The 72,089-nt window shown below is 37.2% G+C and overlaps 2 protein-coding genes across 3 annotated transcripts; both read left to right on the top strand.

Annotated features, from left to right (window-relative positions):
* Window positions 1-32,287: 32,287 nt before the first annotated feature.
* On the top strand, window positions 32,288-52,817 carry LOC127632846 (calcium/calmodulin-dependent protein kinase type IV-like). 2 transcript variants are annotated; one of them, XM_052111652.1, is made up of 12 exons: window positions 32,288-32,518; window positions 33,344-34,019; window positions 36,263-36,341; window positions 36,441-36,503; window positions 36,656-36,738; window positions 37,653-37,725; window positions 45,640-45,730; window positions 45,889-45,963; window positions 46,199-46,274; window positions 47,177-47,303; window positions 47,529-47,681; window positions 51,030-52,817. In XM_052111652.1, the coding sequence occupies exons 2-12, from the start codon at window positions 33,913-33,915 to the stop codon at window positions 51,516-51,518; spliced, it is 1,416 nt and encodes a 471-aa protein (XP_051967612.1). In that variant the 5' UTR covers window positions 32,288-32,518; window positions 33,344-33,912; the 3' UTR covers window positions 51,519-52,817. The 2 variants fall into 2 exon arrangements, with proteins under 2 accessions (XP_051967612.1, XP_051967611.1); XM_052111651.1 differs by having other exon boundaries at window positions 32,288-32,691.
* A 3,927-nt stretch (window positions 52,818-56,744) lies between these two features.
* On the top strand, window positions 56,745-71,233 carry LOC127632607 (ELAV-like protein 1-B). The gene is made up of 8 exons (XM_052111293.1): window positions 56,745-56,910; window positions 57,254-57,311; window positions 57,564-57,620; window positions 58,477-58,654; window positions 65,617-65,720; window positions 66,450-66,603; window positions 68,684-68,909; window positions 69,654-71,233. Exons 2-8 carry the CDS (start codon window positions 57,276-57,278, stop codon window positions 69,976-69,978), a joined length of 1,080 nt encoding a protein of 359 aa, XP_051967253.1. The 5' UTR covers window positions 56,745-56,910; window positions 57,254-57,275; the 3' UTR covers window positions 69,979-71,233.
* Window positions 71,234-72,089: the final 856 nt, after the last annotated feature.

Genomic DNA, 72,089 nt, shown 5'->3' with positions numbered 1-72,089 from the left:
GAAGACAGAAAACATCAGGGTTTTGGAACAAGACGAGGGAAGCATGTGAGGTTATTGGCATACATCAGTCTCAGACCCCCCATAAGATTTAAGGTAATAGTGTGATAATAATACAATTCATCTGCAATTACAGAGGTGATTCTCAATAGCTTGTTGGGGGTACCTTGTTGGGTACCATTTTTGTACAAGCCAAGTCATACCATATCTTACTAGTTCTCTATCTCGTATAATTTATTACGAGTTGCCATGAGACTGTGTTGTGCTTTCCCTGTGGTGATCATTTATTCATACGTTTTATACAGTAATAATAGATAGCTAGTTCTTTAACCCTGCTTTATTAAAAGATAAGCTTTATCTGCTCCTTAACATGACAGATTTTATGTGTTTCAGTTATTACAAGTTCTTTTTACATGATATGCAAATCTATCATTCATATTCAACGGTTTACCAACCATCTTTATGTATCACCAATTTCATCTCAATCCAGAGGTACCAGGGCAGGGGCAGATATGGTACTAATCCAAAATGTTGGTATCGAACCAACCCTAAAACAGACAGTGACACATTGACAAATACATGTTGACATACAGCTCATAATGCACACAAACTCTCTCTCTCTCTATTTCCCTCTCACACACATACACACACACACACACACACACACACACACACACACACACACACTGTAAAGGTGTGATCAAAGTTCAGTCCTGGATGTTCAGACAGGTTTGGATGCAGGAGCTGTGGTCCCCCAAGGCTTGAGGAAATCTGGATGTACTTTTTGAATTATTGATGCAATGTAGACTATGCATAATGCAAAATACATGTGCTGGGGAGACCTGGGGCAATGCTTTGGAGGTAGGCAGGCAGGCTGTTTTCAGCGAAGCCAAAATGGGCACCCAGTTTAGAAGCCTTAACTGACAAGACCTGTAATACTAAAATTAATACAGCTCATTGTGCTATAGAGAGGTTTTATGCCCACTACACACAATATCTACTGATAAGCCATTAGATATAGGCCAACATACATTTTTAGCAGGATCCTGGCCATCCGATGATCTGCATTATTATAGCAATTTGTTTTTCTGTAAGATATAATATTACTATCAGTGGTGGAAAGAGTGCTAATTTTTTTTACTTAAGTAAAACTACTGCTACTAAAGAAATAATTCAATTGAGTACAAGTAGAAGTACTGAGAAATATTACGACTCAAGTAAGAGTAAATAAATAGTTTGAAGAAAAACTACTCAAGTAATTATGTTACAAGTTACTTTAAGAAAATTATATTATATATACTCGACGTTGAGTTGAATGAAGTGACACTAGGGGTCTTTCTTGAAGGCGGAATCTGCATCTGTCCAGTCAGATTTTTTCTTCGGAGCTGAGCGGTTGTGCGATCTGTGAGCTGAGATCACTTCTGTTCCACTCTCCTCTGCAGAGCGTTGCTGTTGGATCTATGGCACGTTTCAGTGGCTTTCTCTTTCTCTACATGCCAGTGCTGCTTTGCCCCTGGGCGCTTCAACAGCGCTTCTGAAAACACACAGCAGGTGTTGAACGTTCTTTTCAGGAAGCGTCTTTTTAAAGATGCCCTTTTACCTCTGTGTAGTTCCTGGATGCAGTCGATATCTCTCCGCTCCTAAAGGTCATAGACATTGCCTTGTGTATCTGGGCCGCGATCACATGAGGCGGCATTTGTGGATGGTTCTTGTTCTCACTGCGAGAACTTAACCATGGCAACGTTGCGGTTGTGGCTTTCCTTCCTAAAAAGGAATGCCACTCCAGCCGCCCCCCGCGTCTCTTCTTCTTCCCACAGGATTGAGGATGACCCGACTGGCGATGGAGGCGATTTGGGGATGGCAGCGGGCTCGGATTCGCCGGGTAAATCCCCACGAACAACCTGCTGCCCGCATGCTCGTTGACTTCCTTCCGGGCTCGATTTGAGAGCAGCTCGCCTCACGGCCAGTCTGACTACTCTTGAGGGAACGAGACATTGTGTCCCCCCGGCCACGATGCTGTACCGAGCCACTGTAACGGCCGAACCTTATTCTCGGCTCATCAGTGCAAAACCTGAATGTACATATACACGTTTCTGGGGGAGGGACATGCAAATTCTGTCTGACAATTTTTCATTGGCCATTTGTCAAGTTCAGAGGTAACCAAGGTCTTCAAGACAGACCCTTAGTGACGCTTCATTCGACACAACGTCTCGTTCCCTCCATCAGGGAACAGAGGTTACAATAGTAGCCTAGACGTTCCATTTTTAGAACACAAAGACATCTGTGAGAAATATAAATTGTACATGCTGTCTTTAGTTTGACATCTAACTCTGTATGTATGTGTGCGAATCACAGAATCACACACACGAAGAGTCCATGACCTTCATAGATAGTTTCTCTTGTCTTATCCTCTTTTGGAATGTTTTGTGCTCCAACCAGCACACGCTCCTTTCCTTGAGCTAAATATCTCAGTCGGACATAACAAATATCTGGGACCGCTTGACCTCATATGATTACCGTTCCCGTGCTACATTTATTGTCCTTGGCTGTCTTGCAAGTCTTGCTATCACTATACTATTGGCTGTTGGTTGTTCTTTGTTCTATGAAAGGTATAAATATTATGCTTGCTGTAATAAACTTTGAGTAGATTGAATAGAAGCAACTGTGTGTTGTCGTTCTTTCTTCTCCCTACATAAAGTCTTCAGATACGCAGACTCCCAACTGCACTTACCTCGGCATGCACTGAAAGGGACCGAGGAATTCTTGATGGTAGAAGTGTTGTGTGCTAAACTACAACGAGATCCAAGTTTTATTCCTAACAACATCTTTATTCTAGAAAGAATTTGATGCTTCCTTTCACCAAGGTTGCATTAAGTTGATAAAAAAGATACTAACAAAATCATTAATTGCAAATTATTATTACGGTTTGAAATAATTAAAATAAGTGGTATTTATAAAAAAAAAATCTTTACCTATAGCATTCTAAAGTGCTAATTTGGTACTCAAGAAAATTTTCTTATTATTACAACAATTGAATATGGTTGCGCTTCCATGCAGAAATCACAATACAGTAGGGGATTTTCCCCATTTGCTGAGGTATTGAGTTCTTACAAGTTGCTTAACACTTGCAAGTCAAATTTTGGTTTTAAAAATAGGCAAAAAGAAACACTCTATTGAAACACTCTATAAAGTCTATTGTTTTGGAGAGACGAAGGCTATTCCATGCATTACTTATACTGTGTTGAATAAAGAATCTCTAACCAGGATAGAGAGGGAAGTGGATGGCCCAGATTTAGTTGAGAAACAGACTCCTCACAGGTCCTAAAATAGCAGCTTCTAAATGCCAAAGGCTTGCATTGCTGCAAGAGGATTCTTGGACGATCAGGAAATGTATTATTAAATAAATTGTAGCATTAGGTTACATTATGTTTTGTGATTTCTCATTCCTTCTTTATATAACATCCTTCCCTTGTGCACTTTTGGCCTCTAGCGGGTGAGGATTTTCAGATGGATAAACAGCAGCACAGGGCAGGAAAGTACAATACAGCACCATAGCGAGAATGTTACCCGCTAGGATAGTTTATTTTTAACAAGAGTGGCGAACTTTTACAGAATTTAATGTGGGAGCCCATCTGTGTGCACAATGGTGTGAGGAACCGGACAGCAGGAAAAAAATTATGTTCAGTAAAATGTCAAAAGAATATCGCAATATATGTAATTGTAACTACATCAGACATTATTAATAAAACACAGGAACTCGTTGCATGGGCATTTTTTGCCCTCATGTTTTGTATTTGAAGAGAGGACATCAGTGGCAGTTTATGCAAGCTGCTGTGCCCTGTGGGCTTCCAATAGTGCGTTTAAGTTTATAAACAGATTTAGTGCCTATAACTTTCTTCTTCTCAAAAATTCAGAAATATTATTATTTTTATTTTATTTTTTTGTAATTGTGGTAAAAATAGTTAAAGTTAAGTTAAATTCTTAATTTTTAATCAACTCAAGTAAAAGTACTATCATTTATTCATACTTAAAAAAGTTACTGTGATGTACGTAATGTACTGTAAATGTACGTAATGTACTGTAATGAGAGTAGTTGTGATTCGTTACTTTCCACCTTTGATTACTAAAGTAAAACCAAGGTTAATTTTACCCGGATCCAACCTTTCTCTCACCTCACTGACCACCACCATGACCAAATCACTGCAAGGAAATCAACTGAAGGTACTATTAAGAGTGGAGACAGGAAACAAGATGGGGAAAAGTGGGACAAAAGAAGAAATCGAACCCGAATTGTCGGGATGAACAAGCGCATCAACATCAATGCCGTCTTTACACACCACGTAATTGCAGCATCAACTGAGGTGCAGATTTTCTTTCATTTCTGTTTCCTCCAGACTATTTGAATGCAAATAGCCGTGCGGTGTGGCAGGTGCTATTTGCACCTATAGTGCAAATAGTCACTCTGGTTAATTATGTTCCCTTTGTTCCATTCAGATTGTTTGTATGCTGTCTTTCATTGTTTTATTGTATCAAAGTGTCTGCTGTGAAAACTCAATTAGACCAAACAACAACTTGTTAATACCATCATTGAAATTTTGAAGTGCATCCAAAGTATACTGTAAATCAAGATATTATTAGTTGTGCTTGCCAAGGCAATCCTCACATTTATCATTGTGCATACAACCTAAGCATTAAACTTCAGTATAACATTTCTGCACTTCTGTTGGTGTGTTTGTTATCCCAAGCACTGATATTTCGGTTGCCGGGTACAAAATGTTAGTGCACAGTGTTTAGTATAAAGTTTTTTGTTGAGGATGTGCTCAGATTTCCCATGTAATTAATTTTAGCATCCTTTGTAGTTCATGCTTCTTCTAAAATATTACCTTATTCTTTAGAAACAGCAATAAAAGCAGTAACCATGTGTGTCCTAATGATTATTGTGTAAGGAAACCGGAGAGTGAAAGTGCAACGATATTCAGACACTAATTTATGTCAACCGCACAGGGAGCAGGCACACATGCAGACAGTATTAATTCCAACCCAGGACTGTCTATGAACTATCTTTGATCCTCTCCATTTAAATGCACACAAACCCAGATAAACAACGAGATCTCCTGTCCTCCTTCCTTCCCCTCTGCCAGAGGCCAGCACTTTGATTGTGACTTATGAAAGTAAAAATGTATACCTTATAAAGACATAAAATTACAGTGCCCAAGGTCAGAATAACAGTACATAAGGGTAGGATCTCCATATCCAAAGGCTTTACTTACAATGGGGCATTTTCACTTCAAACTATAGGATATACATTGAAAATGCTTATAGGCAAGAACAAAATTAAGTCATATGGTGTGAATTCTCTTTGTTCAAAAAAAGACAGAATAATATGTGTATATGTGTTGAGCGGAAAATGTCTCGTGCATGTAAAGCATCATGTGGAGGAATCTGATACCATACTGAAAATCTGGGATTTATTTGTTTTATTTTAATTTTTTACATTTAAACCAAATAATTAATTCAGAAAAGAAGAGATGTTTCTTTTTTAATTCTTTTTTTTTTTTCATTCAAATTGCTGTGTTGATAATATCATTTGTAATGAAAAGTTGGTAACAATTAAGAATTAGGTTGTATTCTTTAACACAATTTAACTACATTAGCTAACATTAACTAACAGTGAACAATACTTTTATAGCACTAATTAATCTTAGTTAATCTAGTAAATGTTCATTTCAACATGCACGTTTAAATAGAAGTTGTTTATTTTAACATTAGTTAATGTATTATGAACTAACATTACATTAACTAACAATGAACAATTGTAATTTATTCATTATTAATTTTATAAAATACATTGACCAAGATGAAAAAATGCTGTAAAAAATATATATACTGTATTGTTTGTTGTTAGTTCATGATACATAATGCATTAACAAATGTTAACAAATAGAACCTTATTGTATAGTGTTGCCAAGTTTTGTGTTCAATTAGAAAAAACTCTAAATTAAAGAATTGTCACTTGTTGTTTTAGACATTTGGACCACGCTTTTCCAAATTCTTGAAAAAGTGATACAGTTTGTAATGAATTATCTATTCAAGAGTAGCTTAAATCTTACCAGAAATTAATGCTAAATCATGCACAGTTCTGAATGTACATCGTAAACACCTTTATCACTGTAAAGCTGAACAATTCAAACTAAAAAACAACAAATAATTAGTCTTAGATCAAATAATCTTATCTCACCATAGACATTAATTAAAATACCTTAGTATTTCTCATAATTAGAAGAATTATTTGATTTAAAAAAATGCTTATATTGTTTTGTGCAATATAATAGTGAGAAATATGAAAACGAGGAAAGGATTTTAAACTTCAGCGAAAGAAAAATGAAGAAAAGTCTCTTCATTTGTCTTCCCATTATGACCTGAACAACCACACTGCCATATTGAATTGTGGGACAGGAATGGCACATGGCAGCAGAGAGCTGTGCTCCATTAGGGATGGAATGTAATAAAAAAGATGATGTCTGCGGGGGAAAAACAAGCCCTCGTGGTCGATATGTTTCAGCGAACGAGTGTCCCGTTTCGGTTGATGGAACGTATTACAATGGAATACAATTTTAGCTCTTGCATTTTTGTGAGCATCCCTGGATGCCTTGGAGGAGAGATTGCCTAAGCTTGTGGAACAACTGAAGTGTTGGAATCTTTAGAGTTCCAACAAGATACTTGCATCCAGCCCTGACAAGCACCTGACTAATGACATCCTGTCACTTGGCACTGCGTTCAACACTTTCCTGACTTTGCTGTAATGGCTGGAATGATAATTTAGGTCGCACTTCTCTCAACGTACTCCAAGCTCCCGAAAAATAGAGAACATTAAAAAAAAAACTTTAGAGAAACAGAATCAGCACCTTTACCCATTTTGATGTGAAGCCTTTAATCCATAGCATGTTTTCATTAGAGGATTGATATCAGATGAACGGCAAGACGAAAGGACTGAGGTGAAAAAGTTACTAAAACAAAAGCAGAACCTTATGAATAAGTTGGCTGCCTAGCAGCAAAGTTCAGGAAAATTATGAGCATGGAGAGAAGTAATTTTTTATTCAACCCCCAAAGCATTGTTGATGCAGAGATTGTCTGCAATGTAGTGCGTTATAGACCTTGGCTTACAGCAGGAGGATAAATGGCAATGTATCACACCAATGTTTTCAGTTCAATATGTCAGGTGGCAAAGTCAACCCACATGCGGTAGAATATTCTTGCAGTTGTAACCATAGTTTTACGGTCTTCTTAATGTAGTACCTTTGCCACGGATCCCTCATAAACCTGGGTTTTAGACCAGAAGAACTCACTGCATGGAACAGGGCTGGGACAAATCTCTGCAGGGCTGTGGCCCTCCAGGAACTGAGTTTGACTCCTCTGCATTAGAGGGTGGAGGGGTGACCGAGGACCAGGCTACGGCGTATCAGATAACCGGAGAGTAAGTTTTATTTCTCTCTCTTTCTCCTCTTTCTCTCCTGCTGTCACTCCGTGTTGGCCTTTCCCTCTTTTTTTGTTGTTGTTTTCCCTCCCCTTGTCTCCCTCCCAGGTCTGAGAAGGCAGGGAAGACCTTCCGGCAGGTAGGGCCAGATGTGGGGGGGTATGTCATACCCTTCATTGCCTGAAGGAAAGGAGGGAGGAGTGTGGCAAGGAGGAGGGCAGGACCAGGCCGTGATGACGCACATGTGTTTATGTTTGTGTGTTTTTGTTTAATTAAATATTACTTTGATGCTTCGTCCGGTTCTCGTCGCCTACTTTCCCTTGTTACCTCATTACAGTCTCAAACTGTGCTAAGATTTGCTAAGATACCAAAGTCTGCATTAAAAAGTCAGAGATATCAATATGAACATTTCTACTAGAAAGACTCTGAATAATTGAAAATAATCATGGATATGGGGATAGAATATTTTCCTTTGTTGTAAGCACTCATATTATCGCTCAAACAGTCAGATCCTGTCTGAAGACAATTATGGCCCCTAACTTGCCCCTACCGCAGGATGGAACCTAAACTGCTGTTGTCCCAACAATAGTCTAAGTTGTTTCTATGTCTCTAAGGAATCTGAGACAAAGTTGAAACATAGCTTTTAGTAATGTTTTACACTGATAAATTATATTGTTGCGATATAGTTTCTAAGATGTTCAACATTGGTTGATATTTCAGAATGTTTTCAAGAACAGTGAGGATCTTTTGTCAGTGTGCCATGTTTTCATTGATCCTTGTCCTAAAGTCCTGCTGGGTTCTAACTCTGATATCGCATTCCCTCTGTTTATGACTCTGAAAGAGTTTCTCCAACTGAAAGCAGATGCTGTAGCATCTTTTTACTCGTATTTTAAGTCACCTTATATTGCGTCATATCTGAATCTGCATCCAACTCTCCTTTATTCACTTGGATTAGATTATTATGGGATGGCAGACTGTCTAATGAATGCATAAGACCACCTCAAAGGCATTAAGAGGAAGCCGTGCCTTTACAATAAATTATACTGCCAAACCTCTTTGGAGATTTTCCAAGGGCCATTTTCCCACAAAAGCCGAAGCCATAGCCAAATAGTTTTTCCCCTCCTTTGGCACCATTTGCCCTGATTGTTAAGGTGATGATAATGTCCTGGCTGCAGCTCAGGTAATTAGCGGTAATTTAGCCGAGACACTGCCTGACAACAATGCAGAGATTTTCCTGAGAAAACACATGGGTTTGCAAACAGATGTTGTACTTAAACACATTAGGAAGAAGAAAAAAAATAAAGAACATTTTTGAATGGCAGTCCTGGTTGGTGTTGAAATCATATCATCACCATTTTGACTCATGCCCACATAGAATCTGCAACTGCCGAACTCTGTAGAAAGTGGTACAGATTTCCACAGAACTGGAACTATTCACAAAGATAATGTTACTACAAATGCCATACTTGTTTGTTTATTAAATATACCCCAAAATTAGTGCAATATTTTTAAATTAAAATGCATGTTGTATTTATACAGTGTCCCCAAAAAGTATGCAAATTCTGTCAGCCAATTTCTCATTTGCCTTTTCTCAAGTTCAGAGGTACGCGAGGCTCCCAAGGAAGACCCCTTGTGTCACTACATTCGACACACCGTCGAGTGAGTGACAGAAGGGGTACTTAACTTTTCTGAGTGAATTACATTTTTGCAATTACTTTTATCCAATTGATCTCAAAGTAATTTTATGAGGATGTATGAAGTCAGTCCCAATTTAGGGTTTACAGAGGTGTCCTTGCAGAGTATCCACAGGTGTAGTTCATCACATTAACTACACAGTAACTAATCAGAAAGTGTCTACTTTTTGTCTTAATTCTCTAAACCTTTTTATCTTATTAAACCAATACCAATTTTTTATTTATTTATTTATTGCTTAAAATTTGTGCTTGTGTTGTCTTTTCTTTTTAAATAAATGCTATTAGGTTGATATTTTACATTTACATTTATGCATTTGGCAGACGCTTTTATCCAAAGCGACTTACAGTGCAATTATTACAGGGACAATCTGGAGTTAAGTGCCTTGCTCAAGGACACAATGGTGGTGGCTGTGGGGTTAGAACCAATGACCTTCTGATTAACCTGTGACCTTCTGATTAACAGCCCTGTGCTTTAACCACTACGCCACCACCACTCCTGAAGCAACAACACCTTACCAAAATCCAAGTGTTTTGGCAAATTAACTGAAAACTTGCCGCAAATTTGCCACTCATTATTTTCACATGCAACTTAGCTTGTGATTGGTCACAGATATTTGTCAGAAATTTGCATCAAACCTTTGGCAATAATGGACAATTTGCTACAAAGTTAATTTGCATGTAAAAATAATCATTGGCAAATTTGCAGAAACTCTTGATTTTTGTAAGGGCAGTCATACATTTAAAATGTGGCTTTTAAAGTGTGAGCCACTGTGTGGCTCAAAGACAAACAGAAAGTGGAATTACCAATTTCCAGGCATTTTCAGCCACATTTTCAGCAAACATTCTCTCCAAACAAAAAGAAAACATTTAGAACTTTCACATTTAGCAAACTAAGCTCCTTTAGTTCTAGTAAAGTAATCAATTTAATTGGAAAAGGGTTCTTCTGGTCAAACTGCTCCTTCCATTATTAGTGTCGTCTTAAAAAATCAGTATGCCTGTAAACACAGATGGATATGGCAAAAATATGTGTAACTGTTCAGAAGAGCAAAGCATCTCTCGGGCCTGAGAGTTGGAGTGATTTTAAAAGCATGCTAAACTCAGCTAAATGCAGCAATCAATATAGTGCTGTATATCGAGAGAGAGAGAGAGAGAGAGAGAGAGAGAGAGAGAGAGAGAGAGAGGTGTGCGGAAAAGAGGGACGTGATCTAACTGCTCTATAGTCCAGAGCTCTTTGATTCACTGTTTTCCCAAAAGTTCTCATGCAGAGCAGAAATGATTATATGTCCACTGATTGCATTACAAAGGCACATCTGACTTAATGTGCACGAAAACAATGTTTTCACTGCACCTTCGTAAATTCTTCAGCTAGAGAGAAGGACGACCACCAACCTTTTCTGTTGAGAATACTCACTTTTATTTTTTTTGTGGATTCCAGAACATTTGGTGAGAATCAGCTGGTAGAGGGCATGTTTATTTGGGTCAAAGACAAAGAAGTCAATAGATATGTATGTATACTACTGATTGAAATGTTGTTCTTTGCATAATGCCTTCAGATTCGCATACTTTCAAAAAAAAATTTGTTTTGCCGTATACAGTACATACTGTGCAGAATTTTGTTAGTATGCTAGTAGACTTATTCCATTCCAAACATAACAGAAGAAGACATCCCTTAAACAGATTGGTCTCACAGTGAAATCAGAAACAGTAGGATGACTTTTCATTAGCTAAAATCGGTATGTGCTTAGCAAAATGTGAAACACTGCCCCCAGTGGCCAAAGCAGTAAGTGGTGTTGGACATTTGGGCACAAATAGAGGTGCCAAAAGCGAGTTGGTAAGAGAGTTGTTTTCAGCTGTACAGGCTGTTATACTGTGGAGGAGAAATACCTATTTTATTGAAAGTACCTCCCCAAACACCAAATACAGTAAAAATGTGATGTTGTCTGATGCAAAGATGTCTGATAGGTAATGACGCTTGTCAGTGAGTTGGCATAATGTGAATGAACGAATGAATGAATGAACTAAATAATTAATTAATTAATTATATAGTGCTTTTCTGACACTACACTCATAGTCCGCTACAGTGCTTTTAGTGAATAGGGGGTTCTCCTCAACCACCATCGGTTGTAATGTGGCCGATCCTTGGGTATACTGGAACTATCAGAAACAACATGCTGATTTCCTGTGAGATCATGTTGTGTTAAAGGGACTGTATGCGATTTTTTTTTTTTTATGGAATTGTATGCAGAAAATGTTCCTGTTCCAGAAGATATCTCACCGGTCTCTGTGACAGTATAAGACTGTGTAAACAGCAATACATTTTTTACCCAGGGTCATCCTCTATGGCAACACCCTAAACAAAATGAGTGCCATTGGAGACTTGGAAGAGCAATTCGGAACACTCTTCATAAGAAGCAATCAAAGAATCATTTAAATAGTGATCCTCACGCACAACGAACAGGAGACTTGACTTACAACTTATTTCATTCAAAGTCCCTTTCAAGGCAAGTGAGGCCACTCGCCGGACATCTTGGGAATGCTCCCAATTTCTATTTATACAAGCAGCATAAATGTATGGCTCCTATCTACTTGAATGTGGAAAGACCAAAATCTCCAAAACAGTCGGTCAAGATTACGATCAAAGCAAATTTCAAATCAGCAGTAAAATCTGACAACAATGTATCATAAATTTTGTTTCTTTAGTTCAGACCACACAAAAAAAAATGCTATTTTTTTAGACTGGTCAAGCAAATGTGCATGCACGTTCACAAAATGACTGACAGGCAATGTCTGTATCTGAAAGGTAATTAGCTCTTTTACCTGTAAGGCAGGACTTCCTTTTCTACATCTGCCGTAACAATTGTGTGTTCCAATTTCTTCCATTTAATCCAAGTGCTCTGTCTCGGGCTAAATAGTTTGTTTCAATACAGGTCATGCAAGATTGAGGAACGACACGATACTCAAAGGAGCATAAATAAATATTAGGGATGTCCTGATACCATTTTTTTTTTTTGAGAACGAGTACAAGCAACGATACTTCATTTTTGGTACTCACCGATGCCGAGTCCGATACCTGTTTTTTTTTTTTCTGAACTCCGTATCAATAGTTTATTTCAATTTTATCATCAAAAAGGTGTTTCAATAAATGAATTAATTAAAACTTTAGTCAAATGAAAAATAACAAAACAACACAAAATATTATTAATTTTTATCAAAAGTTCTTATATACAGAACCTCACAGCACAATACAAAATGCAACATTGGAGTTATATTTTGTCAGATAAAGTGCTGCATAACAGAGCATAACATTTGTAAGATACTGCTTAAAGGTGCACTAAGTTCTTGTTCATGTCGTCTTAGACTTACACTGTCACCTAGTGGCCAGGATGCAGCATCATTCAAATGCAATAGTTGCAATTACTTGACTCTAACATGGCAGCCCCTATGTGTGGATCCTCTCCATGTAGAATAAAACAGCTTTTATAAGGTTACTGATATGACTGGAGTCTTCATTTTAATGTGAGTGGTCATGTTTTCCTACATATGTTTCAAAATTACAAGTCATTTCTTAAGGAGCACAACTTTTTTAATAAGTAAAAAATACTTAGAGCACCTTTAAATATAATACATGTACTACTAATTAATCTTTATTATTATTATTAGTAGTAGTAGTAGTAGTAGTACAGTGAATATTACATAACTTTACAAAGTAGTGATATACAGTATTTCTGTCATACCTTTTCCTATAAATGTAGCTTTTGTTTTGATTTCTTTTTTTTCTTTTCTTTTTTTCTTGACTGAGCTTTTATTTTGAATTCATTTCTGTATGTTATGCACTGAAGTTATGACGTCAGCGTCCCACTCTGGAAAAGCCGGTCGCTACATAATGCAAAGTGATTATTAAACAGTAAAGGCTGCTATTTAATTAAATAAGAACACCGATCAGCCACAACATTAAAATCACCTGCCTAATATTGTGTAGGTCCCCCTTGTGCTACCAAAAGAGCACCGACCCGCATCTTAGAATAGCATTCTGAGATTATATTCTTCTCAACACAATTGTACAGAGCGGTTATCTGAGTTACCGTAGACTTTGTCAGAGTTTGTCAGTCAAACCAGACCACTCTCATCAACAAGGCATTTCCATCTGCAGAACTGCCACTCACTGGATGTTTTTTGTTTTTGGCACCATTCTGAGTAAATTCTAAAGAAAATCCCAGGAGATCAGCAGTTACAGAAATACTTAAACCAACCTGTCTGGCACCAACAATCATGCCACATCCAAATCACTGAGATCACATTTGTCCCCATTCTGATGGTTGATGTGACCATTAACTGAAGCTCCTGACCCATATCTGCATGATTGTATGCACTGCGCTGCCACACGATTGGCTAATTAGATAATTGCATGGATGATTGTATATGCTTCGCACTACAATGTGAATTTAAACTCTGTTTAGTGTCATCTGCTACAAACTGATCGCGCAATGCTCATGATGGTGCTTTCCCTGTAAAAGTATGAGCAGCTGGCGTCAGCACACTGCAACACTGTCTCCACACATTCACAAGCACTTACATTTGAATTACATGTAATCTTCATATATCTATCAAATTAAATCACAGCTTTTGAGGTTAAATAATCTCACTAAGACATAACTTGATTTTAATTTGCGGGCTGAATGTTTATGTAATGACATTTGTACGTCAGATGGTATAGTTTTTTGGTATCTGAGAATTTTTTGAGTACCAAAACATGAGCGCGGTATCGGACCCAATATCAATATAGCCAGTATCGGTATCGGGACATCCCTACTAAATATGCATAATACATACACATTTGGGGTAAAATAGTCAGTTTATCATTTTAAATATTTTTGACACATACTTTCAGTATCAAATGGATTATAAGTACAGTATATTTATAATAAAAATGTATCTTGCTTCTTCCACCATCTTAGATACATACAATGCTCTGCACCCTGGAGTAGTAAGAGTGATGAACCGTGGGGGCGTGTTGACAGGTTATTGATCCAGTTGGCCGAGAGTTCTGTAGGTTGCACTAACAGGCAGGCAGTAAAAAATTAAAGCACAATGCTAAGATCTACAAATTATGAGCAGGAAGTAACAAATTAAGCTGAGGTTTGAGTATTACTATTTGACTTTTATAAAAATGTTGAAACATGCGTTATTTATACAAACATATTTTTCAGTTTTAAATTGTGTATCAAAATTGAGCAGTGTATTATTGTGGCAGTTTGTTAACAGAGGAAACCAACTCGACAGTCCTCAGTTTCCAATGTGCCAGCAGTGGATTTGGAATGTGTTTGCAATCCATTAATTTATGAGTGCCATAGAGTTGTATCTCATCGTATCATCTAATAACAATTTGTTTATGACACCAAGGAATACATTTGTAGGTTTGCACTAGATGTTCTTACAGCCAATAAAACAACTAATTTGTTTTTATTTTAATGCCAATTACCATGGTACTGACTAAACTTTTAGACCACCAACTTAAGAGATGCTGTTGTTGCATGTACTCTATGACTCTTCTCTTATGAAAATTAACCAAAATTTTAATATGACTGTAATCATTATTATTATAATTTTTTTTTTTTGTGTGTGTAAACCATGGTTTTACTGGTAATACAGTAGCATCCATAAGGTAAAAATTGTTGCACTATAGTAATATTATAGTAAATATGACTATAGTAAGCAATGGTCAAATTTGGGGCTACTATGCATGGTTTACTACAAATACCATGGTTAAATTGTCGTTACTGTAGTAAAATCATGGTTTATTTTCACCCACACGATAGGGATTTTACCACCGGAGTCATATGGAGCGTTTTTAATGCTGGCTCTATGTGCTTTTTGGACCTTCAGAGTTCTGGACAGCATTCACTTGCATTGTATGGACCTACAGAGCTGAGATATTCTTTAAAAAATCTTTCTTTGTATTTAGCAAAAGACAGACAGTCCTACGCATCTGGGATGGCATGAGGGTGAGTAAATGATGAGAGCATTTTTATTCTAGGTTGTACTATTCCTTTAAGATACCTACCTTTTGCAACAGCCTTTGAATCTAGAGCATGTCTATGAAGACTTAAAGTATTGCCTCCAGAGGCATCGCACTAGGTTTTGGAACTTACCTTCACTCTGCCCAACACACTGAACATGAGAAAAATGGCTTCAAATTCTTTTTGATTGTCCAGCCAAATGTGGATTATAAAATAGTCTCACTCCGTTTCCTCAGAATCTGATCATAATTACAAAATGTGGGCAAGTAACAGCATATTGCCTGTGAATGGTTGCATTGTTTAAAGTCATTAGTGAAGTTTGCATAAACAATATACATTTTATGGCAAAAGAAGCATTGTTTAGAAATATTTAGTTGTTCTTTAAAAGTTATTTGAGACTTCTTGCCACAGTCTCCCTTTTTTCCTGTTAAGATTAAGATTAAACTTTATTGTCATTGTACAGAGTACAGGTACAGAGCCAATGAAATGCAGTTGTTTACACATATCCCAACTAAGCTGGTGTCAGAGCTCGGGGTCAGCCGTGAAACAGCGCTCCTGGGGCAGATAGAGTCAAGTGCCTTGCTCAAGGGCCCAACAGTGGTAGCTTGACAGTGCTGGGGCTTGAACTCCCAACCTTTCAATCAGTAACCCAGAGCCTTAACCACTGAGCCACCTCTTGATCCATTAAATGTCAGTTCTTTTCAACGGGTATGTATTTACTCATTGAAAAGGTCTTGTTTTGCCTGTCTGGTTTCTTTGTCTTTTGATGGTGAATGTACAGTTCCACTAAAGCCACACACATTTTCACACTGTCCTCTCACCTACCTGCCTGCCTGCCCTCTTAGTGCCTGACGAGACAGAACTTACAGTTCATAAATAATCAATTAACTGTCGAAAGTGGTTGTCGAAAAAGGTCAATAGCAACGCTAAACCTTCTTATGATCCACAAATCTGATCAGTTCCAGCTGAGCAGTGATAGACACAAACACATGGCAACATGCATGATGTCATACATTTCCATGATCCAGCTGGTTATCTTGTTAGTACCTGTCTGTTCTGATTATTAAATATATGTGTATTTATATGTGTCCACACAATAGAGTTTGAATACAGAGATAGTGGAGGGTTCAAATCAATTGGATTGGTTGCAGTAAACCTTGATGTCTCAATTGTGACCGAAGAGAGTTCGTAAACAACTGCACAGAAATGTCCTGAGAGGATTAGTGTGAAACACTACAAGGAGACGACAAAATTTATTTGTAACCCTGAGCAGAATGCTGTTTGGATTGTTACTTTTCACAGCTACTGAATAGTAGTGTCAGTATGATTAATGTTTCCAATTTACAGTTGCATCCTATTCTTTCAAGATATTTTCTTAACAAAAAATTAATTTATAATCCATCTTTTGTGTTTTGACAAATTAATCTATGACACCAATATGAGCAGGTTAATGCAACTTCATAAAACAAAACTATTGATTTATTACCATGAAATACATTCATAATTTGATATATGGTTAGTTGACATGACATTTCAAGCTGTGGCAGCAGTGCCCTGTGGTGTGAAATGCTATAATTCATCTAAAACTATTTGAAACAACATTTTTCTAATTCTTATATCAATTAGCATACATTCAGTTTTTACGACCTCATCTTATTTTTTAGACTACTTGATTGAACTTTTAAAAAATAATTTGTCACACTGCAGGACTATAAAAATCAAAATATAAATAATAAATAAATGTAATTAAAAAAAAATGTATCTTAAAAGAATACCTAATTTTCCTTATACATTCATAAACATGTTTAACCTAAAATCTAAATAATAAATAAACAAAACAAAAAAATAATTAAAAGCCCTTAACAAAAGCTCATAATATATATATATATATATATATATATATATATTTTTTTTTTTTATTATAAATTTTTTTTTTTAAGATATAAAAATATGAGCATTTCAACATCATAGTACAATTCCATCAAATTCAGTTGAGTAATCTTCAATAAAAACAAATAAAAAAAAAAACTATATTTTAAGTTTTATTAAATATAATTTAATTTTGTTAACATTATTTCTTATTGTTATGAAATCTAAATGCATAAATCTTAAAAAGTAGATTTTTTTTTTTTTATGTGTGTGAGGATGGATCCAGTTTTTTTGTAAGAGATAACTTGCCATATTTGCATGATTTTCATTATTTATATTTGTTGTTGGTTAGGTGTTGGATTCAAATCTGGCTCTGGCCTCTGTAACTGTTTTTCCTGACTCTGTGTTGCCAAAACTATTAGTGAAGTTCTGGCCTGTAGTGAGCCTCTAGGGGCCAAGAAAATGAGATACAGGAGCTGTCAAAAAATACCAAGAGGCCCTCAAAGAAAGCTGTGTTTGCAGTTATATGTGTCCTCACTGAATTAGTATTCCAGACATGGGTGGTGATAAAATTCTCCTACCCAAATGATGATAGCCAACTTTTCAATATAGTAAGATTATATTTTATTGTTTCATCCATCTGTGCCTGCTTTCTTGTTTTTGCCTTTGGGAAGAACTATAATTAGTTTTGATACACATCTGAATATTTCTTGATGAACAGAAGATGCATAAAGGATGCTTTGCAAAAAAAAACAAAAAAAACTCTTTCTCTTGGGATTTATTTTTAAATAGAGCACTATATTTGGTCTAAACTTAATCTCTTTCTATGTAAAACTGCTCCAGTACAAGCAATTTTGTACACAATGTGATTTATTAACTGTCACTTGTCATTTAGAAAACACTTTTATCCAAAGTGGCTTATCACAAGAAGTAAAATCTATGAAACAATATTATGTTTTGTGTATAGTTAAATGTGTCTAACACCTGTATGCCAGCTGTCTGTATGACAGACCTACAGTATATCCACATGAACACATAGGCAGAGGAATTTATACAATCAGTTCCCAGAGAGTGTCTCACTGCTACACTAATTTTTGGACACAGCAATTATGAAACCCTTTTAAGCACAGCCAACCACCCTGGCTATTTGAAATGCACTATTATTTGTTGAAGGTTTGTGGTTCATTGGAAAACAGATGTTGCAGGAACCACATGGTTAATACTAATGGTTCCAGATGAAGAATAGTCCAAATAAATTAATACATAGAACAAAATAATCTCTTAGACATCTTATTATTCAAGTCCATTATCCCAGGAAAAGTTCAAAGTAGTAATCTAGAAATCACTTTCTTTTCTGCATAGTCACACAGTACGCACAGAACAGATGCGCTGAAAACTCAAACCGTGTCTCCTGTTGAATTCACGCAAAAACTCTGCTCGCCCCTCGAACAATCATAATATGTTCAAAAAGAAAAGAAAATGGTGATATTCTTTGATGGTTTAATGTTATTCCTGTTAAGGGAACTGAAACATTTGCGCAATTCTCTGAGTAAAAAGCTAGCAGCTTCAAGCTTGTTTCCTCTTCTCCCAAAGATGTACCTACCCTGGAGTAGGAGCTAAAAAGTCCCTCTAAAGTCCTACTAAACAGCTAAGAGTTCCTCTTGTGTGAAAACAATGAAAAATACTAGTTCAGGGGAAAGGTAACTAAAACGGGAATTAGTTCTTGCAGTGGGAAGTGGCCTCTTGTATTAGGCACATATTTGTAACTTGAAGGAGAGAAGAAGGAACTTAATTTTTTAAAAACAAATGTACCTTTAAAGGTAAACAATGGGTCCATAGGTTACAATTATGTACCCAAAACAATTTATACATTTTAACTAGAGGTACATAAAAATGTCCTCTTGAGGGTACCACCCCAGTGACGGCTCTTTACGATAACTGACAGTACCTTTTTTTCTGAGTGTATATCACTACAAGAACTCCTACTCTGAACACACAATCCAGGGAGCCGTGTGAGTGCTGGGTGGATGTTTTCATATTCAGGATATGCACTGATAGCACATCCATATTAGTGTCCAAATGAAAATCTAAATGTGTTGTGTGATTCTGATGGTGAAACTATATAAATGCAAATGGGCGCTGGGCCTGGTGGGTGTTTCCCTCTCCCTCAACATCACCATTCAGTGTGTCTGCCTGTCGCACTGTGATTCGTAAACAATTTAAATGGGCAAATTGATTCTTTTATTATTTAATTTCCTATTTCTTTTTAAAATCATTTGAATTGGAGTGAACTACTTTTTCAGAACAAGAAAAGTCTGATGTTTCATGTTCCCAGAAACGACAGAATTTGGATGCTAGTTACTCCGTAAAAGTACAGTACATCTATCCAGATTTGATTCTTCTATTGAACGCTTGACATTTCACACATCTGCCTCTTGAGGGCAGACTTCAACCTGTTTGACAACCAATAGAGGAGCATCCTACTAGCAAACCAAAGTCTCTCTGGTTCAAATGAAATGGAATAAATGTAGCCATAAATATAGCTGTAAGTATAAGGAAAACAGTTAAGTATAACCTATATATATATATATATAACTGTTCTATGCATCTGTAGGTGCATACACTGAAAAGTGTAATACCGGTAGTTATACATCAATGGACTTGACAATGAAATACAACCCCTTAAATGTGTCTTGGTGGTAGGAAATGTATTTCTATTACAGCCTGACCGTCTGGTTTCAGTCAACCTCAGGTGCTTGTGTTTACAGTTTTTCTGAATTTCTAAAACATTAAACCCCATTCTCTAAATCAAATACGCAGTGGCCTTAACCCATTTGTCAAATCAATCACTCTTTTGCAAAACTCTAAACACATTCTCCCTCACTAAAACACATTTCGCACTGTGATGCACAATGTTGCAAAACAGTACATGTGGGCAGCAAAAGTTAAACTCAACTAAAAGTAATTGTAAAATGCACCTACCATATACAACAAAACAAAAATTCTGTAACTACATGCCCGGATGCTGTGTTATCCATTTTCTGATGTAATGTCTAATGAGTGCTCTGTAGTGTTCATATATTGACATGCTGTGTGTATGATCTGAAAGCATAGACGAAATGGTTTAGAGGCGATTGTTTGATTTTGCCAGAAGGGTCAGGGTTTTGCAAATGTAGTTTGAAGAAATGGTTTTGTGTTTAAAGTTGTGAGAATTTGTGTTTTAGCTATTCAGAAAACCTGAAATTTAGTTTACCACTCTGTATCTTTTTATTCTGCTCCCGTAGCTGGAAAATTGATTTCCTTGCTTTGCACTGTTCATTATTCACCAGCCAATGAGTCTAAATGTGCTAAAATAAAACATGAATCACTTGTGGAGTTTACTGTAATTAGCAATCTTTGTCACTTGCACTCCTGTAGTGAGAGGAGAGGAGATGAGAGGAGAGGAGAGGAGAGGAGAGAGGAGAGGAGAGGGAGAGGAGATGAGAGGGAGAGGAGAGGTCTCAGTGTCATTGTTGAAGTGTATTGTATGAAAATTAGTTCAGAGCCCAAAATCAAGGTTCAGTTTGTGAAATTATGATTATTTCTGTTGTATCACAAATGTCTACTGAGAAGATTATACAAATTAAATTTTAAAAAATATATATATATATATATATATATATATATATATATATATATATATATATATATATATATACAGCATGCAAACATGGGCGTTTGTAATTTGTGCACCGATTGTTTTAAAGCTTTTGCAAACCTTTTTTAAACCTAAATTGCATTACATTGCATAGTACTGTGTATAATATGCAGTTACACAGTAGACCCAAAAAAATATTTGGATGCTTTAGCCACACTTAAAAATGTATGGATATCTTTGCACTAGATAACAAAATATCAAACCAACCGGACCTCAACAGGACCATATAGCAAGAAAATCCTAAAATTAAAATCTGTGTGACTCCCATACACAGCTGTGGTGAATCCTTCGAAATGTTTTCTAACAGGAGCATGTGGCATTGTTTTAGCATTGTTTTAGCATATTTAGATATGTACCTTTCAAACCTTCTGGTGTGCATCCAGAAAAATGCACACAAAAAAAAAAATTATTTAAATAGTACATTTTGTAAACTGATACATTATTTTATAAAAATCCACCTTTTGTAAGCAAAATCCTATTGTCCATAACTATCAACAGGAGTATTGTGTGTTCTGTTTAAACATAGACATCCATTCCAGTTCCATCAAAGCAAATAGGCCGACATCAAAACAGCACCATTTTAAAAGCTCGGAAAATAGCCACAGCTCTTCTCAAAGCACACATGAATCGCCTCTAATGGACCTCACACTCATTTACAAAGCTTGTAAAACCTCTGGGGGGGTTTCTGCATCAAATTAGCCAGCACAATTTGAGGCACTTACAGTGGCCTGAAAATGTAGTCATTTACTTTGCTGAATCTCAAACAGATGAATTACCATGGGTTATAGGCCTTTAAAGGCAGTGAACTTACAGTGGATAATGTCTTTAATAACACAATGCAACCATTTAAAGGTCTTAGTATTTCCAGTCTGTCTTCAGGAAACAAAAATCCTGTTAAGCAAAATATATTTGTAGGTGAAGGAGGGGTCTGTCATAATTGAGACCAGGTATCGCTCTCTACTGGTCTGTGAGCAACAGTTTACTAGCAAAATCTTCAACAGCTGCCAGTTAATGGATGGATTTTATAGGCTTCCGTCTGTACCAAACTTAGTTGTATATATTTTGGTTTTCAGCTGTGAGAGGGTCAGTGGTTTGGTTCATTCAAAAGACTGTGTAATTTGTGGAATTTGTGCTTTATGATTTATTATGGTAGCTCATAAACACAGAAAATCTCCTGCATGTGGCTTCATGCAAACATGAGTGTTTCATACAGCCCTCCAGAGTCTGAAATCAAAAAGCTTGCTATGTTTTTCCTTGTCTTAGTGTTTGCTTCCATCTAGTGGTTGATGTTCAGATTGTACATAGGTTTGTATAAATGGGAGGCAATCATTTTCCATGAGGAATTTACTTTATAGGTCCAACAGTGTTTAGATTCGTGCTGTGATTATGTAATAACAGTTTTGCTTGTAATTTTTCTATTTAATTTTATTGGATATCTGGGAGAGAAAAATGGAGATATTGTATATTAGTTAATAATTATTCTTTATATTACAATTCACAATTCTAAAAGTTAAAAAGTTGACTTGTGCTGGATTACTTTTCTGCTACTGATACATTTCATTAAAAATGTGATTGTTGTTTCACGAAAATATACCTTATTAAAATGCATTAAAATGATGTGGACTCTAAATACATCTTATAATAATATTTAGAGCTAGACCTGACATTGCATGCTTTTTGCAAATTAGAAGTTTGATTTGATTTGATATGATATGTGATTCAGGTGGTTCAGCTAAGGCAGGTTTAAGTCGAGACACTTTAACGTGGCCCCTTTAGACTATAAAATCTAAATGTACCTTTATTAATCAGCGTGTTAAGATACTTTCATTATAAACAAACAGATTTTTGTTCTAATTTTGTGAAAATGAATCAGAGATATCATCATGGCATGATGGCAAGGAAACCCTATTTATACTTAAACTAAGCAAACAGCTATTTAATTATTCACTGTTGTTATGCAAATTGTTTATTTATTGTTAGTAGATTCTCACTTTAAGGAAAATATAAAAATGGTCCTTCCAGACTTTTACATTTTTATACATTCTCTCTCAGGGGACACACCTGAACCACCATACAGTATTTGTATCTGCCAAAAGGCCTCCTATGTCCCATACATACTGTAGGTATAGTTTCGGAATGCAAAAATATTATAACACAAAAACTGGACTGCTGTCATTCCGCTTTAAAACAAACTGTTTATCTTATCTTTTAATATTCATATCCAAGTGCCCTCAACTGATGAAGTCTTGATGAAATATTTTAATCTTTTGGTAGAAAATATCTCTCAGACCCACTACCCCAATGCCCCCAATGGCATCCTGCCCAATTTTGAAGAGACTATTTGAACTGTTTAGGATTTTTATTTATTTTTTACAAAGTAGCCTACTATTGCTGCCAATGTGGCAAATTATAAAACTATTTAAAAAAAAAATATTTCAATAATTTTCTAGCCATATAACTACTGACACCATGTAAGCTACATAGGCTATTATTATCCGGACCTTTGCTAGGAAGGAAATGTAGAGACTAATACCGCCACTATAAATAACATAAGTTACTGTATATAAATATACTGAATGCTTGCCAAATAAGAGCAATCTCTAACGAGTTTGGCTCTGGTGCATTCAATAAGGCAGAAAAATTATATCCAGATCGGGTTTCGTGATAATAACTTGGGAAATTGTGCTATAAAAGTAAATTAACTTACATTTACACAATATAATCCAAATAAAGTAAAACTGGAGCAGGCAGGTCCAAAGGTGCGAAACTGATGTTAAACTTCAACCTTGTCTCCAGAAGTTTTTGGCTTGTTATTCGACATTTGGTTTCTCCTACACACTCTCTCGAGCCAACAATTTTACAACGATATCATTAACACAATTAGGTTAAAGAATATATGACTATATCATACAGGCATAAAACATAGAAATCATACGGACAACGCTTGCTGTAGCTGAAGAATTATGTCCAAAAATGCTCTGATGGGTTTTCATTGACTAACGCTTGTAAGGGACCGTCTGAAAATTCCACCAACAGCAATAAAACGTCGGAGGTGTCCAAGTATTCAGTAAATAATGAATCCAATTAAAGTGTAAGTTGTGCATACAATTTATAGTCTTTAGAATGTTTTTAATTTAAACAAGTGTTTAAGACAGAACATGCAAGGCAGTTGCACTGAACACTTGGACACCATTGATGTTTTAGGACAATGTGAGGACTTTTCAGACGATCTCTTATGAATCAAGCGAATATTTAATAAATATTTAACTTTAAACTCTACCCCTTTAAATATTATTACGCAGTCATAATGTATTGATGTTTTGTTTAAATATGAGAAAATTAGGAATATGAGGAAAATGAGAATACCACTCTTACCTTTGAACCCCCACCCCACCACCATCATGCAGGGTGAGACAAGTCAAAATAAAATGTTGTGGTAATCAATATTATGCCACAAATGCTGTCGATTGAGCTTAACTTGTATTGAGCCCAGAATAGTCCTTTAACAGGCCGGGCTCGCACTGATAAATAGTAGGCTAATGTGCTAATGAATGCTAATGAAGTTATCAGTAAAGTCAGTAATCTGATTACATTTTTAGAAAAGAAATTAATAATTAGAAATTAGAAAATATTTGTCATACGCAAGTAATGTAATGTCATGCAACACTGATTAAATGTGCATTTTTTGCCAGCTGCTTAACTTTTAAACAGAAAGAAAAAATGTATAGTATTTTAGAAAAAGTTGTTTAAAATGATGCACAATAGCATGAGATGAGATTAGTCATATCACTCTCAGAGAATGTGCTGTGTGCACATTCATGAGCGCTCTGTTACCTAACAAGTGGAAAGAGCTTCATTTTAAAATTCTACATAATTACTATATCCCTGTAACCCTCTTCTTTCTAAATTAAAGTTGGACATCTCTTCACAGTGCGCATACTGTAATTCTAATTTGGAAACAATACCACATTTGTTTTTTGAATGTGATTATGCAAAGGAGTTCTGGAAAAAAGTAGCCTGGCTTATTTTTTCTGCTTATTACAAACTCTTTACTTTTGAGGTTGTGAATGTGTTGTTTTTGATTTGGGACTCCGGATCAAAGGAGATGGATGACAGATTAAAACTGCTTACTTTATGTGGTGAGTTTCATCTTCATAAATGTAAAGTAACTGATTCTAAGCCCAATTTTAGACTTTTTTGTGTTGATTTGAAATTATTTTACGACTCTCTTTGTTTATCAGCTAATAAGAAAGCTGCTAAAACTTCTTTGTTGCTCAAAGAAATTATGGTTTCAGTATAAATTCCCTCATGCTTTTCTGAAAATATATATATTTTTTTATTTATGTATTCCCAATGTTATTTACTTCTAATTACTTGTATTCATTTTGTATATTTGTTGTTTCTATGCATGTCTTGTGAATTGTGTTTACTTTTTTAGTGGACTATCCCTTATCTAGCCTACTGCCTTGCTTACTTTGAGTGTACTGTCTTATTTTTATTTTATTTTATTTTTCTGTGCTTGATACATGTATCCCCTGTGCTTTTTGTTCAATAAAAATTTTAAAAAAAAAAAAAAAACATTCATGAGCGCTGCCATGTTGAGATCACTTGAACAGCCGAATTTTACTCGCTTTATCTCAATAATTCCCTGTCCATTTGACGATTTCAGTCACAAAATATATTGATCATGGCGGACTGCAAATAGTGCATTTCTACAATGTCATTGGTAACTAAAATGTTTGCTGAAAACCAATTTTCTTGAGTGATGGTGAATCTATGCAGCTAGGTGTCAGTGGAGCCAAACCAAAATATTAGGGGGGAGACCAATAATAGACTATGGCTGTTTGTTAATGGAGGATCATTGATCATAGGAATGGGGCAGAAGGATCCCAATGGCATGCTGTTGCTGGTGTTTTTATTATATAGTTTAAGAATTATTAAAATGTATATTGTTTAATAATTCCATGTGTTAGATGAACTGTACATTTCAAAGTGGAATCATTCAATTTTAATACATAGTATTGCTATTATGGCATCCCCTCAAATATATGATTGGGTGTCTAAGTGCACTCAGTGACCACTTAATTAGATACACCTGTACACCTACTTATTCATGCGATTATCTAATCAGCCAGTCGTTTGGCAGCAGTGCAATCCATAAATTCACGCAGATACAGGTCATTTTCATGCACAACAGTCTCTAGAGTTTACTCAGAATGGGTTCAAAGACTAAAAACGTTCAGTGAGCTGCAATTCTGCGGAAGGAAATGCCTTGTAGATGAGAGAGGTCAAAAGAGAATGTCCATACTGAGGACAGAACAGAAAGCTGAGGCTGCAGTGGGCCTACCTGCAGCCTCAGCTTTCTGTTCTTGGCTGACAGAAGTGGAACCTGACGTGGTCTTCTGCTGTTGTAGCCCATCCGCCTCAAGGTTCTACATGTTGTGCAGTCTGAGATGCTTTTCTGCTCACTACAATTGTACAGGGGTTATCGGAGTTGCCGTAGCCTTTCTGTCAGCTCTAACTAGTCTGGCCATGTCTTTTGTTTTTGGCAGAGTAAACTCTAGAGACTGTTGTGAATGAAAATCCCAGGAGATCAGCAGTTACAGGATTACTCAAACCAGCCCATCTGGCACCAAATATCATGCCACGGTCGAAATCACTGTGATCACATTTTTTCCCCATTAAGATAGTTGATGTGAACATAACTGAAGTTCCTGACCCGTATCTGCATGATATTATGCATTGCACTGCTGCCACACGATTGGCTGATTAGATAATCGCATTAATTAAATAAAATTTATACAATATTATATAACATTAAAATACATAAAGAGTTGTTAAAAAATATATACTTAAGAATTATATCAGATATATTTTATACTTGTAAAAATCAGATGACAATTGGGATACGTTTTTACCCTGGGGGGCTTCTTACAACGGGTAATGGGGTCATCTTAGGCTGGTGTGGGCCCCTTCAAACAGAGTTATATGCTCTCTTTTTTTTTTTTTTTTTTTTTTGTGCTGTCGAAGTTAAAGTTTTTTTCAATTGCTTAAGCACAAGTTTGAAAACAGGGTCCGGTTTTTCAAACCCCTTCACACAATTAGCACAACACCTCAGATAATTTGCAAAATGGAACACTTTTGTCAAAACTATGCAATGTCTGAAACAAACCTTATTTTGTTATCATAACATAAACCCAACCATCATATGGTCTGATTCTGTTTGAATCACTTAAACACTCCTGTGCTCAACCTAAATCACTTTTAGCATTTACACAGAAAGTGTACAAATTAAACACCACATGACACCAATTGTGCAGACTAATGAAAATATTTATTTATTTTCATGTACTCAAGTCAGTCAATAATGAACATTTCAACAAAACATTCATAACAAAACATTTTCCAGTTTTCATACAGTATTACTGAACATACCATTGTACTGTAAGCTTACAGTAATACTGTTACCTAAATTACATATCCAGTTCAGTACCGAATACTGTAAAAAAGAAAATAACCTAAACATCTCTCCGCCTAGTTGGATCTGGCCACAGGGCCTCGTCAACATCACAGGCTATATTTTCATTTGCAAGGCAATGTGGGAAGAATCTTTTGGAGTGACGAATCCACCCTTGTATGGATGCAGCTTCAGTTTGATCACATGCTTCCTCCATAGCTTGAATGAGGGCCATCTGGACATAAGGCCGGAGATCATAAACCTTCCACCACCATGCTGAGAAGAACTCCTCGATGGGATTTAGGAAGGGGGAGTATGGTGAAAGGTATTTAACTGTAAATTGTGGGTGTTGATGAAAACAGTTTTGGACCAGAGCAGAACGATGGAAAGATACATTGTCCCAGACAACAATGTATTGCATCTGGTCCCTTTGGTTGCTCTGATAATATTGTGTAATCTGTCTAAAAATTTAAGAATGAGGTCAGTGTTGTAAGGACCCAAGTTGGCATGGCGGTGGAGGACCCCCATTCTGTGTAATGGCAGCACAATGGGTAATGTTACCGCCACGTTGCCCTGGTACATTGACAATAGCCCTGTGGCCAATGATGTTTCTTCCCCTTCTTCTCACTGTTGTCAGGTTAAATCCAGCCTCATCAATGTATATAAACTCATGCAGGACTTCCTCTGCATCCATTTGCAAAACTCTCTGAAGTACAGCAAAAGATCACATTGTGAAGATCAATTTACTGTAGATCTGCTATACAGTAAAATTACATGTACAGACAAAAGGTTATGTGTGCAGTACACAATATTACAGTCAGTGAACAAAACGTACCACCTTATATTCATGCCGCAGGACTTTCACCCTGTCTGAATTTCTTTCAAATGGCACTTATACAGTTGTTTCATCAGAACTTGATGTGTTTACAGTAAGGATACGGGCTATTATTGACAGAGAGACCTCTTGGACATTATTGAAAATATGGGCTTGAATTTTTCTAAGTCTGATTGCATTATTGGCCAAAACGAGATTTATGATCTCTCTCTCTTGCTCCTGTGTTAATATGGGGCCCCTCCCTCGGTGTTCTCGACATTCAATCCTATGTTGGCCAAACAAAATACATGTAGCTTACTGTAAAATGATACAGGAATAGATACCAAAACTGTTGATATAGTACATGCAGTAAGCTATGGATTTTCTGTTGACAGTAGATACGTTTCTCACCTTTGCTCTTGACGAAATGTCAGAACTATTGATGCCACCATGTACCTGCTTAGGTTAGGCTGTACTCTCAGTCCAGCCTCCCTCAGTGTTAGTCTGTGGTTTATTACATGGTCCACAATTGTAGCATGAATTTCATTACACAGATTTGGTTGTCTTCTTCTTTGTGCATGTCCTACCCCTCCTCCAGGTCTTCCTCTCCCTCTTCCTCAGCCTCTTCCTCCACTTTGTTCTCTCCGGATTACCCCTCTCATCCGCACTCACCCTCTTCCTCTGACACCCTCCATTTGTTTTGAAGGCAGGTGAACTTACCTGTTGCCTTTTTATAGTGCTTAAAGCTGACTGGTGTGTCTACAATTACAGCACCAGTGTGTGTGCACACCTGGTGGCTGTTTAATCAGTTGCTTCATGGGTGTGTTCATTTGAAAGCCTTTGCTTTGAAATTGCAAGGAAATGACATCATGATACATTTCTGTGTCAAATGCATAAAAGTGTGTTTAGTGTTTTGCAAATCACTGTGTGTAATGTTTTGCAAAATGTGTGAAGCTGACAATGTGCTTACAGTTGTACAAATCTAGGTTGTGTTTTGCTCCTTGAGTGTAAGGTTTTGCTAATTGTGGGAAAGTTTTATTTTAGTGTGTAAGCAATTGAAAAAAACTGTAATGCGCATAGGCGGAAATCGCGGGGATGGGGGGGGGTCAGGACCCCCCCATCTGAGGGTTGTCCCCCCTAAAATATCATTAAAATATGTGTATTGTAAATAATATAATGATATATTCTTAAAATAATTGTTTAAGAAATAAAATTATACAAATGCAAATGGGGCAACAACAAAAAACCCCTTGGTGTCCCCCCCAACATTTTGATGAAATTTTCGCCCTTGGTGATGCGTCAATAACGCGTTAATGCAAAGTTAGTTTAATGCCACTAATTTGTTTAACGCCGTTAAAGCGTAATTAACCCTAGTACATGAGAAGGGAGTCAATTTGCACAAACGCCGCTAATGTCACATGCATTGACCGTCAGGAAAACAGATGGTGGGAGACATTATGCTGGTAAATGCGCAAAGCATTTGATCAGTGTAGCACAGCAGTAGAGTAAAGATCTGTAACATGATTGCAGTGGCAAGACAGCTGCCATTTGAACACCTGACTTGCACTGCGAGTCGCGGTATGAAAGTTGCGTGTTGCGGTGCGAGCGCAAAATGAAAGTGTGAGCGCGAGGCGATCGTCTGTGCTCTGTGACTGTTATCGGCGCCATGAATAATGTGCACTACGCAGGGTGCGTAATAAACAAATAGGGAGCGCAGTGGTGGTACTGATTACCGGCTAACGGAAACCCAGCTGCTGTCTCCAAGGTTCTGTCACAGTGTCTCTGTTTGATAGTGCACTAGCCAATGCAAAAGTTGGAGACATTGCTAGAACCCTACACTGTGAAATCCCACCGGTTACAATTGTGACCGGGATCTGAAAGGAGATGTTGATGTATTTTACACGTAGTTGTCAATTGTAAATGACAGTGCAGACTTTTTTGCATGAGTGGTGCAAATAGTCACATGACCAGAGCTATTTAATTCCACTGTGGAAATTGTGTCTGTCAAAATTAAAAAGAAGCTAATCCTGTCATAATACACATACAATTACCAGATTCTGTGTTAATTTTCTGTCGTTCAACTCTGTTGGTGCGGTAATGTGGAAGACTGAAAAATACATCTGGATAAAGCATATTTTGTCCACTTATGTTTATAAAGATAGTGTGATTAATTGCGATTAACTACAAAATAAATAATGCGATTAATCGCGATTAAATATTTGAATCGTTTGACAACCTTAGTCTTTTTTCTTCTTAACTGTATGCTCAGATGCAATAAATGTACGTCAACGAGATAATGATCCTTACACAAATAATACTCTTCGATCTCTTTATTACATTGTTTGGGGAAACCATAGACACCATCCCCATGATGTCATCACGTAGCACTGCATTCAGGTAAGATGGTCCCTTTTCATAATTTTTCAGTTGTGTGCTATGACAACAAAACTAGAAAGTTGCTAAATTAGTTTCACATTTTTCCCAATATATTAGATGATCATTTATTAACTTGTACATGCTAAACTTATGTTGAAATATGTTACAATTAAAAAAGAAAATGCACATTGTTCTTAAGAAGGGTATCTTCCCCAACTAAGTAGCCAGGTATTACTGTTTCTAAACAGGTTTCCCAAAAACTCCCTGACCCTAATTGTTCAGTAAAACTGGAAGGCCCAGCCCAAATGCACACCATTGCTAGAACCAATATTGCTATTTTGGGCTAGTCGGGTGTTGGAAATCCAATTAGTAGGCTAATACATTGATAGTGCTACAGATTCATGGTGTTTACACGATTTGGAGAAATACACCAACAAATGGCTTACTTATAGCTGTCTTTGTATAAACTGGGATTGGAGAAAGACATAGAAATAGATAGAGCAATAACTGGAAGCAATATAAGAGGGCAACAGAGAGAGAGAGAGAGAGGAGAGAGAGAGAGCACTGATTCGCCTGTCTGGTTGCACAATAAATCTTTGTTTTGCTATGAAACATGGAATCAATGAATGGATTTTTTAAAGGGGTCATGACATGAGAAACCAAATTTGCCTTGATCTTTTGGTATATAAGAGGTCTTTGTATCATTAAAACGTCCTGCAAGTTTAATATTTTAAGATGTCCTCCCCATTCTAAACGAATCATTTATTTAATCAAACTCAAAATACAGCTCGTTCTGGATTCATGGTTAGAAGTGACGTGTCGGTTAGAAGTGACGTAACAGCGTTTGCATATGACCGCCTCCAGCGCAAGACAACTACGCTCATTTCGTATCGCCGTGCGCCTCACAAGTGTTCAGTCGATGGACAGCGAGCTCTGACAGAGACTACTTGTGCACAGGAAAATTACGATGCCACACAGATGTGCTGTTCCTGGCTGTGGTCAAACAAAACCTCTGAATAAGCTGCCGAAAGATCCAGACGTCAGGGAAAAATGGATGCAGTTTATTTTTTGCGGACGTTCCAGTCACGGCAGTGTTAACTTAAGCGTTTGTTCTGTACATTTTAAGGATGACTGTTTTGAGAACAAATCTCAATATGATGCTGGCTTTGCCAGAAAACTGTTGCTCAAAGATAAGTCCGTGCCGACTATTCTGGGAACAACGACGACGCAAACTGTAAGTAATCTATTTTAAACTTTAAACTACTTTTTAAAGCGCAATTTCATTCATTATGAATAATCACAGTGTTTTTACTTAGTTTACTTGCATATTGTTCTGGCTGGGGGCGTCAATAATTGATACATAGGCACTGACGTTAGCCAATCATAACAGTGGGCGTTAACACTGAAGTCTTAAATGGAAAACACCCCCAAAACAGACTGTTTGAATCAGAGGATGAGAAACAGGGTGGGAAAAGGTCATAAATCACTAGATTTTAAAAGTTTTTCTTAAAAAAAAATATATTAATACTATAATTGCACCTAAGGGAACATAATAATACAATAAAAAAAACCATGTCATGACCCCTTTAACAATCACCTGATGGGTAATCAGCATCATTACAAGACAACCAAACTAGCAAAGTTGTGATATTCGACTCATGTTTATGTAACACCTGCTTTACCCAACACATTCTCACACCCCAACTCGTCACATACAGGACCCCTTGGCGTCGCTTATTGACGCGCCGGGTGTACCTTTGGCGTCATTTTACGACGCGTCCGGTTTTGAAACATAAAAAACCAGTTGGAGGGCCATTGTAGCGTATTCCTTTTGATTTTTATTTTATATCCACCCGTTCGCGGCGTGAGCTTACCCGAGACGTGACATTTCAACGCTACACGCTCCGGTTCGCGGAGATACATAGAAGTCTATGGGACTGCCCTGCGCGTCGAAAAATGACGCCAAAGGTATACCCGGCGCGTCATTATGTGACGAAACTGCCCGAAGCGTCCGTATGTGACGAGTCGGGGTGAGAATGTGTTGTTTACCAGCCTCTCTTTCGTCCTGCTTTCACCACATGTGCTGACATGCGTTGACATGTATTGCTGAAAGTGTGTGCTAGGTAATTTTTTTTAATTAATTGTTTTCATAGTTGACTGATATTTCACCAAACCAAAACGGCACATCACGTTCCTTCTGTCTCTGAAACCAACTGCAGTATCTCGTGACGCACCTTCTGCCGCGTGTATGCTGTCTATTCTATGGCTTCGATGGATTTGGTTTATTTTAATCCTGGTATGATCACATCTGCGCACCTTACTTTACTGCTTTATGTTTAGTAGTACGTCCAACACATGCAAATTCAAACACGGACATTTAAGCTGTATATAAAATTAAACACGAGAGGTGTTGCTTTTGTGGTTGTTTTGAGGTATGTTTACTCTACCAGCAAACTGTAAATTTGCTTTGACGAGAAAACTCTTCTTTCAGGAGAAATCATTATTTTCGACACAAATAGAGCTGTCCGAGGTGCTGAAACGAACCTCCGGTTGCGCTGCACTTAATCGCGATCGGCCATGCACCGCTTTACAACTATTATTGACTGGGAGTTAACGTGCTAATATTCGATTATGTGTGAAGATTTCTTTTTAACGGTGAGATGTACAACGATTAAAACCTGCTAATATAAACCATTTTTTTATTTGATTGAACATTCCGGTTGCCAATTGCAGCCCGCTGTGACAACCAGGGATTGGGGAGAAGCTGAGAGGGCGTGTATGTGTGTGTGTTTTTGGTGTTTGACAGAACCTCCCTTTCTCCACCCTTCGCCAGCAGTGTTATTTACATTTGAAACGACATTTATTTAATCTGCAACCTGCTAATTCAAAACATCCATCTGCTTTGAGACGCATCTGAGACATTAACAAGATGGTCTGCTGTTTTTCAGTTTGCCGAGGACCTGACAAGCAGGGAATCATCGTTGTCATTCTGTCGCTTGTGATTTCGGGATCTCTGGTTGTATTCGCAAGATTATGATGTTTTCTTGAATGTTGTGTATCGTGGGAGATTTTCGGATGGTGTCTGTCCTGACTCACCCCATGAGGAACCTTGGAAGCTGAAGATCCACTTTGAAAACAGCTTTTTGTTTATGGTTTTGATCAATATTATTTTAGCAAAACGAGCGAATATCATATATCCGATATATCTAATGGTTAACGTAAGCTAGAGGGAGATCAGTTGGGGGAAAAAACACTTGGATTTGGAGATCAACTCCAACCCGCAGTGATGCTTCAGTGGACTGACTTTTAATACGCGCACTCAGACGGAAATGGAAACCTGGACATTTTAAATCAGTGGCGATCACTTGGAATATATTCATAAACATCAACACTCGCGAACACATCACAGCTCAATCTGATACCCAGATGTAAAAGTTGTCGTCTCTACTGGGTTTCCCTGACCTAAGGGAGTAGTTGCATTCATTAAAACAACAGAACAGTTTTCGGAGGGTCCATCATGCCCACCTCTCGATCCGGCGCGTGCTCGGTGGAATACTGGGTCGATGGCTCGCGCCGAGAGGAGACAGTGGAGGATTTCTATAATATGGGCCCAGAATTAGGCAGGTACGTACATTATGTTGAGCGGTGATGCTTTCATCTGATATCAGTCTTGTCATATGGCTGTGTGGTGTGAAATTCGGCACTGGGAAGGAGTACACCAATGTGATCGAGAGTCTGTTCATTTTCGCAAACTTAAATGTGTTCAACTAACTCAGATATTGCTGTATGCATATACCTGCACATTATGTTGTGAGTGCTTTGAAGTCTATCCCTGATTATGTTAAAGACTGTATTTATCGGACACAGTATTTGTTATTCAAGTGTTAAAGTTGGACAACAAGGAAGCAGATGGCGAGATGATGGCCTTCTCTTTGAGTGTTCGTGTCTGATTGAGTAATTCACTGACCATGGAAAACAAAGACAGGTTCTGAGGAACAGCAGTAGGGGGATCATACAACGCACAACTACTGTATAACATAACTTATCCATAAAACACGCATTTCTGCTAGAGACTTTAATATTTTTGTGCTTAGGTGCTACAAATGTTGGTTCCATCTGTGGCTTATATTTGGTTTGCAGACTATACAATTTTTCAAAACGTAATTATCAGTCGAGGACTATTTGATTTGTGATCTTTATTGTGGGGAAATAGGACTTCTATCAGGATGACTCGCAGACTTGAGTGGAATTTAAGATTACATTTATTTGATGAATATAAAGCAGAAAAGTAATGTCTCTCTTTGGCGTATGCCACATCTGGTGGTCCGAGGAAGTTGTACTCTGAACCGTCATATTCTACCGGAGATAGGAGGCAGGGGCGAGGAGCCTACCCCCATGCATTACGGGACTCGACCTGGGGTGGTGGGGTGGTGGAGGTTGCCGAGTTAGCACACTGAAACAGCGATGTGATAGATTGTGAGCAGACTTATAAAGCAATGGCTTACATGTGATTGGCTGGGAATTACCCAGCTAAAGGTGCGATGATGTACAGTTGCTAGTCTTCCCACTAGAACTATGCTGCACTTACATTTCCTTTTAATCAGGTCAAAGTTTAATTTCATATGGCATCATGAGATGTGTGTTTCACTCTTCTGTAAGGTTTATGTGCCCTTATGGAAACTGATATCCTTAGACTTTTAGTTTAGACTCAGTTAACATGGAGTAGTGATGGGTAGAGTAAAAGAAATAACTCCATGAATAGGTCAATGATGGATTTTACAGTTGTGAAATGCCATCACATCTTTTTGATCACATTGTAGGTTTCTTCAGTGCCTTTCAACATGTTATGATGGTTTCACACTTAGGGCTGTGTGTTTGTGTTTTGTAATCCTATATGATCCAGGGTTTCCTTTTTTATGGCACAATATCCTTTTTTAATTGTGTGAATTGCAGACAGTGTCAAATGAATATTCCAGGTTAATTACACCTTTAATACCACCTGTTGAGTCACAAGTTCGAATCCAGGGCATGCTGAGTGACTGACAGCCAGGTCTCCTAAGCAACCAAATCGGCCCAGTTGTTAGGGAGGGTAGAGTCACATTGGGTAACCTCCTCTTGGTCGTGATTAGGGGTTCTTGCTCTCAATGGGGCATGTGGTAAGTTGTGCGTGGATAGTAGCATGAGCCTCCACATGCTGTGAGTCTCCGGTGTGTCATGCACATCAAGCCACGTGATAATATGCATGGACTGACTCTCTCAGGCAACTGAGACTTGTCCTCCGCCATCCGGATTGAGGTGAGTAACCATGCCACCATGAGGACCTACTAAGTGGTGGGAATTGGGCATTCCAAATTGGAAGAAAAAGGGGATCATATTAAAAAATTAAATTAAAAAATAAAAGCAAAATCTGGGTTACCATGAGGCACTTATAATAGAATTGAATGGGGCCAATACATAAACATTAAAATCCTCACTGTTTCAACAGTATAGACACAAGACCAAAATGCCTGTTAAAATTATTTAAGTTGCTTAATATCCTTCATAACTTTTCAACTCTAAAACAACCATAAAATGTTCATTTCAAAAACTTTAAAGCTCAAATAATGCACAAGTTTTAAAAGAAGAATGAATGAGAGTAAAAATCTAAGCTTCACATTTCTGCCTTTAAACCCTCCAACAATTGTCCCCATTCACTTCTATTGTAAGTGCCTCACTGTAAACTGTAAAAAAAAAAAGGAGGGACAAGACCATATATATATTTGTTTTGTTTTCATCAGCAATATGCCTCGAATGATGTCGATTGAATTTAACTTGTTATGAACCCGAAATATTCCTTTAAGTTTTTGTTTTTTTATGTTTATTGCCAGGGGTGCCACGTCTGTTGTGTTTCGCTGTGAAGAGAAGCAAACAGAGAAACCTTATGCTGTCAAGGTGCTAAAGAAAACGGTGAGTCACTTGATTGTTTTATGGGATCAGATTTATACTCCCATTTCATGAAATCCCAGAATGATAATTTGATCTCATTTCGTTATGTTGTCAACTCAGATTGACAAGAAAATAGTGAGGACAGAGATCGGAGTCCTGCTGCGTCTATCTCATCCAAATATAGTAAGATACTTATGTTCCTTGCAATGCAATGTAAACTGGCTTTCACAATGTTATAAAATGTTTCATGTTAACATTGTTTTCTGTGTAATCTGAAGCAGAAAATATGGACAGCGTTGCTCTGTTGGGACTGTTCTCACTATCTTTTGTTTCAGATTCGTTTGAAGGAAATTTTTGAGACTGAAACAGAGATCTTTCTCCTTCTAGAGCTGGTCACAGGTGGAGAACTCTTTGACAGGTATGACATGCCTCATAAATGAGATGTGACTGCAGGCAATTTATTTGTGACATTTATCATTTACGTGCGACATTCATGAGACATAGCTCAAGCTATGGTCTCATTGCAGTCTATTGCTTTAAGACCATCACTGAATCTCTAGAAGTTATAACACTGAATGATGAGGGTAAAATGAAAATTCTGTCATCATTTACTCACCCTCATATTGTTCCAAACTTGTATAAGATTCTTTTTTATGTGGAACACAAAATGAGAATTTAGGCATGAATGTTAGGGACTGACAGGCTCAGTCACCATTTACTTTACTAATCTATTTACATAGAAAAAAGGATGCAATGAAAGTGGATGTTAACTGACACAAACATTCTGCATATCATCTCATTTTGTGTTCAATGAAAATAAGAATATCATAGTGGTTTGAAAAAAGATGAGGTTGAGTAAATAATGATAGAATTATCATTTTTGGGTGAACTATCCTGTTAAATTTGTCTTCTTAGGTCCTAAGTTAGTAATCAACAAAAAAATCTCATTCTTTTTAATCAACATCTCACAGCTCAAGTTCTTAGAGCTTATTGGGCTCTACAGTATACAGGTATGTGTTCTTCTGCCCAGCAGTGAGACATGATTGAATAAAACAAGTTCCTGATAATTGGTTTAAATATGATTGATGCAGGGCTGGAGCAGGAATTGTTTGCCTACACACTGCTAAACAGAGATCTGAATGCTGCCAGGTCCACACACACACACACACCTAACATCAGCTGTTCATGTTTAAAAACATACGATAGTCGATGTATGTGCTATGTTGTGTTTTGTTTTATTATTTATATATACTATAATATAAATATTATAATTTATTTTTACTTAATTTGGCCCTGTCAGTTTGGCCCTACATGTGATATGTGTTGTTTCAGGATTGTTGAGAGGGGCTACTACAGCGAGAGAGATGCAGCTCACGTATTCAAACAGATCCTGGAGGCTGTGGCGGTAAGTCAAAATACACATTTGGGGTTTGGAATAAAAACATTGGGGTTTGGAACGAGATGATGGAAGCATATTACAGGTTATTGCCCTAAATCAGTAATGTATGTTGGAAATAAATATGGAATGAATAATCAAATTTGTTAGCAAATTTTCTCTTCTTAAAATAAAGTGTTGGATAGGAGGCTAGCTAAAAATTGAGACTGTATATTAACTTGAAATTCAGTTTGTTGATTGGTTGGTCTCTGGGAATAAAATTCACACCAATCTACGATTTTGCGATCTGGTACAAATTATTATGGGTTATCATGAGACTATGTTGGATATTCATATATACAGTATAAAAGCATTTGCTGTGATACACAGACTTACTATAATGTAAAGTAAAACTCCCTCCCCATTCACTTATATCCTTTTTGAAAACTAAACTGTAAAAATTGGTTCTTTAGAATCCTGGTATTGACGTCACAACTATGCTAGGAATAATGTATGGCCAGCCGGTTGTTATTTCAAAATAATCCCCAACAGGATGATTAGGACTTGTATCAGCCTGAAGGGGGTTATTTTGCAATAACAACCAGCTGTACATTATCCTGATTATTACACAGCTACTAACCAAATAAATAAATACATGGACATAAAATATTGATTTGCATTGACATTTTTTAATTAAGTTCTGTTGGCTTTTATTCTGTCCAAATGACCAACTGACAGCTCATTATCCAGCCTGTTACAAGACCATTTGCCAAATAAATAAGCAAATAGACATGAAACATTGATTTACATTGTAATTACGCAATTATGTGAAAAGAAAGAAATCACTGAACAGCTGAAGTTCACCTCCGGTTTACGTTGGAGTTCTGTTGGTGTTTATTTTGTAATTAATGAATGCTCTTTATACAGCTCTTTAAAATACTACTTGCCAAATAAATAAATAAATGCACATGAAACATTGAATTGAGTTTAAATTGTATTATCTTACTTGTAGAGATTGCACAGTAATCTGAGAATTAGAAAAGATGGCTTGCAATACCCAGATGAGGGGTCTGATATGAGGATGTGCAGTTGTTATTCAGAAATATCAGACTGCTAGATGGCGCCATTGACCAATCACAATTGAGGATGCCAGAGAGCCGTGTAATAAGAGCACATTAACGTATGACCACCCAGATTTACAGACCGATGCATGTTCAGGATTTAGCTACATTTTCACCCTGATGAACGACAGTGTAATCTATGCTGTTAGGCAGAGGTTAGCCAATTATGACAGAGATCATTTACATTCAGAAGCCTTAAGGTAGATTAGCAAACACTGGTACTCTTCATGAACAGAAAAGAAACATATCCATATAAAACTTGTGACAGGAAAACTTCAGGAATTTTTTTTAACTAAAAGTGTTGTATGTCCCATTTAATATGACCAAATATTAGGATGCGATGAGAAGTGTTGTGCTGGACAGCAGTTGTTTTAATGCATTTTCAGCCGAAGGATTATTGTGTGTGCTGGTGTGGCTCAACACATGTCCAGTGCTGGGCTGACAGGGGAGGGTTTTGGAGATGTGGGTCAGTCTTGTCGTCACTCAAAAACGAACAGTAGAGTGGGGAGAGTTACTAGTGAAAAATAATCTTCTCAGGAAAATAAATAAATAAATAAATAAAATTGTCCTGGCTTTTAATCTCCCTGAACAGGAGGAATGTGGGCTGGTGTTACATAACAGCTCAGCAACTGTGTGTCTATATGACAATAAAGCAACAATGCGGAGGCCACATGCACTGATTAATGTTTAGAATATTTGTCTGTGTGTGAGTGTGTGAGTGTGTGAGTGTGTGTGTGTGTGTGTTTGTGTATTGTATGTTTAATCTATGTTTTATATGACATAATCTTGATTGCTTGTTTGTGTCATAGGGTTTATGTATGTGCATACATCTTTAAAATTTAGAAATTGTTTAAATTTGTCTCCGACCCGTGCCGAACAGGACCATCTTGTTTTCCGGTAGCTTAGCATTAACCTTCAGTGAAGCATTACTATATGTAGTGGTGTTTGCTAAGGCTCCATTTCTTATTCCGTACTGTGCAATGGATATACGTGATACCTCAAATCATGCTACTTCTTGAGGAGAGGTATGATGTCAGACTTAAGATTTGTGCAGACAACATAACAAGTGACAAAATCACATAAACGTGAAAAGACTAGGGCCTCATTTCCCAAAAGCATTGTAAGCTAAATTATATGTGAAGATTCATCTTAGTTTTGCAGACCATTTACCAAAGGCATCATAACCTCAGTAGCTCTTGAAAATCGTCATAGATTTATGAGTGATTTGGAGTTATCGTAAATTGCTAAGAGCATTGTTGAAGGAACAGTTCACCCAAATATGCCCTTTTTGGAGCTTGGTCCCCATTGACTTGCATTGTATGGATATATTCACCTTATATCTCAATCAAAATATCTTGGTTTGTCTTTGCAGAAGGCATAATGGTGAGTAAATGTAAGTAGATAAAATAGTGAGTAGATGAAAGAGAATTGTTATTTTTGGGTGAACTATTCCTTTAACGAACAGACATTTGCGGTTACCGGCTGGCCAATCGTGAAATTAAACATAATGCCATTTAAATACTACTGGTTGTGTTGAGATGCATAGCTACACTTTTTGCAGAGATTTTAATATAAGGATAGCTATTTTTATTTATTTTTTTATTAATCGACAATGCTAAAAATTACAATAAATAAATGCATAATATATATATATATAAATGAATCAGTAAGCAAATAAAGTAAACTGATTTTTATGGATGGCCATGAATTGGTAACAACAAAGTGGTGGCATGATTGTTGCAAAAAACCACTAAGCATCCTCCCAGAAAACCCTAACAACTGCCTACTTACACCTAGAAACCACCCAGAATACCCTAACAACTGCTGCAACACCTTGGCAACCACCCATAACACCCTAGTTTTTTGGTGGGCAAGTTGTGCATGAGCTAGTTTAATTTCTTTAATTTCCCAAATATTTTTGGCCTATTATTTTACAGTACATTCACACAAATTACTGAAACAGCAAATGAAAACAACACTAATTCATCTTAACCTTTTTGTTCCATCCTACTTACAAAGTATGTGTTATTAAATATTTACATCATAATCAACTCTAGAACCTCAGCTTTTCTTTGTTAGGGCTTTGAGTGTTCACTTAAACCCCCAGGCCTCACACTAGCTATGTGCTAAAACACAAGAGTGATTCCTACTGCCTTCAGTTAATACCCTGTCATCTGCCAAACACTTCATGTACTTCATTAGATTCATAACACACTACTTGGTTCGCATTTAAAAATAAACCTTTGTTTCCTCACCCGGCATGATTCACTTTTATATTTTTGGAATTGTGTGAAAGGAACAACATCTGTCTTGTGCAAATGAACACAAAATTAATTAACACTGCATGAGTCATCTCTCCGCACTTTAGCAGACTGTGGCTCACAGACTCTAGTGCCCCGATAATAGAGAACGACCCCATGATCTCAGTAGAGTGCTAGAAAAACCTCTTCAGGCCAGACAGGAAGTTTAAAAGGTTCAGGCATGGCCATCGATCCTCATATCCCAGAGACAGTTGATAATATGCAGCACTGAAAACTCTGTCTGGAGACCAGAGATGATTTACTAATTCAGGAACACAGCCAAAGTGAGAAGACAGTGAATACTGAGTCTGTCATTCATAATAGCTTTTTAGGTGGTTGAATACAGAGAACTGCAACAGAAATGAAGATGCAGTGTTTGGCACCAGGGCTTCAGTGAATCCATCATACCTATCTACACTCCATCAGGACTTCAGAGGGCCGAGGCTGATATCAAACACACAAACAAACACAATACTAGAGCAGTCTATTAAAGGGTTAGTTCACCCAAAAATGTTAATTCTCTCATCATTTACTCACCCTCATGCCATCCCAGGTGTGCATGACTTTCTTCAGCAGAACACATTCGAAAATATCTCTGCTCAATGGTCCTAAAAATGTAAGTGGATGGTGATCAGACCTTTGAAGCTCCAAAAATCAAAGACAGTCAGCATTAACTTCATCCATACTCCAGCATTTAAATTAATGTATTCTAAAGTGATATGCTTACTTTTGGTGCAAAAACATAAATATTTAAGTACTTTTTAACTATAAAGCATCGCTTCCGGTCAGCAACAGTATGCGCATGTGACGTAATTGCATTGGCATTTGAAACATGCAAGAACTGACGCATGTGCGACACACCTGGAAGAGCAGCGCTGTTTGCAGCTGAGTAGGAGGAACGCTGTACAGAAGCTTCTTTGGTTTTGGTTAAGATCTGTATTTGTGTCTGTTTGTTTTCTCACAATGGTGCATTTGTGGGCTTATCCTGGATGTCTCAAACGAGAGGAGAATGTGAGATTACATCCGTAACATGTCAATGCAAATTCATCACACGTGAGACCGTGTGAACTCCACCCACTTGTGAAGCTTAGAGGAAGCAATGGATGAACTTTTTCACAACAAAAGTGAAAGTATCGCTTTAGAAGACATTCAGTTAACCGCTGGAGTTGTATGGATGATGTTTATGCTGACTGTCTGTGATTTCTGGAGCTTCAAATTCTATTCACCATCCACTTGCATTTTTAGCTGAGATATTTTTATATTTTTCTTAAAATGTGTTCTGCTAAAGAAAGAAATTCATACATACAGTATAGTACCTGGGATGGCATTGGGGTGAGTAAATGATGAGAGATTTTTCATTTTTGGGTGCTAGCACTTATTGCAGCGCAATGCTTTATGTCATAAGCACAAAGTCAGTGGGCTTGGCCATGAAGTTTTGGCATGCAATGTCTAGAAAAAAGTGGGTTTGGCGAAATTGGCTGGGTCAAGTGCAAATTAATTCATAGGTTCATATCACACAAGTGATATAAACCAAACATTTTTGAAATTTTTTCCACTGTGAAGCATCACCATTTGTTCTAATAACACATATTAAGCATTTGGGCACTGAAGACACAAGTTTGTTAAGTTTAGAGAGTGGAATTTTCCCCCATTTATCCATTATGTAGGTCTTTAGCTGCACAATTGTATGGGGTCTTCGTTGCCATATAGTGTGCTTCATAATGCTCCACACATTCTCAATTGGAGACAGGTCAGGACTGCAAGCAGGCCAATTTAGCACACATACTCTCTGCTCACACAGACATGCACTTGTAATCCGGGCAGTATGTGGTTTGAAGTTGTACTGCTGGAAAATGCCGGAACATCTCTGGAAAAGATGGTGCTGGATGGCAGTATATGTTGCTCCAAAATGTTTACATATCTGTCTGCATTAATGGTGCCCTCACAGATGTGTGAGTTACCCATGCCATGGGCACTGACACACCCCTGACCCATACAGACATTGGCATTTGGACCTGATGCTAAGTTGGCAGTGCTTCTGGACAGTGTTGATGTAGGGCTTCTGCTTTGCTTAGTAAAGTCTTAACTTGCATCAGTGGATGCAGCGGTGAGTGGTGTTGACTAACAAAGGTTTACTTAAGTTTTCCTAGGGCTAGGCTGTTTTTGGAGGCATCTTATATACTGACATGATTGCCACACCTGTTTAAGACAACAAGACAACAAGAGTAAAAATAACAATATATACATACATAATAAATACAATTTTAAAGAAACATAATAACAATAATAATTCAAAATTAAACCATAACCTTTAGATAGTTTAACACAAATGTCATAAATTTTTGTTTCATAAACGGCCATTGTCAAGGACATCATTTGATGTTCCACAACTGTTTTTTCAAGTTTGGACATGAACTTTATTACCACCTGCCAGTGGAATCTCCGAACTGCAAATACAGGAACTGAGTTTAGACTTTGTGCTGAAAACAGACCTGCTTTTCAAACGTCTTAATGCAATTACCTATTTAGCCAGCAGCCATATCAAGTTTAGCAGCCAGCTAAGCAGGCTTGAGCCTGGTCAGTGCCTTGATGGGAGACCTCCTGGGGAAACTAAGGTTGCTGCTGGAAGTGATGTTAGTGAGGCCAGCAGGGGGTGCTCACTCTGCAGTCTGTGTGGGTCCTAACCAAGTGTGCCAAACAAGCCCTCAAAAGTGAAGCCAAAACGTCTCAATCGCCCCCCCAGTGACTGGTCCTAGTATAGGTCATAAACCCCGCCTCCCCTTATTATTCAACGGGACGTGAGACCAACTAAACAATTAAATTACACTTCACATATCTTTTTTCCAAAGATAGTTTCTGTCATTTACTGTAGTTTCTATCACGTTGATGTAATTTCAACTGTTTGTTTTCAAAATAAGTTTGTTTTTAGTTAGTTATTTGATGCTATAAATACGATGCTGTGACATCATGATTGACAGCTGTGATTGACAGGTTCTCTGAGCGAAGTAGTCACTGAAGCACCAACTGACTTTTTTTCGGGATCTTCGGAGGACTGAGGAGATTGGAGCTTTAAATGTAATATCTACATTTCGATAATTAATTATTTTACACCGTCATAAGTCAAAAGTCAAAAGTGCAGGGGCGTGTGCTTGTGATTGATTCAGCGAGAGTGAGGGCGGGGCCTCGATTTCGCGGCTTTACTTTCTGCTCACTACTGCGCAGGTCTGGTCCCGAAATCGCAACTGCGCAGACTCAGGTCCCAAGATGTCATTGCCATATCGGGACACTGGCGGCTTCAGTTCTCACCAGTGGAAAAGAGCGAAGGGGCGTCGTTCATCTTTTTTACAGTCTATGGTGCTAACACACCAGTATACAGATGGAGACACTATATTGTTAAAAGGCACCATCCTCCTGAGACGTTAAACCGAGGTCCTGACTCTCAGTGGTCATTAAAATCCCAGGGCACTTCTCATAATGAGTAGGGGTGTAAACCCAGCATCCTGGCCAAATTCCCCCCATTGGCCCTTATCGATCATGACCTGCTAATAATCCCCATCCTTGAATAGGCTGTATCACTCCACTTTCTCCTCTCCACCAACAGCTGGTGAGTGGTGAGCTTACTGGCGCACTATGGCTGTCGTCGCCTTATCCAGGTGGATGCTGCACACTGGTGGTGTTTGAGGAGAATCCCCTGTTCACTATGTAAAGCGCTCTGAGTTTAGTACCAAAAAAGTATAAATGTTACGTTCATCCATTCATTCATTCATATTTCTCAGGAAAATAGCAAATTGCGCTTTGCGGCACTTCATTATACACCTACAGTTTACATGCATACACCGACAGATAGTGCAAACACTCCCATACAAGGCCACTTGCTCTTTGCGCAGGCAAAAAATTGCACTTAATATTATTATTATGCATGCTCACAAAGATGTTGTGCACGGCCGTTACGCCTAGCACTGTGCTTTGCTCACTCATGAAAATAGAGTCTTAAGTTTAATACAGAAATTATTCAATGAATTAATTAAATGAACATTGTGAATTGCCTAGAGCAGCTGTGCAAAATGGGAGAGGGGGGAGAGCGATGCTGATCTGGCTTTTCGATGCAAAAAACAAATACCATAACAATTAATTTATGATGCTGTTTCATTGGATTAATTACTAGAGATTCAAAAACTCATCAATAAAAAAGAAAATAGAAGCCATCAGAGGCATCTGACTAAATTTAAAAATGTATATTCTTGACAACTCTATTTTTATACTCCCCTGGGCATAATAGTGGTCCTAGTAAAGGCAGGCCATCAACAAGATTTGAAGTTAAAAATATATTTATTTTAAGCTGTTTAACCATATAAACCACCTTTTATCTTTTTCTTTTTTGCAATTCACTTAAAAAGTCACGAGGTGCCACAAATGAATTCTTGCTGCATGCATAATATTGCACACAGTGAGAAATAAATGGTTTTGATTAAATATAGCATGTATTTCATGTCAACTCAATATTTTTGCTCTTTCTGTTCTAGTATTTACATGAGAATGGAGTTGTTCACAGGGACCTCAAACCAGAAAATCTCCTCTATGCTGACTTGTCAATAGATGCACCTCTGAAGATAGGTAACAAAATGAATACTCAGATGTTTAATCAGTTTTCATCTTTTTAACGCAGGACAAATTGACACTGAACAGTGAAATAAATGTATTTTCAGTGACAATGGCCAAAACTATTTTAGTAATGAATGAAATGTATTGATTCTTTTCTGTAATGTCCACAGCGGACTTCGGCCTCTCAAAAATAATCGATGAGCAAGTGACAATGAAGACAGTGTGTGGGACCCCTGGCTACTGTGGTGAGTCTGAATTACTGACCATTTGTGTGATGATTTAAACACCCTATTAATGTTTTAATGTTGTTGTTACTATTATTTTTAGATTCCCAAACTACCTCCCAATATACAGTAGCTCTAAAATAAAACTATTTAAAATCTTTGCAAGCAAGCAAATTTTCACAAGTTCTCAACGAATAATAAAGTTTAATCAGTCAATATATTTGTATTAATTCACCTGTATACCATATACACTTAGCTCCTGAGATCCTCAGAGGAAATGCATATGGCCCAGAGGTTGACATGTGGTCGGTGGGAGTCATCCTTTACATTCTGTGAGTAATACGTTTATATTGGTGTTTATTCATTCAGCAGACGTTTTATCCGACTTATGAATTAGAAGAAAAGACACGCAATTAATCACAAAGGGCCAACAATTTTAGCATTGCAGTATAATACAGTATATTCATTTATATTTACAATATAAATTCCCAAATGTACAGAAGATTAGAATAGCTGTGGTGTAAGTGCTTAACAGGTGAGAATAAAGCCAGTCATTATCGCAAAATAAACATGAAAGGATGATCAGATCCCTGACACAAAGCAGAGAGATCTTGTTTCATCCTGAAGGGGTTTATTTTGCTATAATGACAGGCTGACTGTACATTATCATGCTTATTACATGACTACTTACTGTAAAGTAAAACTTTGTAAGGACTTTTAATATATTGATTGATTTGAAATAATTTTAGCACAGTGTAAATGATTGGTTGGCAGGGACAGTGGTCAAATATACAGTTTAAGGGTCATTATAGATATATATTGGACCGCAGTATGCTTTGGCTGACTAATTAGAATTAATTATTCCATAGAGTTGTGTAATATTCAATATGTTTGTGCTTGAGGAAGTGCTGTGTCTGTTTTTTGGAAAATGATGATGGAAAACCAATAAAATAAACATCTAGTTTACATGAAGAATTGATTTGATACAACAAAGAGAGATAATCTGGGATATCTGGAATAGTGGTTTGTTATGCAAATGTACTGAGTACTCAAACACCTGACTTGGTGAAGATGAACCTGTATATGTTAGTGACATTTTGCATGTAATCAGTTCATCGTCATTAGTTTTATTTGTTTCTCTTTTTCTCCATGAAGAGCCTTCCCTCCAGGTCATTACCCAAGTTATTAACTGCATTTTCACTACTATCTGCTTCTTTTCTGTCTCTACCCTCAGGCTGTGCGGGTTTGAACCATTTTTCGATCCAAGGGGGGACCAGTACATGTACAGTCGTATTCTTAACTGTGATTATGAGTTTGTCTCCCCATGGTGGGATGAAGTCTCCATTAATGCGAAGGATTTGGTGGGTTTCTCTTGCCTCCCATCTGCTCAGACAGCATTAGGGGTTTTGCTTACTGTCCTGTTTGTAATGCTGATGATGTTAATGAACTGCAGATTTCAAATGAAATGGAAAAAGAGCAATATCTCCCAACCAATAACATCCTTGTCGGATACTGATTTGATTATCCATTCATGTGAGCTCACTTTTTTGTATCTTCGCCATTAACTGATGATAATGTTTCTATAGGTTAGTAAGCTCATAGTGCTGGATCCTCATAAGCGTCTCACAGTGAAACAGGCCCTAGAGCACCCATGGGTGCTTGGAAAAGCAGCTCGTTTCTCACACATGGACATCACTCAGAGGAAACTACAGGAATTTAATGCTCGGCGCAAATTAAAGGTGAGCTACTGATTGCAATCTTTTAATTTTTTACTTTTTAATTTTAGCACAGTGTACAAGCGGCCGAAATGGGCTTCCTCAGAAGGGTGGCGGGCTTCTCCCTTAGAGATAGGGTGAGGAGCTCAGTCATCCATAAGGAGCTCGGAGTAGAGCCGCTGCTCCTATGCGTCGAAAGGAGTCAGTTGAGGTGGTTTGGGCATCTGGTAAGGATACCCCCTGGCCGCCTCCCTAGGGAGGTGTTTCAGGCACGTCCAGCTGGGAGGAGGTCTTGGGGAAGACCCAGGACTAGGTGGAGAGATTACATCTCCACACTGACCTGGGAACGCCTCGGGGTCCCCCAGTCAGAGCTGGTTAATGTGGCTCGGGATAGGGAAGTTTGGGTCCCTCTGCTGGAGCAGCTGCCCCCGCGACCCGACTTCAGATAAGCGGCTGAAGATGGATGGATGGATGGACTTTTTAATTTGATATATTAAGACCCCAAATGATGGGTACAAATTTGCTCATCCAATCTATCAAATTTTGTGTAGGTGTCATGGGTGTTTTGCGGGTGATTTACTAAGAAAAAATTGCAAATATGTACATAATAACCGAAAACCAAATATTTTTGACAAACCCTCAAAAAGAAGGCTTTTGCATGTGGCACCAAATGCACACTCACATACAGTATGGCTTACACAAAATACCATTTTATTTTTATTCAATATGGCATATATTAATATAAATATGTATATCTATAGGATTATATGATATCATCATAAAATCCCTGCTATTGAACAAGAGTAAGAGTAGTTGATGAAAATGTACATGACACTCTTTTCTTGAAATGTTTTAGAATGAAGTGGATGGAATTCATACATTCTGTACAGTACACATTAAGCCATCGCACCGGTGATATATTCCTACCAAAAAAAGTGGTTTACAATTGCCCAGTCCCTGTTTGTGTGACCGGGGTCTGTTCCTATAGACTGTACTTTACTGTAGACTATGTAATCTGTGCATAGAGAGCGGCAAAACTGCTACTCTGGACATATCGTAAATGGGTCATTCCTACAATTCTGTGACATTCTGGCTTTGAAACTTTTGAAAAATAGAACATACTTTTACAAGTTTCTTCATGTTTCATTATTACGGTTACAAGTTGGACATTCAGTGGGTAAATTAACCACTACATGGTCTGTGATTGATATCTAGGAAACATATTTATAAACTAATATTTATGATTTTATTTCTGTTAACACAAAAAGTATATTGACATTTTTAAATTATATTAATTTCCCATAAATCTTCCCATAACAAGGTGGAAATTAGTGGTCAACCTATATGGTTTTGTAAAAAAATTATATTGTATTTGAAATGGTAGACAGCAGTATTTTGAAGTTGCACTCACGCGCTTGTGCAGATCCAACGCGAGCAGCAATCTTCTCCTGACAATTTAAACATCCTGGATCCTCTGATTGGATTGTCAGGGACTGACCATCCTGATTTGTGAATCAGAGGAACTTTAGATCCTGATCCTAAAGTTTTGATTCAGGCTGATAGAATACACGATTCAGAGGAAGATATTAGATGAGAGCTCGATGGGAAGAAAACTCTTGCAAATGGTATATATTATACATTTTATTGATATTTACCTTTTATCATCAGAAAGGAAAGTTAAAATTGACAGGGAACTGCTGAGGATAAGCTGATAGAATACATGCTTTAGAGGTAAATAAATGAGTGCTCCACAGGATGCTGATATGCTCAAGTTTTGTGAGGTTTGTTTATTATATCTGTTTAAACGATATGCACATTTTTGCAGATGGTATATGACATTAGTTTTATTGATATTTGCCTTTTTATTATTAGATAAGACAGTTAAAAGTTACAGGGACCTGTTGAGGAGAGAGAGGGAGAATGAAACAGGCAAGCTCTCTAACATTATGAGCTCAAACGCCTCTGATATGCAGACCATTTAAACGAGACCATGTTGCATTATTGAAGTAACATGATGGCATGTAACAACAAAACTAACCTGACCATTTTTTTTTTACATGTCTCAGTCGCTTCACATGCACGCAGGTAATTTTCGGCACCCTCAAGAAACAAATCGTCCAAACAGGAAAATGTATCGCCCAATGCCAATAGTTAAAAAGGTTTTTCTTACCTCTCTCTTTCTCTTCCAGAACGAGCTCTGACATATCCAATAAAATGTAATGGCATGTCATGAATAGGTGCGTTTACTGGTGTTTTTCTAATTGTGGAAAACAATTAACATGCACATAAAATAAAATAGAATGCTATATGATTTTGACAAAATGATCTTGCTTCTGACAGAAAGCACGACAGAAGACGTGCGCTGATTGTCATTGATATTTCCACCAGCCTTTTCTGTTAAGTTTAGCATCTGTGCAAAGCAACAGCCGATATATCACACAACTCATGCAAAAGCTGTGTGTGTTTCAGGTCAATTTCTCTCGATTTGTGAAACATTCTCTGCAGTTTGTGTGTGTGGCGCTAAAATATGGGACAAACGGTATCGTGATTGGATTTCATACTGGCTGCAATTATTTTTCCCTCAATTATGGGACGATCCCTTATTTTACAGGACTTTTGGCATATTTTATTAAATTTACCTGATATTGCTTCAGTATGACTGGGTGACACTCTCTCTCTCATGAAAGTCCCTCAGTCGATGCTGGTGGTAAAAATTTGCTTCATTTGCATCGACACCACCCTTTATTATCAAATTTGGAGGCACGTTTCTAAATTGCATATTAATTTGGGGGAAACAAGCCAATAATGGCCAATACATGCTGTTTTGCACATCTAAAAGATGCAATCCATTGATGACTATGTTAGTAGATCAGCTCAGACCTATTTTGCCTGTGCTATCAAGTTTGTACATGGTTTACACAGGCAAACCTGTAGTATATCAGAGCCAATGAGATCCTGCATGGTGATAAAGCACTAAAAAGAAAGTGCCCGTTTTTCTCAATAACACGTAAATTTAAGCGCAAATTTTGAGCTGGCCACTCTGTTATTTTAGTGGAGTACTTGTTTTGACTGAGCTTCAGATTTGCATGCTGAATACATGCTGATATCAGGCACACAGAAGAAGTTTCGTGTAGTCTTGTGCATTGTTCTGGTGGTATTTAGAAATGAGAAATTGAAATTTGTTGTTCTTCATGTAAATAATAATGTACGAGAGAAGTCATGCTATATTTAGATGCAACAGTGCCTGAAACCCATACAGCCATGACTATATTCACACTATACATGTCTTCAAGTGTCTTTATTGCTTTTATTAAAAAAAAAATTTGGGAAAAAAAGCTTAATTAAAATATTCATGGCATAAATCTTTCATAGGCTGCTATGAAAGCTGTGGTTGCCACAAGCCGCATGCACGAGGGCTCGCGGCGGCGGACAGACAGCTGTGAGATGCCCAACTCTGACAAGAACTCCCGCCAGAGCAGCTTACAGAAAGAAAACGCTTTGGATTTTCAGAAAGAGCCGATTCCTACGAAAGAAAGTTCTGAGCAGGTTGAAGATGAGGCCTCGCACATTCCATCATCCCCAAGTTCACCCCTCCACCCTCCCCATAAATCCAAACCTTCTGGCCAGCCTGGACCCATGCCCACCCGACCACCTCTGATAGCAGAGGGTCACAGGCAGACCTCTGTCATTATGAAGGCTCCTGTGGTGCGGCCCAGGGTGCCCAAGAAGAGCTGCTCTGTGAATCCTGGAGGCAAGCATGAGCCCTCATCAGTGAGCACCACCCCATCCAGTCCTAAGAACCTCAGTAACGGTTTCACCATGGGGGTGGAGGCAGGCATCAGTACAGCAGAATGTCAGTAAGACTGGAATATTTAAAGATTTTTGTTTTTAAGGAAGGAGTGACACAGTTTGAGAATGTGCTGGACAAAGGAGATGATGCTTTTAAAAAAAATCCTTTGAGAATTTATTCTTCTCCTCTTCCATTTTTGCTGTGGGATATTTTGATCCTGGATCAGCACATGATGAGCTATCTGTTTCCAAAAACTCTTCACTCCTGGAGGCATGTGGCTATCATGGCAGCTTTCATTTAGTAGCACAGCAAACATCGTTTGTTTTTCCACCTTGCACATGCATTGAACTGAAATTAACATTGCTTTTTAGCTAGCATATGCAAATGATCATACAATACTTTTCTCTCTCTAAAGGTAGTGAGGATCATGTCTCTGTGATGTTGTGATAGTATATTTGTTTTAGGAATGAATGCTACAAGACCCTAAACTTTGTGTTGTATACACTATTCATAAAGGAATATATATAGATATATACAATATGTAGATATAAAATGTATCTTTATATGTCTTTATCTTCATTTTAATGAACCCTTTTTTTATTTGCACACTACACTAGAGGATATTGCTTCAAAGCTCAGACCAATGTAAAAATACAAATTAAAACAATAATTAGCATTAAGGTATAGTTGTTCCCAGATCGTTTTTGACTATAGTCCATCAAATTGAATGTTATTCAGGGTTATCACATTGATGTCAGAATTAATGCTTCCCTTCTTACTTACTCATATTGCTGTGTAAGGTAATAGTTGCCTCTAAAGTCCTGAGGAACTAAAACATACAGCTTCAACACATGGCAACCTTTATTAAAAATCACACCTAAACTGCCACTGTACTATTAAAAGTCTTCTCTTTGAGGTGGAATGTGCATGACTAGTATGTTTCAGCCACACTGTCTACCTCTTCTACTGTACAGGGGCTTCCAACTCCTCAAATAGATAATTATGTAAAAATCTACACTTAAGATAGATGGCATGTAAGAACATGTATCAATGTTGAATGTCAAAGGGCTGTTTATTTTGGCTGAATTGATCTGCCTGTATGAACATTTAACAGCAATGCAAAATGTGTCAATATACAGTAGTTTCTTGTCATTCAATTTTTTTGTTTTTTTATCTTTGCCAAACGAGACTGCTTTGTACATACTGCTTACATATACCGTAGACAGTTTTAGACACCGCTGGAACATTTTGATCTTATATGAGTAATTTAAAAATGTTGTACTTCACATTCACTTAATAATTCTGTGTTCAACTGCGGCTAATGTTGATGCTGTTTATGTTTGAGCAGTTTCCATGTTTCCAAAATTAAAGTCTGCTTTCAAATACTTTCTGTTTCGTTAAGTGAGTTTGTATGATTTTGAGTATTCCATATTTACTTTATATAATTAATACTACTTATTCAAAAAAGGAGGGTTCAACCAGATCAAGATGATTCATCGGTTGTCTACTTTAAAGGTGCTGTAATTTTTTAACTTTTTAAAGAAATATGCAGAAAATACCTCTATTACCTGTCAGATATAACTGAAATATGTCATGAAATATCACACCTGTCTCTGTAACAGCCCTAGGATGGGTAAATAGCTGGGGAAAATATGCCCGCATGCCGTGGTCCGATTGTTTGTTCAGCCAATCAGAAGACTTTCTGCCTGTCACTCATTGTGCGCTTTCACAGGGCAGCCCAGGTATGCTTGTCCTGCTCATGCAAAACGCTCAGGGTCGGATGGCAAAATGCTCACAGGGATTCAGGCTGTTTAAACAGACAATAAATGGATTACAAAGTTATTATGTATTAAGAAAAAAAGCCTTGTGAAGCTTTGGGGTTCTGGAAAAGTATTGAAGCCTTGGGAGTGTTGAAAACAGTGCCTGGTTTTTAAAATTTAAAGCAGCCATAAAACTGAGGATGCAGCTCTGGACTGTTGGATAAAACACCCACACACCTACTTGATGTGGCTTTATTGATTAGAATGGGTTTTTAATTTATTCCAATGTGTTACCTTCAGTTTCGGGGTTAGGAACAAGCAATACAAAATAAAAAGTGGAGAGATTAGGATAATTCCCGTCCCCAGCAATACAATGTCAACAATCCCAACAAGTAAACTTATTTTATTCACAGAATTCACAAGTATGCAGAATTTAAATCAAGTTTAAATTTCAATCTTTCCAAGACATGTTGGCTGGATAAATTCAATGTAATATTTTGATAGGATACTTCTTTAACTTTGTTATTTATACAAAATGCAAAAAGAGCAAAGAGTATATGACCTTAGGGCAAAATTGATGTTTTAAAACAGCAACATTAAGCCTATCATTTTAAATATGTTCACAAATGCCAACAATATTGCCTTCCACTTAACAGGAATTTCTTAAAAGTAACACTGCATCATCCGAGAACTGGAAAATGCTGCCTTTGGGAGCTGTATAAGGAGGTAGGATGAAAATAAGGTGCTTTTCAAACTGCTGTGAAAAGTTGAAAACTGTGCTTAGTGATGTCATACAATGGCAGTTTATGGTGACCACATCTTCAAGCTTCAAAATGATGCAAAATTATAATTCAGAAGTCTAATAATATATTCCATAAGTCTCGTGATTTGGTCTGAAAGCATACGAGGAGGTTTGGTGAGAAATTAACCGCAATTTTTTTTTAGTAAAACTATTGACCTACCGTTGATCTCCAATGCACATTCATGAGATTTCACAAGAGCTACAGTTCAAGCAGCCCCCTCTCGACATGGGACGTTCCAGCGAAAACTTGTTTTGTTTTTATAAAAACAGGCCCGCCACAGTGATAGTGACATCCAAACACAATGCAGCTGCACACAAACCAGAGAACAGAACTTACAAAACATGTCTGAAAAGTTTGTAGTATGAGAATAGATGCATTTCTATGCCCAGCCTTATTTGTTTGACTGGAGTACTCATGGTGCATTCCATTTGTACTCAGAAGGTGGAAATTCCGAGTACCCAGCAGGAACTTTTAACTGGAACATCCCCTCAAGTCGGAGTTTTGACTCAGCAACTCGGAGGAACCGCAACAACCCCGAATTTGGAATACATAATGGCTGCTCAGCGCATCAACAGTAAGTGAAACAATAGTAATAAATTGCTTATTAGCACTTCTGTTTGTCTGTGTCTCAATAAACTACTTGGTGCACACAGTACTATCCGACCTCTATCTGTGGACATGATACTTCGGCATTATCTGTGCAAAATGGCACTTTTTTATGTGTTTTTATAGACGCAGTCAAGGGGTTTTTCGAACCATGAATTACACAGAAAAACAACCAACCTTCTGCGTCTCCTTTCTTCTACCATGATGTTTTTTAGGTGGACTTCATATTTGTTCTGTAGTTGTTTGTATTCCGAAAGAGCAAGCACAACAAAGGTTTGCCTGGACGTGTCCATCTTGGTGTTCCGTGTACTGGAACGCGGTCAACTCAGGTATGAAGTCATTCCCAGCTCCGACATCCGACTTCCGAGGTAAATGGTACACATCATCAATCAAACAGAGAGCTAGAGGAGGCGGGAATGTCTATCAACTCTTCTCAATTCTGAACTGGTGAGTATTTGTGATAGAGTGAGACCTCAGTGAAAACGTCGTTTTTAACCGACCGTTCTGTTCTCTGGTTTGTGTGCAGCTGTGTTGTGTTCTGTTGTCAGTATCGCAGACCTAGTTTTTAGATAAACAAACGTTTTTACAAGAAACACCCCATGTTGCATGTGGGCTGCGTGAACTGTTGCTCTTGTGCAGTCTCATGAACGCACAGGGGATCAATGGTTGAATGACAGTTTCAATGAATAAAACATTAGATTTTAGTTTATTTCTCACCAAACCTTATTGTATACTTTCTTAACAATCATGAGCCTCATGGAATACTTACATTTTTATGCATTTCCCTGCTGAAAAATCCAGCTAAAACCAGCCTAAGCTGGTTGGCTGGTCTTAGCTGGTTTAAGCTGGAAGTAGCTAGTTTTAGTTGGTCTCCCAGCCTGGCTTAGCTGGTTTTAGCTGGTCTCCAGCCTGGCTTAGCTGGTCTCCCAGCCTGGACAAGTTGGTGGTCAGCTGGTCTCCCAGCCTGGTTTAGCTGGTTTTAGCTGGTCTCCCAGCCTAGCTGGTCAAGCTGGTCTTCCAGCCTGGCTTAGCTGGTTTTAGCTGGTCTCCCAGCCTGGCTTAGCTGGTCAAGCTGGTCTCCCAGCTAACTAAGACCAGCTAAAACCAACACTGACCAGCTAAGACCAGCCTGACCAACTAAGACCAGCTAAAACCAACACTGACCAGCTAAAACCAGCCTGATCAGCTAAGACCAGCCTGACCAACTATGACCAGCTAAGACCAGCCTGACCAGCTAAAAAAAAGTGTTCAAAACCCCTCTAAAACCAGCCTGATAAACCAGCTATGACTAGGCTGGGAGACCAGCCAAAACCAGCCTGACCATCTTAGGCTAGTTTAAGCTGGATTTTTCAGCAGGGTTGGCAGACGCTTTTTATCCAAAGCGACTTAAGGGACAATCCCCCTGGAGCAACATGGAGTTAGTGCCTTGCAGTGGCTGTGGGGATTGAACCATCAACCTTCAGCTTTAGCCCACTACACCACCACCATTATGGAATAATTTATTAGACTTCTGAATTATACTTTTGCTTCCTTTTGAAGCTCAAAGAGGTAGTCGCCATATATACTCTCAACAGTATGACATCACTGAGCACGCTATTTTATTTTTTTTATTATTTCTCCCTTTGTGTTAAGAAAAAAGAGAGAAAGTATTATGGGGTTATAGCAAAACAGGGTTGAGTAAACAATGACTGAATTTTCATTTTTGTGTGAATCACGTTAACGGATTAGGCAGTGGAAAAGCAATTCAGCTGCCTGCACATGCATACATTTGTTATCCATGCGGAAAATCAATACGGTGGGACCTGCAGTCAGGCCAGCAAGACGCGAATTCTTATTCACGGTTACACCATCTTTGATTTTTTTACGGTAAAATGAAAATAAGGCTGCGAGGGATTTCTTCAATGGCACGAAGGGTATAAAGCTCTTAGATCACATCTGATTTTCCACAACTCATGCTGTATATAATTATTTGTATACTGAATGTTCATGGACATATATTTTATCAATGTTTTGTCCGCGGAACGATCCAAAAACACTTTAAACTGCAGTACAAGAGACTGTAAGTCTATCCATCACAGCCTTGTTGTCATTAAAAATCAAAGATGGCGCTAGGCGTGAATTAGAAACACTTACGCTTCAGCGTAAGGCAATGAGGTACTTTTGCGGCTGCGCACACTCTCGTCTTCGGTGGCGATCGACGTTTGCGACTCAGATAGCTTTGGTCTGCGCTTTGTGACCGACCATTCTGGTGACTTGATCAAATTGAGCGACACTCCAAAACGTATTGACCTGAGGTATGTCTTTTGTTGGTTTGAAAATAATTACACGCGTCTGCCAGAATCAGATCAAATGTTTGTTTATGAATGTGCGGGCCTCACGCGCCCTAATAGCAGCAGGCATGTTGTATTGTTTTTATTTTTGTTTGTAGCGAAGAGTAGCCGACGGTAAATGTGTATTTGATCGTAATGAGTAGACTTAATATTTTTTAAGCGAGTGCAATCTATATGAAAATGTACATCACATATGTGGTGTACGGTTGTAAATACGTTATGAGGGAGTGTTTGTCCGTCCTCGCTGATATAGGTTGTGCTCTTTGTTATAAAGGTTAATCTTTTTCTTCATCGTCCTGCTTTTCAGACTTAAATATTGAAACGTCTACATGGCCGTCAGAAGAGGACACATAAGGTATTTAAAAGTGAGTATTTACTTATTTCTATAATTAGCCCACTTTTAGACTTATCCGCTTTGCTTGCGTCGTTCTTTAATAAAATGTTGAATTCCCATAAACATACAATTTAATATCATGGTGTGATGAAACGTCATGCTGCCCATCAAGGATGCGAGATTAAATAAATTCTAGCAGTCTATTACAATGTATTTGAATAGATGTTCTCCTGTGAGGTCCATAGATTTAAGTAAATATTTACACCATGTTTTGCTGCTGCAGGTTTGTGAGGTTCAGTGCCAGGGTAATGAAACAGACAAGGGTGCCAGCACAGTAACGGTAAGATCAACATTTATTTGATCAGTGGCTCAGACTGGAGTGATGCTGCCTTACCATTTAACTTATTGGAATTTAATTTGTGATCATCACATTAAGGGTGTGTTCACACTTGTATACTTTGGACCTGGTTCTCTTGGTCCGGACCAAAAAAGAAAATGATACATTTAGTCCTGGTTCGCTTAGCGTTCACACTGGAATTTTTAACACTGAACCTAATGATGTAAAACCAAAGGTATCAGGAAAAAGTCTGATTAGACAGCTTTATAACATGACCTGATCATCCAAAACAATGCTGGGTGAAATGCGCTTGTTTTATTTATATATGTATATATGGTGGTATTTTTTTACCTACTGAGAACAAACGAAGAGCAAATAATTTGTGTAAAGAAGACAAAACAGCAGCACCAGGAATTCCTCCATTGCACACACAAATGAAGATATGCTGCAAGGACGGCTGGCGGCGGTTCCAACGCCTGTACCGTACTATAATGGGCAACATGGCTCCTATGATGAGAAGAACCAGGTATGCTTGGGGTCAGTATTAGGCAAATTACTTTCTTTGGTTTTTGGTCCATTTAGATGTCTTTGGCCCATGTTGCGTTCATTGTCCCACACCAGAGTTCGTTTGGAACCAGACCGAAACCCACTATTCAGGTGGTCTCGGTCCGCTTGTTTGGTGCGCACCAAGGTTCGGTTGACCGCGTTCAAATGAACCGCATTAACAGAGCAATCGCACCAGAGTTCGTTTTAATCGAACCAAACCTGCCAAGTGTGAACACACCCTAATTGATAAAGTGTTAAAATTCTGAAATTGGTTCTGTAGTTTGCTTACTTTTAATTATTTCCTGTGAAACAGGAGGTATATGACATGCCGAACGGCTACGAGGACCACATGGGCGATGAGCCGAGTGATGCAAAAACCAACCTGATCGTCAATTATCTGCCTCAGAGCATGAGTCAAGAGGAACTTCGAAGTCTGTTTAGCAGCATTGGTGAGGTGGAGTCAGCCAAACTCATCAGGGACAAAATGGCAGGTAAATCTTCCCAAACACAACAGAATAAGTTAGTGGCATTGTCTCTTGTGATAGGTTCACATTAAAAGTCAGTTTCTTATCATTTATTGTGTGTATTATTGATTCCCTTAGAGCTGTTTTTTTTATGCTGTGGAATTGTACATTTGTTGTTGTTTTTTATATAATAAGATGGAGACCTTTTATTTTCCTTTGACCAGTTTATTGAAGCTTGTGTTAGTTTTTCACACTGTTGACAGTTGTCTCAATTAAATCTTTCTTTGTTCACTTATTTAAATTGTCTTTTTATTTTTTATTTTTTTTCCTGTTAGACAAAGTATAAAGATGGTACTGGCCAGATTCAAAATCATAGACATTTTTCACTGTAATGCCATGTTTGACATTTGATAGAAAATAAAAACAAAGTTGTGAGGGATAGACTTTAGCTTCGTTTAGACACGAACACTAGGCATCTGCGTACAAGATGCATGGTGCAAGTTTCATCATCATATACACTGCGATGGCATGCGTTGGATCTTATTTTCTTCAGCTCTTGTTTTATGGAGGGGGGGGTTTCTTACAAAATTGTCTTGAAAACAGAGAAAAAAATGTGTTAGTGGAACGATCCAAAACGCTTTAACCAACAGTACAACCCATTGAAGAGACTGTAATGCCCAAAGTATACTTCAGTTTTTATGTAAATGCTTGGGGACTGCATACAGTCGAACGCTAGCATTTCAACGTATTCTTTATATGACTCTGCATGCATACACAGCCAGTTGATGTATGCTCTCTACTGCCATGATATGCTGGATTATATCTCTTCAGAAGTTTTTACCCATAAAGGTGACTTTATATTCCTTCAGAATGCAGGGATCTCCTGACCTCTTTATATATGCATTCTTGATGTGCACGTTCACAGTTGTTGCTTCTACCTTCATCTGCTATTGTTTAGCAGTGATTAAATGTTCTAGTGCTTCGTGACTGCAATGGCTCAAATTTGCAGTCACGTGGATCCACTAATTAGTATAAATTAAGGGTGTAACGATTCGCACATCTCACAATTCAGTTCACAATTCTGATCTCGCTATTTGGTTCATGATTCTTTAAACTAATCCTAAATTAAGATAAGTTAACATTATTTATATATATATATATATATATATATATATATATTATTATTATTATTACTTTGAAAACATGCAAATGAGTTCCTTTCCTTTAAAATTAAGCTAAAAGTGCTAAATGATCCTTCAGAGATGTACCGAACTAAAAATCAGCCCAGAACAGCGCAACGGTGACACCAACTGGAAATATTAGTTTATAATTCTGCTTAATGAAAATAAGGATTTATGTTCGAAACATATGCTGCTTGCACAGTCACTGATTACATGCATTTAAAATATTATTGTCTCTGATTATATCTAAATATTCTTTTCAGAAATACATATTTAATGAAAGCTTTTCCAGTTAAATAATAATAAATTACTGAATAATTCAAAATCAGAATTAAACGGCAGACACGTTTGAGCTCATAATGTTAAAGTGCTCGCCTGTTTCAACCTCCCTCTCTCTCCTCGGCAGTTCCCTGTCACTTTTAACATCCTTTTCTAGTGATAAAAGGCAAATATCAATAAAACTTCTATTATATACCGTTTGCAAATATGCAGCTATCTTGTATCTGATCGTGAGGATGTAATTCACAATCCTTAGGATCAGCGTTTTCTTTGTCGAGCGCTCCTCCAATATCTTACTCTAAAGCGCATATTCCATCAGCCAAAATCAAAACTTCAGGATCAAAAGTTCCTCTGATTCACAAATCATGACAGTCGGTATGTGACAATCCAAGCAGGCGATACAGGCCGTTTAAACCACCAGGAGTGCGTGAGTGCAAAGTAATAGCACTTCATGTGTGCTATAAATAAATGTATTCACTATGCACTATATGTACAATAGGTTTGATACAGTATTTTTTTTGAAAATGCGATTACTAAAGTGGACATGTCATCCATGGTTGCTGGACTACTGTGTGTACTGTTAATTCCTTCCTATCATATGAACAATTTCTTCATGTGCAAATAAAACAAACAGAACAGAAATCTGCAGAACCGGCTATCTACTAGAGATGAAACGGTATGAAAATTTTAGATCACAATTATAGTGACAAATTATTGCGGTTATCTGTATTCTGCTGTGATGTTAATGTGCTGGAAATGTTCAAAAAGTACTGATACACACGCTGAAATAATTTCACCAAGTTTTATATTGAAAACCAACAAACAGCAAATAAAATTAGCAGCACTGTGCATGTTTTGTGTGCATAAATATTTAAATAATAACATTAAAGATGGCACCATGTGGCTATGAGAGGTAAAAGTTTCCCTAGTGTAGGTTTTAATGAACACAAACTTAAGCAAATCAAATGTGCATATAAAAGCAACACAATTGAAGCAATGTTAAACCATATGTTGCGTTTGAGTATATGCAATGGCCCCATGAACAATATACATGAATACAAATAAGAAGACTGTGATTGTAATTGTAGTGAGCCCAACAATTGACATACACTGCTGTTCAAAGATTTGGGGTCACTTGACTGCAATGTTACTCATGATCTTAAAAACATAATCTTAGTTTTTGAAATGGGTGACTTTGACAGAATAATTAAGCAGCCAATAAGGGCTCAACATTGATGGGAACTACTTCAATACTGTTTAAAAAGCATCCCAGGGTGATACCTCAAGAAGTTGGATGAGAAAATGCCAAGAGTACATTTTTGCAAATTCTAGGTAAAGGGTGACTAATTTGAAGATGCTAAAATGTTATTTAGGATTTTATAGTCACAACATAATTCCCAGTTCCATTTCTGCTCTTATGTAGTTTAGATGACTTTAATATTAATCTAAAATGTGAAAAAAAATAAAATAAAGAATAAGTGACCCTAAACTTTTGGTCTTTGACCGGTAGTGTAAAAAATAGGGAGTCTATAGTGTTTCCCCTGTTGGAACACTCATACAACCAAGTCGACCACTTCATGTTCGATTTTATATGAACAAAATAATGTTGGTTGGCAAAAAAGATACAAAAGGTGTGCTTTTGATTCAACATGTTGCTTGTGTTCATTGTGGTGCAGCATCTGAAAACGTGTTATTTCAGAGTATGTGCTGTATTTGATGAAGAATACTCTTATCTACTGGCAAAACAGTATGTTCTTAGGTATGCATTAGGTCTGGGCGATATGTCTTAAAAATTATATAAATATTTTTCAGCCTATTGACGATATACATTTGCAATAGAAATTATTCATCCCACCCAAGACAGTAAGGATTTCCAAAGGTAAGCTTTTTTGATGACCCAGAATTTTTAAACATTACATCAATATCAGTTGAGTGACACATTCAAAGTCATAGTGTGAATATATAACCAAATATTCCTAAATAGCAGGACGTTTTAAAAATACAGCCATGTCATAGTTATTCAAACCCTATTGCATGTAGCTATGTCTTAAATATGTAAAGCTACACAAGTAATTTTTTTAAAACTAAGTCATCAATCTGTAATGGCACTTATTTAAGTTTGGTGTCGTAAGCAAAAATGTATTTCTAAAAATGCAGAGGGCAAATGCTCTTTTTAAAAATGAGCTGTCACAAAAGCTAATAGAGGAGATTATTTCATTACACAAGAAAAGACCATGGCTAAAAGTACATTTCCAAGGCACTTCAATTTCCAATAGACAAAGCTGGCAGCGCCATTCATAATTTTTTTTAAAAATTGCAACTTTCTTGGGTGTGGAAGAAAGAAAACTTCAAGAGAAATGAAATGTTGACTTGAATATTCAAGAAGGACTTTGGAAAGATCTGTGGAGTCCTGGAATATTTTATGGACGTATGACACTAAACTTAAAATTAGTTTTAGACCCATGGGTCAGTACGTCTGACGTAAGAAAGGCAATGTGAGAACAAGAATGACACTATCTCCACACAAGCACGGAGGTGGGTCAGTCCTATTATGGGGGTGGTTTGCGGCTGCAGGAAATGGCTATCCTGACTGTGTGACTGACGCCAAGGATTCTTTCAGGTATCGGGCCATTTTGGCAAAAATGTGATGCCTTTAGTGTGTAAATTTGAAGCTCTGTGATCACTGGACTTTCCTGCAAGACAATAACACCAAAGTTGTCTAAAATCTGGTTCAGGGATGGGTCGTGGAATGTACTTGAATGGCCCTTTCAGTCCATCATTAAAATCCCATTGAATGTTTGTTGGGATTTCAAGGAAGCAATGGCAGCACAGAAACCAAAGAATGTCAATGAGCTGGAAGCTTTTGCTAATGAGAAATGTTTAAATATTCAAATAGAGAGGTGTCCGAAGCCTGAGCACACTTACCTGAAACATTTATTTGATGTGATTAAGGGTAAAGGATGCTCCACAAATGATTGACTTTGAGGGTTCAATATTTTTGACATTTGTGGAGAGAATGTTATTTTTTTTATTTGAAAATTTGGTTAAACTGAACTCTTTGTTCTCAAAATCACTCAAGTGTGTATTAAAAACTTACTTTTACTGATTACTGAGGTTGTAGTTGATGTGTTTTAATTCGCATCACTAGAGCGTATTAATGGTCAGGGGGGTTGAATAATTTTGATTGTGACTGTATATCTCGATAAATATTTGCTCTAAAATGGATCAAGTTGTTGTTTTTTATTAGAGGAACCATCATTTCATCCAAACAGCCATTGTAGCCAAGTAGATTACAATATTTTAAAGACATTAAATCAAAATCTATTTAAAAATAATTTGTTTTTCATTAAATAAACACAAGGGAGAATGAAATTCAATCATTTTCATTAATACACATTTTATATTTAATTAAAAATGATACAGCTTAATAAAAAGCCTAATTTAAAATATTCTTCAAATTGTTTTATTAAGACATTTTTGTGAATGAACAATGAGTTCAAAGCTACTTCACTGACTTATTTTTGAAACCCCAGTTGAACATTGCATAATACTAAATTATTACTGTGGGACACATCATGTTTTATTATTATAATATAATGCAGAATTATCAATATTATTCTGATTATTAGATTTGCATTGTACAAAAGTAATAGATTTCTGTCCTGTTTACTTAACAAGGAGATATAATTTGACACAACAGGCAATGCGTATTTGACAGTTTACAATGACCTGCATTTCCTGAAATGCTGTAATCTCATTTTCTGTTATACAATGCCGCGTTTGTAGATTTGTATATTATCTTGTTGCGGTTACTAATGTTTGGAACTGCGTGAATGCTTGAACCTGCATTACTTTGGTTTCACAATGCATGTGCCTTTTGTAGACTAATAATCACATGTGACCAACTTGCCATTTTTATTTTATTTTGATTAATTGTGCAGCCCTGAAGGATCGTGAAATTAGTCTGATGCGATTTTTGTGAAACTTAACAGGCCAAATTAAAGCACAAAATCATTGCGATATTCACGATATTGGCCAAGTTGACTTTGTCAGCATAATTATCTCAATTATATTGTTAATATTCGATATATCGCCCAGCCCTAGTATGCATACGAGTAAGGGTGTGTTCACTTTTTTGCAGGTTTGGTTCAATTAAAACTAACTCTGGTGCGATTGCTCAATTAGTATGGATCATTTGAACAAGTGTGAATGCTGTCACACAAACATTGGTGCGGACCGAGACCACCTGAAAAGTGGGTCTCAGTCCACTTCCAAAAAAACTGTGGTGCGGTTCGATTGATATATGAACGCAACATGGACCAAAGACATCTAAACGGACCAAAAACAGGAAGTAATTTGCCTAATACTGACTTCAAGCATACCTGATTCTTCTCATCATTGGAACTATGTTGCCCATTATAGTTTGGTACAGGCGTCAGAACCGCCGTCAGCAGCATATCTTCATTTGTGCAATGGAGGAATTCCTGGTACTGCTGTTTTGACTCCTTTACCCATTTTATTAGCTCTTTGTTTGTTCTCAGCAGGTAAAAATACCACCATATATACATATATAAATAAAACAAGCACATTTCATCTAGCAGCCAGCATTGTTTTGAATAATTGACAAGTTCCATAAAAAAAGTCAAATGTCCAATCAGGTTGTGACTTTATCCTGATGCCTTTGGTTTTGTATCGTTAGGATCCATGTTAAAAATGGCATTTTGAATGTCAATGGAACCAGGACTAAATGTATAATATTTTTTTGGTCCGGAACAAGAGAACCGAACTACAAGTGTGAACAAACCCTAATAGCCGGAAATAGTAGGTCATCCGGGTATTTCTCGGTTACTGCTTCATGAATACTGTGGATTCAGACATACTACTCCAATGGCATACTGTTTTGTTATTCTATATAGTAGAATTTATGGCTATTTGGACGCAGCGAGGGTGTTATACAAGCTTTTTTTTTTAGGGTAAGTAGCAGTTTCCAGTTCAAGTGTGGAGTTCCTGGAGTGACCAAATTATGTCAGTCTGGTGCCATCTTCATGCATCTGTGCCATTTTGTTTAAATTGTTTTATTTTTGTTGGTTTTTGGTTTGTCCCTTCTCCCAGCATCTCACTTTCTCACTCACTTATTTTTTTATATTACGGTTTTAATATACTTTAAAATGTGATGTATGGTTGATCTAAAGATATGAATGTGAATTCTGTATAGTGTTTGTTTAGAAATGCCTACTAATGTTTTAATTTTTTTATTTTTAAGGAGGTAATTGGAGGTTTTTGTATTTTCCTAGAAGCTGTACTATTTGTATTTGATGTTTGGTTCTAATACTGTATCCTTACAGTTTTCTTTCCTGGTGTCAAATGATAATTTTGTTTTTGATGACCTTGGGACTTTTTCTTTTACAACTGTCATTCATTTTTAAGATTATCTTGTATTATATTTCTTATGTAGAGAGACTAGTCGGCAGGATGTGGACAATCGTTTGTTGTTTTTATTTTGTTTTTTTCCCCTTTTGTTTTCTCTAGGCCACAGTTTAGGGTACGGATTTGTTAACTATGTTAACCCTAGTGATGCAGAAAGGGCAATCAATACACTCAATGGCCTGAGACTACAATCTAAAACTATCAAGGTAACGTGCAAAGAGGTGTTTTTGTTTCCATGTATAAAATAGTAGATGTGCCTGCCATGTTGTTAAAGAAGACACTAAGCAGTAAAGGGCAGTACTCCAGTCCTGCCTGCTTTCTGTAAGCTTTGAGTAATCTTACAAATTTGATACAATTGTTGTTGTTGTTTTGCTTTCAGTTTCATGAATTTTTATTTTTCTTGATGTTTGAAGTCACTAGACTTTGTCACTTAAACTGTATGATTGGCATTACTTGGCGTGTTAAATTTCGATACTGGATTATACTGAAGTTGGTGACTTCTTTTTCTTTTCTTTTTTCTTCACTTTCACATATACATTCTTGTTTTGGTGCAAAAATGGAGGGGTTGTGTTAAGGGGCCATTTGGCTCACTTGTGGCAAGCAGAAGTTTTAATTCAATTTGAAAGTTGTCCCTGTTTCCCCACAATTTCTTTAGTTTTTTTTATTTTACGTTTTAGGCATATATTAAACAACTGTTTTTGCCTTTATGAAATGCAAAATGTCATTGTTGATTTCTTTTTCTGATTATTATTATTTTTTTATTTCCTATTTCATACATGAAACTCACAGATGTAAGGTTACACAGTGGAACCACACTTTTTCCATCTGTATCTGTAGCGAATATGACATGTCTTATTACATTTTTACTTGATACACTTATTTTATAATGCATCAAAATAGTGGTCTTTCATGAGGTTTTATCTCCATTACATCAGGTCTCATATGCTCGACCAAGCTCTGACAGCATTAAAGATGCCAATCTGTACATCAGTGGTTTGCCCAAGACCATGACACAGAAGGATGTAGAGGACATGTTTGCCTGCTACGGGCGCATCATAAACTCACGTGTGCTGGTCGATCAGGCCTCAGGTAATGGTTCTTTCTACACAACTCTTCACCTTTAACCAGGGGCGCAGCAGTCATTTTAAAAGTTGTTTGGGGGGCTGCAGCTGTCAGTAGATGGCTCGCACCGACCCAAAACTTACACTGCAGTATTAATCTATTACAGTATATATTAATATACAAGCATAAATGTTGTATTAATATATTAGTATTTTATACTTGTAGGTTTTGAAGTATTGCAAATTGACTGGGCACAAGCTGGTCTTTGAATACATTTTTTTATTAATTACAATAATGACAATTGTGCATGTGCACAATTTTATGTTTCGCCCTGTGTTTGTGCATTGTGTGATTTTTAAATTTATCCAAGTGGCTTGAGTGTTTTGATTATGTTAACAAAAATTCATTCAGATCATTTAATGATTCGTTCAGTGACCATTTCTGGTGATGTCTTTTGTGAAATGAGTTAGTCAGTGAATCAATGATCAAAAGAAAATTAAGCCTTTAAAATTTTAGTCTACAGACTAAAAAGAGACTAGTAGAGGTTTTAAGCATTAGTAGAACAAAGCAAATATAAAAAGACAACAGTAATAGTCTTATATTATCATGAGTTTTCATGTATAAAAAAAGCATCATTTAAATGCTCTGTGTTCAGATCTATATTTTTTCCTACGTTTGTCAACTGCACACCAGCATAGTTAAAAAAACAGGAGCTGATTTTAAATACAGCTTTAAATATTTAACACAGATCCAGGGTTTTTCCTGGCTCAAAATGAGGCGGAGGTGGTACCATACTGATCAGAAAAGTGACGTTAAGAACACGTAAAAGTTGGCTAATACATTGACATTAATACATTCCTAATGACTTGGCAACTGAATAATAGTGTTCATTTTGTCATCTATTTTTTAATTTAGTCTTAGTCCTGTGTAAAATGGTTTTAGTTGACAAAGTCTGGGCATTTGAATGTAGTTTAAGTCAATGAAAACTGTAAACATGTTTAGCCACAAGAGTATTATTGATAAGCATTTGTCAATCTAGTCTATCCAAAACCAATTATATATACATACATACATACACACACACACATTTTATTGTTGGTGTTATTTTTCACATAAGATTGATCTTATGATGATGACGTTGCTAGCTGCAGACAGCGGGGGTGAGAGACGAGCATCTCCATGAGTGCCCATCAACCGGCAGAACTTTAAATCTCTTCCAGTATCGACTCCCGCTCAGATTGGGTCTCTTCCGCGACTGGTTGAAGTGGCTCTGACCGCACAGAGAATGACAGTTTTGGAGTTTGTTTATTTACATGGCATGCCTGTCATCATTTATAGTTTTATATGATCTCAACTTGCGTTAAATGACATCAAGCGACTATTCGACAATGGAATTTTGTTTTATTATTATTGCAGAGATTTGGCAGTTACAAATGACAATCCACTGAGTGCAACGTTTGTTAGTGTTTTCCATGAAGACACACGCAAGAGTTTTGTAGACAACCGGAGGCAGCACGAAATTTGACAGAGACGGCTGCCTAGTAATTCTCTGCAATCTAGTAATCTGCTTAAATTGGCAAATAGAACTGATCAAAATGTAAAAAGCATAACTTAATGAAGACTCAGGCACTGATATGAACTCCACTTACAATGTGTGCTTAAAAGAAGGATTGTCCTTTTTGATTTTCTGTGGTGCTTTTCACATAATGCTTCCATATCAAGAATAATATGTTGATAATTAACTCTCACTTGTGTGCTCCCTACATCTAGATTATTAATTTAGATAATGCTGATAAAAAGACGTGGATAAATGAGCTTTGTAGAAATGTATGTAGCCGTGTTGATTAGACTGCCTATTACGTTAGGGTTGTTTCAGCTCATGAAACTCACCTGTGATTGTCTGGATGGTTGCTCAATCAGCCCAAAGTAACAAAGCAAAGAATACTGTATACAAATCCACCATTTGAACTCTGTATGGGTTTAGCTTGGAAAAGTGTGGGGGGACTGAATCACCTTTTTTTTTTTTTTTTTTTTTTTAATAAGAGTGCTGCTACGCCCCTTGCACTTATCCAATCATTGAATTTTGTCTGGGTCTGAACTGTTTCAGGCCTGTCACGTGGTGTTGCTTTCATTCGGTTTGATAAGAGGTCAGAAGCAGAGGAAGCCATCAAAGATCTCAATGGCTCCAAACCACCTGGTGCCTCTGAACCCATCACAGTGAAGTTTGCTGCCAGCCCAAACCAGCCCAAGAATTCCCAGCTGCTCTCTCAGCTGTACCATACTCAATCCCGTCGGTTCGGAGGACCTGTTCACCACCAAGCACAGCGCTTCAGGTGAGAAAACGGCATGTTTCTATGGATGGTTCACCCAAAAATTACAATTCTATCATTTACTCTAATGCTGTCGCTGATATGTATGAAATTCTTTCTTCAGCAGAACACAAAGATTTTTAGAAGAATATCTCTGCTCTGTAGGTCCATACAATGCAAGTAAATGGTGATCAGACCTTTGTAGCTCCAAAGATAACATAAAGGAAACCTAAGTAAACCACATGATTCCTGTATTTAAATCTATATTTACAGAAGCAATATAATAGGTTTGGTTGAGAAACAGTTCAAAATGTAAGTCCTTTTTGTTTTACTCTAAATCTCCTCTATCACTTGCATTGTATGGACATACAGAGTTTAGATATTATTCGAAAAAGATTTGTGTTCAGCAGTAGAAAAAGTCATACACATCTGGAATGGAATAAGGGTGAGTAAATTATAAGAGAATTTTCGTTTTTGGGTGAGCTAACTCTTTAAATGTTCAAATAGCTAAATTACAGAGATGTTCAATAAGAATGCATCCATTGATGTCAAGTAGACTCTAAATGATTAATGCAAGAAGGAAAATACAGTTAAAAAAAAAAGTATAAAATGTATTAATTAAATTGAATCAAATCATTAAATGATAATCAGGAATATTATCTCCCAGCCCTAATTGGAATGTTACTTTTTGTGAAGAAATTCTTGGTTTGTTGTTTCCCTTACCTGACAAAGTTGCTCATGATTAATCTCTCTCTTGTTCTCCTACAGGTTTTCACCTATGAGTGTTGACCACATGAGCAGTGTCTCTAGTATGAATGTGGCTGGTAGCTCTTCCTCTGGCTGGTGTATCTTTGTCTATAATTTAGGTCAAGATACAGATGAAGGCATGCTTTGGCAGATGTTTGGTCCCTTTGGTGCCGTCACCAATGTCAAGATCATCCGTGACTTCAATAGCAACAAGTGCAAAGGGTTTGGTTTTGTTACCATGTCAAATTACGAGGAGGCAGCAATGGCCATCGCTAGCCTCAACGGATACCGCCTGGGGGACAAAGTCCTACAAGTGTCGTTTAAATCCAGCAAGTCTCATAAGTAAAGCAAATAAGTGGGTTTTTTTAGTTGTAGTTTAAAGTTCATTGAGGTTTGTTCTAAAATTCAGTTCTTGTTGACTGTTGTTGAGGGTGAATAAGTGTGCTAGTGTTATACTCTGGAGTTGAGCAAAACTGTAAACATGTAAAAATATTTGTAAGGTGATGAGATATCCCTGATTATTGTTTTTCCTGGTATTGTGAAATCCTGGACAATTTAGTGTCACACATCCAACACCGTTATAATGCCTTAAATATCATTGCATTTTTGCCCTTTTTCTTCCAACCTCTCTTCTGTTAATTACACTGGACTCATTGATCACTTTTGATTTTCTGAAGGAGTGTCAATGCAAACCACACATCTCCATCTCTTCTAGACCTTTGTAAATAGTGACAACCACCTATCTAATACTCGACCTAACCCATTTGTGAGGTGAAGAGAAGTTTGCAGGACCAAAGAACACGAGTGTAAAGTATTGTCACATATATGATGTCATTAAATTAATACTTATTTTTGTTGACTTTTTTCAATTTCAGACAATTTCTTTTAATATTTTGTGTAGACATTCAAATGTTTTTCATTTAACAGTGTCTTCATTTTCCACGATTGGTTGATTTTGTTTGTAAGGTTTGTTTGAAAGGAGCATTTTTATTTTTTTAATTTAATTGTTTTATATTTATGTGCAGCATCGAATGAAATGTGCACCCCCACTCAAGTTTTACAACGTTTTTCTCTAAATGGAGTCTGTCTGATACAAGGTTGTAGGCACATGGCTGCAGTATTAAAGGATGCATTTGCAGCATAAATATTAATGCGTTTTTAGTGTAATGCTTTTACTGTTGATGTACCATGCAAACCCCAAATGAAGCTTTTACATTGTGAAATTTGGATTTGCTTTTTGCAGATTTGTCAGAAGTCATAAGGGCAATGCATAGGAGAACAAATGTATTTCAATGTACCAAGTTCTCACACAGTACTTTCATATAATGCATTGCAGTCCTGCATATGCCTGTGTGCATGTTTAGATCTGTTGATAGGTTTGGCAACAGTTTAGTTGTACAATGTACTTCTGGTCTATTGATAGTGACCGAAAGTCCTATTGCATGTATTTCCTTCTAATAAATGCCAATGTTTTGTTGTAAAATTGTATGGTTTTGTTTTAATGTTTCTAAATGATTCTTGAGAGTAAAATATTTCAAATAAGCTGAATTTTCATTTCATGACTTTTAGAATGAATCATGCATTGATTTTCTGATTTTCTCAACCAACATGTGTCACAATACCCATTTATTTCCTTGTCATCTGGGCAGATTTGTCTTTTACAGTACAATTGCTGTTGTAGACAGATGACATGAAGACTTAACATTGACTTACTGTTTTTTTATTAGTAATGACTTTTTAAAATTCTAAAATATATTTTACATGATTTATGTGTATTCAAAGAGGCTTATTTTCATTTGGAAATTGTCTTATTTCACATTTATATTTATTAATTTAGCAGACACTTACAAATGTGAAGGAAATGTATTTTTCTCTCTCTCTTGTCCATGCTCTTGTCCATCTTACTGGAAGCCCAAGTAAGTTCATTGCTCTCATCTGAGTGAACTCATTTCCTCAGTTCCATTGAATAATGGGGTGTTGCAAAACTACCCTCATCTTTCTTTATTTTGGCAACCTTCTCTTTGTTTTTTTTCATGTTTTGGCACCTTATTTTTTCTTTTCTCTCTATAAGCGGCAAATCTTGGTGTTCAAGTAGGGTTAACTATTAAAGTTTATTAAATGTTGCGTAACTCCGATTTGCCTTTTTAAATGTTGTTTCTACTGTTAGTAATCATTTAAATGTATTTAATTTTAGATCAAACAATAGCACAGCTCAAACAAATATAACTGATTCTAGGTCAGTTATTAAATAAAAATAATTCCCCTCAGAAATGCATGTATACCTGCACTTGAGCTGCACAATGAGACCTGAGATTGTGCTTACAGTGTCCAACTTGACCAAATGGGACACAGATCAACTATTTAAATGCCCCAAATGTTCCCTCCAATTAAGGGATTGTGGGTATCCCCCATAGCCTTCATTTTGTACTCAATAGTTTGAATTATTAACACTTAAAA

Source organism: Xyrauchen texanus, chromosome 39 (assembly GCF_025860055.1).
Source record: "Xyrauchen texanus isolate HMW12.3.18 chromosome 39, RBS_HiC_50CHRs, whole genome shotgun sequence".
Lineage (NCBI taxonomy): Eukaryota > Metazoa > Chordata > Actinopteri > Cypriniformes > Catostomidae > Xyrauchen > Xyrauchen texanus.
This window is presented reverse-complemented; position numbering and strand designations above follow the sequence as displayed.

What these genes read in the sequence shown, in the direction of transcription:
- LOC127632846 (XM_052111652.1), top strand. Translation starts at nt 33,913, where the DNA reads ATGCCCACCTCTCGATCCGGCGCGTGCTCGGTGGAATACTGGGTCGAT. An exon ending in TCAAGGTGCTAAAGAAAACG is followed by an intron (nt 36,342 to 36,440) that starts GTGAGTCACTTG and finishes TTGTCAACTCAG; the next exon opens with ATTGACAAGAAAATAGTGAG. An exon ending in GGAGTCATCCTTTACATTCT is followed by an intron (nt 46,275 to 47,176) that starts GTGAGTAATACG and finishes CTCTACCCTCAG; the next exon opens with GCTGTGCGGGTTTGAACCAT.
- LOC127632607 (XM_052111293.1), top strand. Translation starts at nt 57,276, where the DNA reads ATGGCCGTCAGAAGAGGACACATAAGGTATTTAAAA. An exon ending in AGGGTGCCAGCACAGTAACG is followed by an intron (nt 57,621 to 58,476) that starts GTAAGATCAACA and finishes CCTGTGAAACAG; the next exon opens with GAGGTATATGACATGCCGAA. An exon ending in CATCAGGGACAAAATGGCAG is followed by an intron (nt 58,655 to 65,616) that starts GTAAATCTTCCC and finishes TGTTTTCTCTAG; the next exon opens with GCCACAGTTTAGGGTACGGA.